Below are 70282 nucleotides of genomic sequence, written 5' to 3' on the forward strand. Positions count from 1 at the left end.
CCCGCCTCTGCCAAACCCCTCCAGCCACACTGGCCTGCTGCCTGCTCCTGGGGCACACCAGGCACGCCGCAGCCCAGGGCCTTTGCACTTGCTGTGCCCTCTGCTTGCGACTCTCTTCCTGGAAACAACCACACGGCTCCTCTCCCACCTCCTTTAGGTCTCTGCTCAGACATGAATGTATCAAGGGGTTTCCTAGAACCACTCTGTTTAAATGAACCAGCCCCCTTCATGAGCACTCCTGCCCCCCTTCTCTCCAGGGCACCCATCCCTGACTGACACGTGGGATTTTAAATCTTATTAAAGTTATTATCATTATTAGTTTGGATGTCTCCACCACTCTGCCCCACAAGGCAGGACTGTTTCTGGAGCGTTGGTTGCAGCATCCTCAGCCCTCAGCACCGCCGCAGTGTCTGGTTCAGTGCTGGCTCAATTGTTTGTCCAATGCACGGCTGGGGATGAGGAGGGGGTAAGTGACTTCCCAGACCACCAGGTTAGGACAAGGTGGAGCCAGGATTTGAACTCAGGGGTCCGAGTCCCAGGCTGCATCCTTGGCCTCCCAGAGCCTGGTTCCGGTCAGCACCCCAGAGACAGTGGCTGTCGCTGTCATGACTTTTAGGGTGATATGCCCGCCCTTCCCCACCCGCAAGGGAGGGCTGGGGGCAAGAGGGAGAGGTCAGGCCGGTTGTGGCCTCCAGCCAGTAGGAGGTGACTCATCAGCCCCGTGATGACAGGTGACATTCCATCCCCTTCCCCAGAGGACTTTGGCCCTAGATAAAGGGAGCGCGCTGCTTCTGGGAAGAGGAGGACAAACAGGGGGAGGGGTGGCCAGGCTGCTGCCTGTGGGATGTACATGTCTGGGCTGGAGGGCCACGGGGTCCAGTCGTGAAGGCGGGCAGCCCAGGTTGGCCTGGCGGGCTGACCCATGAGCCTCCCTTCCGGGGTCAGAGACACCGCCTGAGCCCTCTTATGGGGAGAATGGAGCTCTTCCTGCAAAGTCAGCGCTCCAGCCGCTCCCTCAGGTGGGTGGGGGAGACCTCTCGGTGCCCCTCCGTTTCCCTTGGCATTTGGGTCAGAAGAACTTGAGTCAATCGGCAAACACTTTTTAAAAAGGAACATCGAGGGACCTGCAGACTCTAGCCAGATGGGCTGTATTAGATTTACATTTTAATTTTTTTAAAAAGTCCTAACGATACAAATAATACTTGAATACAGTTCTGTTGCAAGAGATGTAAGTAACACCCTCCCCATGTGAGTTCCTCACATCTCGAGGATCGTGCTTGGCTGCAAGTAACAGACTGCAGTGGCTTTGCCGGCTAGGGGTTCCATTTCTCTGGGGTAAAAACAAGTCCAGAGATGGGCAAGTCCCGCCAGGCGTACTCCTTCAGGGAAGTCACTGATAACCAGCTTCCTGGCCTCCCACTTTGGTACGGGACTTTAAACTCGTGGCTCAGGAGGGCTGCCTCACTGCCGGGCATTGTCTGCTCAGCCCAGGCAGGAGGGCAGGGAAGGGGCAAGGTGTGTGCCAACTGAGTCTCCACCTTGATCAAGCACAGGGTGGCTTCCTCAGAGCCCCACTAGTAGGTTTCTGTTTACACCTCATTGACCAGAATTGGGTCACGTGGCCACCCCATTGCACCCCCATGCCTGCAAGGGGGGCTGGGGACAAGATTATTTTGCTTGAGCTCATTGCCATCCCACTCAAAACCAGGGTCTAATAGTGAGAAGAGGGGGCAATGGATGGTGGGCGGGCACCAGCGGTCTGCCTCGGATTTCTTCCGTGCCACGTGAACACAAACACACTGTAAATGTGGTTTCTGTTTTCGCCTAATGATGTGCATTTAGAGATTTGCTTTATCGTTATTTTGATCTGCTGCATAGTATTCCACGGGATGGAGGTACCACCGTTTATCTACCTAATCCACGTTCATGGATATTTAGCTTTGCCCCCCAGAGTCTTCACTACTCTAGACAATGCCTCAGTGAACGTCCTCACACAAGACTCTATGCCCACGTGCATTTCTGCAAAATTGGGCACATGCATTTAAAATGTTGGGAAGTGGTCCCAAATCCACACCAGGACTCGGCCAGTTTATGCTCCCTCCACCTGTGTACAAGAGAACCTGCTTGCTTACGCTCACCAGCCAGGTATTGTCACTTAAAAATTATTTTTCCCATTGTGATGGGGGAAAAAATCAATAATTTTGTTATGATTTGCATTTCCCTGATCAGGATGGAGCTGAAGCCTTTTATCACTTATGTGTTGGCTATTTGTATTTTCTGATGCGTTCATTTGCCTCTTTAAATTATCTGGCCATCATTTTCTACTGATTTGTTTTTTCCTTTCTGATTGGTATGAGTCCTTTTCCATTTGGGGTAGAAATCTTTTTTTTAAAAAAATGAACTTTATTGAAGTATAATTTATGTACAGTAAACTGCCTCCGTTTAAGGCAGGGCTTCTCAATCTTGCGACTATCATTTTGGGTCGGATGATCCTTTGTTGGGGACCGTCGTGTGCATCGTAGGATGCTCAGCGGCATCTCTGGCCTCTACGCCTCGCCTGGCAGTCACGACAACCACAGAAGTACCAGGACATGTCCAGATGCCTCCTGGGGCAGAACCATCCTCGTGAGAACCTCTATTTAACGTGAACAGTTGATGAGCTTTGATAGATGAGCGCAACCAGGAACCACCCATGACCTCAAGATTTGTGCATTTGTGTTGCAAATATTTCCCCTCGTCTGAGGCTTGGCTTCAAATCCAAGACCTATCCCTTCCCATGGGAGTGAGCTCAGGAGAGTCACTTCATTACTCCGAACCTCAGTCTCCCCAGCTGTGAGATGAAGATGATCATCTGACCAGGCAGTGATGGTGTGAGACCTGAAACGAAGGTGTGAGGGGAAGTGAAGGCGTGAGGCGATGTGGCTGACACATCATAGGTGCTCGATAAATGCCAGCTCCACAGCCTTCCTCACTGTGGATGTGCTCACTTAGTCAGTAAGGATTTATGAGCCCTCCCACGTGCCAGGCCCTGTGCGAGGCTCCGGACACAGTGGAGAAAAGACAGACACGGTCCACGTGCTCAACTGGAGGAGACAGAGAATAAATCAGCAATGAGGGAATGAGTGAGAACAATGTTCTTGTTTCTTTTTGCTGAGGAGGACTGGCCCTGAGCTAACGTCTGTGCCCATCTTCCTCTACTTCTTATGGGCCACCACCACAGCATAGCTTGATAAGCGGTGCATCGGTGCACGCCTAGGATCCAAACCTGCGAACCCCGGGGCCACTGAAGTGGAGCACGTAAACTTAACCATTGCACCACCAGGCCGGCCCAGGGAACAATGTTCTTATAATGATTGAATGCTGATCCGTGATGGGAAGTCTCAATCAGAGGGTGCAATGTGGTAGATGCTTGGCTGGGCGGTGGCTCTTTGGGGAGAGTGAGGAGGTGACATCTAAGAGGAGAGCAAGAGGAGACGCTGGAGCAGTAGGAGATGCTGGAGCAGGAGGAGACGCTGGAGCAGGAGGAGAAGCAGGAGCAGGAGGAGACGCTGGAGCAGGAGGAGAAGCTGGAGCAGGAGGAGACGCTGGAGCAGGAGATGCTGGAGCAGGAGGAGAAGCTGGAGCAGGAGGAGACGCTGGAGCAGGAGGAGATGCTGGAGCAGAAGGAGACGCTGGAGCAGGAGACGCTGGAGCAGCAGGGAAGAGAGGTCCAGGCAGAGGGAACAGCACATGCAAAGGTGGTGAAGCTGGAGCTGATGGGCACATTTGAGGAACAGCAGGGAGCGAGGGTGGCTGGGACAGAGCCATCAGGGGGAGGGACAGAGGTGAGACCCAATGTCATGCAGGTAAAGAGGTGGGGGCAGGCCCAGCTGCCGTGGAGAGGAGTTCTGTTCTGTTCTCACGTGCAGGGAGAGGCCGCTGGACAGTTCTCGGTTGGGGAGAGACGCCATCCCTCCCTTCACAGAGCCCTCACCCTGGAGAAGGTCCGCTGGATCGGAGTTTGCCCGGTTCTCTGGCCACCGTCTGGCAAGACCCTGTTAATAATACCAATAACCAACCTTTCTCTACAGGACCCCAGGCCTCAAAGCCCCTTTACATTCATGTTCCTGAGTCCTACACCAACCCTGAGGTGCTGACCTGGGCTGCGGGGGCCCATTTCACAGACGGGGAAGTGGGGAGTTGCCACACAGCCGGGACTTGAACCCAGGATTCAGCTAAGCCTTCTTCTCCTTGAGCCCAGGTCCCAGCCCTCAGGGTGGAGGTTAAATCTTTCCCTTCGCCAGGAAGATGCCCCTCGGATCTGAGACTCAGGTCTGCAGTGCTCCTATGGCAGTGTTGAGGCTCCCGGGCTTCCCACAGGGGAGGGAGCCCCCACCCCCAGGAGAGCAGGGAAGGCGAGGGCTCAGGGCCAGGCCCAAGGCCAGATAAAGTCAGGGCAGGGCAGGAAGCGCCAGGTCACCAGGATTGGGGACCTGCCCCGCCGTGGGCCCTCGGGGGCCTCCTCTTTCTGGCTGTGGACTCTGCCCTGTTTCTGAACCGTCCCCGGGCCTCCTTAGCTGCCCTCTCAGGTGAAGAGTCTCAGCCCCAGACAAGTGTTGTTGGGATACTGCTGGGCCAGGCCAGCCTCACTGTCCCATCACCTCCACCGGCCTGGGAGCTGCAGGACATTACGGGTAATAGGCTAATAGGCACCCAGAAAACATGTGTGGAACTGGACTGGGGCCTGCCTTAGTTTCTCCACCTTGCACCTCTGGCCCTGCCATTCATTCCCATCTGCCAAGTGCCAGGCACACTGCTGTTGCTGGGGACGAAACAATGACTGCCAAACATGGTCCCTGTCCTCAGACAGCTGGCAGTCTGGCTGGACTGACGGACGAATAACCAGAGTGAAGGTGGGCTGGTGGGTGGCAGGATCCACCTCAAAGGGCCTGGAAAGGCCATGTTAAGCCTCTTGGATTTTGCCCTGAGGGTGAAGTGGGAGACTTGAGGCACGAGGGTGAGGTCTTGAGATTTGCTTTAAAAAAAATTTGCTGCAGAAAGAATGAAGCTGTGCTACGCGCCAGGCACTGAGGCTTATCAGCGACCAGACGACTCGGCTCCCACCCTCACGGCGCTGGCGGCCTGCGGGGGGAGACACGGGTCCATAACCACACAAATAACCCGAAGTGTGAGAAGGGCCGGGAGGGAGGGAGGCGGGCCGCGAGGGGTATAAAGGGGGTCAACCTGGGGGCGTCAGAGGAGCTCCCCCGGGCAAGGTGACGGGACAGCGGTGGGAAGAGCCCCAGGCAGAGGGAACAGCATGGGCACAGGAGCGCGGACGGCAGCGGGGAGAACAAGCAGGGTCAAGGCGAAGGCAGAGCTGGAGACACGCTGCGTGGATGGCAGGGGAAACAGGGGATCCCGAGGGCCCGCCGGCTCTGGGTGTGAGTGAGGTGGGCAACGGCAGAGGAGGCCGAGGAAGGGGGCTGATCCCAGGAGAAGACCCTGAGTCCAGTGGGGTGCTAGATTGTAGGCTCCTGTGAGCATCCCGGTGGAGACAGGGAGCTGGAGGTTGCATACAGGGGTCTGGCGCTCAGAGGGGCTCCCCGGCCCATTGCAGTTGCCCTCCATTCACAGGCTCCCAGTCCAGAGCTCGCCATGTGCCGGCCTTGGAGGCACCAAACGTGGGGCAGGAACTGTGCTCGGGCAGACACAGTGGCTGCCCTCTCACTTCCTCTTTGCTAGCAAGGTCCAGTTTTGTTGGATGTGCATCTACCCACGTGCTCAGGGAGAGTGGCCATTCCCCTCCCAAGCTCAGAGCTATTATAGGTCTACCCACTGGGGTAATTCTCGTTTTCCTTGTCATCGATTCATTTGGAATTAGGTGTGTGATGCAATCTTCGTTGGTGGGAAATCTTCAGGGGGGGCTTCTGGGAACAATTTTCTCCCTCATAAAAGGAGACACATGGCAGGGAGACACCCCTCCTCTTCTTTACTTAATGTTATCGCATCTATGTGTGATGCCGGGAGCTGCAGCAGCCATGTTAAAACCATGAGGAAAGGTATCCGTAAATTGCTGAGAACAGCAGAGAAGGAAAATTGAAAGAATGTGAGTTTTTGTTTACATCTTCATGCCTTCATATTAAACAACCGTATCAGATGAAATTATGAATCCCCCCCTTCCTTTTTTTTTTTCACTTGTCTGAAGGTGATTGACAGCACTGGCTGAATGAGTCATGCTGCTAATTTACCTCCAAAGATTTCTTTAGCACATCAGAAATATCTTTTCTCTCGACATAAAGATAGGCAAGGAAATGTGCATGCCCTTCCCTTTTTTTGCAGCCTTTAGTCAATGTTCTATTCCTTGCTACTGTACACATTCTGTCTAAGAAAGCGCTTCATTTGCATTATCTCATTTAATCCTTTCAATTAGCCTCTGAGATTATTACCATTATACATTTCCCATTTTATATGGGAATAAACGGAGGCTCAGGGCAGGTAAGCGACTTTTCCAAGGTCACAAAGATAGTAAGTTACCCAGCTGGGATCCGAGTCAAGGCTGGTCTGATTCGAGAATGCAGCTGGGCTAAAGCCACAATCTCCTTTAGAAGTCTTTCCCTTAACACGTTTCTAGCAGGAAACCATAGCCCTGTCTTATTTTTCCCTGGAAAACTGTTATTATGGTTGGTGGGAAATTTAGAGTGGGCTGCGTTTCTCTGTACACAGTTAATGGCTTTGATTATATGTTTCTGGCTTCTTCATTCTGAGAAAGGCGGCCATTGGTTGTACAATATAATCAAATCATTTCTTATGTAAACAGCCGTCTGGCACAGAGTCAGCGGCAGCTCCATCAGCAGGAAGGTGAAAATGAAACTGTGTTTCCAGCTCCGGAAAGCAATCTGCTCTTCAGCAGGAAAAGATCAAGGGTTAATGACACTGAGCTGGGCAAAGGCTGCGCTGCGGCTCTGAGCATTATCAGGAGGAGGCAACAAAGAACGGTTGTTAAATGGGTCTGTTACAAAAGTTATTTTCTAATGTAATTCACGAAACTCTTGCCGGAACATTAGGCACAACCTTCGAAAGCACAAAGGAACTAAAAAAGAAAGAATGAGAAAGAAGCTTCCAAAGTCAATTACGGAACCCTTGAAAGGGTTAATATCCTTAATATGCAAAGAGTTCTTGCAAAACAATAGGAAAAGGTAAACCCCTTATTATAAATTGACTGCTCACAAAGAAGCACAAAAGGTGGGCGGAAGTATGAAGACAAGATCCACCCTGCCAGTCATCAAGGAAATGCAAATAAAAGTTACAATGATATGTCATTTTTCGCCTATCAGATTGGCAAAGACTAAAAAAGACTGGCAATACTCAGTGTCTCAGAGGGTGTAGGGAAATGTCAGACTGTCCTACTCTGCTGACGGATCTCTTGGGGAAGAATGGCGGTGTGCACCGTGGTATGCAATGGGAAGAAATTTTAAAGCAACCTAGAAATTTAACTCTGGGGCATTTATCCTAAGCATATAATAGGCCGAATATTCTCTATAGACAAGGGTGTTCATTGCAGCATTGTTTATAATAGAGAAAAACTGGGGAAAAAACTTGAAATACCAAACTACAGAGAATTCATTGAGTAAACAACGGTAAACTTACATAATGAAATACTATATTAAAATCTAAATTGAATTAAATATAAAAATTATATTAAAAATACTAATTAAAAATGGCAATATAGAGACATGGCCACGGCATATTTTAGAGACAAACAGTTTCACGTGTCTGATCTAATTTGTACTAAGTCGTGTGCATATGCATGTATATTAAAGAGAGTATTCTCAAGGATGTTTACCAGAATGTCAGCAGTGTTGATTTCTGGGTGGACGGATTTTCAGTAATTTTGCTTTCCTTTAAGTCAGTTTCTCAACCTCGGCACTACTGATACTGGGAACAGATAATCCGTTAAGGGACTGTCGTGTGCGTTGTAGGATGTTTAACAGCATCCTTGGCCTCCGCCCACCAGACGCCAGTAGCATCCCCACTCCCGATCATAACAACCAAAAATGTGTCCAGACTTCGCCACACATCTCCTGGGGGACAAAACCACCCTCCGTTGAGAACCTCTGTTTTAAATACTTTCCTGCATTATTTAAATATTTTAACAACAAGCATGTATTGTTATCATAATCAGAAAAACAAACACATTAAGAAAATATTCAGTAAAGTCATTTGTGGCTTTGCGAATTGGCTGTGGGTTCCGTCAATGGAATTCAATCAGAGAGCAGAGAAATCTGTTATCTTTTTGCGTTTGATACGAGGTTCTGGTGAAACATCCAGGCATTTGGCAAAGTTTTCCCTGGATTGGTCTTTGCTCAAAGAACAACATTTTTTCCTCCAGATTTTAATACTATAATTAAACTCCCGAAGCGGATGTTTTCACTCTTTGCCTCTTCTCTCTTCTCTTGGTGACGGCTCCAATTTTGGGGGGTAGCCATACTCTTCTCATGTGGCTCCCCTTTTGAGGGGAGCTGACTGTCCTCCTGGCCCCAAACTTAAGCCAATTTTCTAAATCTCTCCCTCTGGCCATGGCTACTGGCTCAAAGACGGACATGCAATCAGTTTGGTCCATTGAGTCTAGAGGGGACTCAATGCTGCAGGCTTCTGGAAAAGATTCATTCTAAGTTCTCTCAGAAGTGCCTCAGAGGGCCGGCCCCATGGCCTAGCGGTTAAGTGCGCGCGCTCCGCTGCTGGCGGCCCGGGTTCGCATCCCGGGCGCGCACCGACGCACCGCTTCTCCGGCCATGCTGAGGCTGCGTCCCACATACAGCAACTAGAAGGATGTGCAGCTATGACATACAACTACCTACTGGGGCTTTAAGGGGAAAAAAATAAATAAATAAAATCTTTAAAAAAAAAAAAAAAAGAAGTGCCTCAGAGACCTTCTGCATCTGAACAGAGCGAGGCCTGGAATTGCTGTACCCATTTTAACACCGTGAAGAAAACCAGCCAGAGATAAAAATCAACACACAGAAGCAGTCAGAGCTGGGTGAAACACAGAGGAAAAGAGTTGGAGCCCAGATCAAGCCAAGCCTGAAGCTCACCCTTCTGCTGGCTTTTTGTTTATGAGAGCCAATAAATCTCCTTTTTGGTTAAGTCGGTTAGAGCTGAGTTTCTATTACTTGCAGCCCAAAACTAACTGACACAACCTTCTTTGATGAGAGAAATCCCTCCCAAACTTCTGCTTTCATGTCATTTCAGCAAATATGCATTGGGCACTTGCTGGCCGCCAGACCCAGTGCCTGATCCTGGAAGGGCAGAGATGGCATAGTCCCTTCCCTGACGAACGTGCTGCCTGGTGGGGCGAGGGGGATGGAGAGAGGACAACACACAGGCAATGTGACCTGTCTGAGGGGACAGGGGAACACGCGTGGGGCAGGGAGAGGAAGTGCTGCCTGAGCCAGTCCTGAGGGGAGATGGGGAGAGGGAGCAGGATGCTTGGACAAGGGGCAGCGTGTTCACCGGACACTGAGAGATCATTGGGGGCTCGGGGCAGGGGACCCCCTGAAGGAAGGGAAGAGCTGGCGGGGAGGGAAGGCATGACCCCAGAGGACTTCAGGGGCCCTGCAGAAAGGGCTGGGTCCCCAGAGAGAGCCGTGCAGCTTTGGACACGGCCCCTTGCCTCCCCTGTCCCGCGGTGTGATCCAGTGTGTGCGGAGGAGGTGGGGGGGGGGCTTGTCAAAGCCCAGCTTTTCCAGTCCAAGGATGGCAAGTCCAAGGTATCAGTCAAGATGACGCTTTGTGACTAATATTCTTTCAGCAACACTCATTCAGCAGCAGCACTACACGGTGGAGGGCAAAGATCAACCTGGGCTCATGGCCTGGTGGGAGATGCATAATCATCTAGCGATTCTCATAAATATCAACTTCAGCCGTGCTCCAGGGTCCTCTGATAGAGGTGTCTGACGTTCCAGGGAGGTCAGGGAAGGCTTCCTGGAGGAGGTGGCACTTGAGCTGAGAGCTGAAGTGTGAGGAAGAGTTCCCTTGGCAAAGCCAAGGAGGAAGGGGTTTTAGGCAGAGGGAACAGCATGTGCAAAGGCCCTGTGGCAGGGAGGAGTGTGTGAGTATGAAGGGCTCCATCTTTCTCATTTACACTGTGCTTTTCACGGGTCCTGGCAGCAAGCATGTACTGTTATCATGCTGTCAGGTAGGTCTTGTTATCCCATTTTATAGATGAGAAAACTGAGGCACAGAGAAGCCAAGTGACCTCCCCAAGGACACACAGCCAGGAGACAGTGGAAATGGGAACTGAACTCCTGGTCTTAATCCTGGGAGTCAACCAGCAGCTTTCTGTCCGATGGGACATTTTTCTTCTTTGAGAACTCAGGGGTTCTCAGAGTGTGGTCCAACGATCCCTGGGGTCCCCTTTCAGGGAGTCACAAGAATATTTGCCTTTTTCACTCTCATTCTCACATGAGTGTAAAGAGATTGAAAAGTTCATCGATAGGCATTTAGATTCTATATTCCAACTAAACTTTAAGAAAGGACCAGTGGTGTGTTGGGGGCAGCAGTAAAGAGGAATGTCCATGATATGACAACATCCCCCTTTCCAACTACGTGCCTTCACAAAGATGCTTCATCGAAACAAACATCACAGTAGACCGAAGACAGAAGCGGATCCGAGGGTCCAGATGTCTCTCGTTAGGCCAGCCCTTTGAGAGAGCTGCCAAAATGTCAACAGTGCCACTAAAGCCACTTTCCAACTCCATCTTGTTGTTTTGAAATATAGGGTTATTTATTACAAAAATATTATATTAACACAGACTGGATTTATCGTTATTTTTAAGTGAATAAAATAAACATTTTATAAATTTCTTAGTTTTAATTTCTAATACGAGTATCGATTGATGTAATCCACACAAACAAATTTCCTTGGGACCTTCAGTAGTTTTGGACCAAAATGCTGGGGATGCTGCCTTCGCGGAGATGTCCTCTCTCTTCTCACCCCCTGCCCGCCCCCCCCACCCCCCCGCCATGTAAGGCGGGCAGGCCCCTCCGCACTTGAGGCCACCAGGGACGGAGGGGACACCACGTGCGGGGACCCGGGGAGCTTCCTGGCTTTGGAGCGTCAAAACCAAGGGGGACAGAGAGATCTCATATTTGAGGAAAAGCATCCTGCAGAGGGCAAGGCTCCGCCGTCCAGAGCCAGACGCAGGTCCCAGGGCGGGGCAGAGAGGGGAGGGCCAGGGTGGCCTGGGCTGGCCCAAAGAGGCCGGTCCCACAGGTAGGATCCTGGGAAGGCAGCCCCCAGCCAGCCCCTGGGAGCGGCCGGGAAACAGCGAAAGGACCCCCGGTCACAGGCGATGGGGAAGGGACAGCCACGGGGCCACGCGGGACCTCACGGGTGGGCCCAGCCCTCCCCAGACCCGTGTCCCTGCTCCCGCTCCTGTCCCCAGCACCTCAGCCTCACAGCAGCCCAGGAGCTCAGGAGAAGCGGGCCGGGTCGCGGGAGAGGTGGGAGTCCACCACCGGGCGGTTTCCACCAGCCTGGCAGAAAGAAGGACGGCACAAAAGGGAAATTCAGTTCAATTTGCAAAAAACAAACCAAACAAACCAAAAAAAAGCCCCGTACATCTGTGAACTGGGACACACACCCACCGCATTCAAATGCCCCGCTTGTGTGTCTGTGACCTCCTGGCCAGGCCTCTTTCCTTGGGCATCAGAGAGGTTGCGTGACTTGCCCGGGGCTGCAGAGCAGGAAGGAGCAGAGCCGGGATTCGCATTCGGGCCCTGGCTCCAGCCCCCACGCCCTTGACCACCAAGACACGCGGCTCAGGGGGGCTGTGCCTCCCCGGGGCCGGGGCAGCCTCTGCCGGAGCGGGGGGCTGGGACCGCGCTGCGCCCGGGGTGGCAGCCCCTGCGGCGGGAGCTTCGCAGCCCGGGGCCTCGGCTGGGCAGAGGGCTGGCGCCCCGCAGGCTGTGCCGGGCTGGGCCGTCCTCCCGCGCAGGCCTTGCCGCCGGCGCCCGCTCCGCCTCCGGGTGCCTGGGAGGGGCGGCGGGGCTGGCAGGACAGGCTCTCCCAGGCCCTCCGCCCGGCCGGTGGCTCCCCGCACCGCGTGCGCTTCCTGGAGAGGAAGGTGCTCAGGGAACGGCCCAGGGAGGCTGAGAAAGGGGCCGGGGGTCACCCGGGGAGATTGGGAAAGCCATGGCCACACCTGAGAGAGCCCGGAGGCGGAGGAGAGGCCCCGGGGGCAGAGCCGGTGCCGCCCTGGCCCCCGGAGCCTCTGGGGGAGGCGGAGGGGGTCCTGACCGAGACCACCGGCTCACTATCTTCCATGCCCCCTTCCTCCACGTGCACACCAGCACAGCTGCCAGTTTTATGCCCTAAACATGTCTCAAGTAGGACCACGTCTCCTCACCTCCAGGGCCACCCTGGCCAGGCCACCATCCGGTCCCACCTGGGCAGTGACAGTCACCTCCTCCCTGCTCTCCCTGATTCCCCCTCCCCCGCGGGCAGTCTCCTCTTCACTGCTGCCAGAGGGATCCTGCTGGAACCCAGTGCCTAGCCTGTCCTCCCTCTGCCTACAACCTTCCATGGCTCTCAACTCACTCAGGAAAAAATACAGACTCCTCCCTGCCGCCACAGGCCCCCTCCCAGCCTCCTGCCTCCTTCCCGCCGTCCACACCAACGCCCGCCCCCTCTGGCCTGTGGCTCCAGCCAGAGGAAACAGCTCGCAATTCCTTAATGCCTCACGCTCTGTCCAGCCTCCAGACTTTCGCACATTCCATTCCCTCTACCTGGAATCCTGTTTGCACTACTTTTTTCCTCTTCTTTTTTTTCAATTGCAGTGAAATTCACGTGGCATGAAATTAAGCATTAAAGTGAATGACTCAGTGACATTTAGTACGTTTACAGTATTGTGCAACCATCATTCTGATGATGCTTCTGCTGATGGACCTTTTCATCCTTTTAGTCGTCTGGATATCACCTCCCCCGGGAAGCCCATCTTGACCCCACCCTCCCATATTTTGGGTTAGATGCCTCCCTGTGTTTCCCCTATGTAGCATGGACCCCAAAGTGTTGTATTTGCCTCTTGATGTGTCTGTGTCTCCCACCAGAGTGGCAGCTGGCTGGGGGCAGGGACCACGTCTGACTCTTCAGTATCTCTGGCACCTGCACATTATATGGATGTGGGCCATGTTTGTTGAGTGACTAACCAACTGTCGGGATGAATGGGGACAGAGGAGGGGGGAGGCAGTGTGAAATGTGGGCTGAGCCCCTACTCCATGCCAGGCCCTGTGCCTGGTGCCAGGGACACAGCGGTGGACGGAGCAGACACTGCGCCCGTCCTTGTGGATCTGACACTCTGGGAGGGAACGAGGACAAACAAGCGACTGACACGACAAGATGGCACCATTAGCTCTCTGACAGTGGATCGTGGGACCACCTAGAAGACTCCCGACCCCGCCTGGGTCTGGGAAGGCTCCTCGTGGGCGGCGTCGAAGGGGAGCTGAAGCCCAGAGAGGAGTGGAGGGGGAGGGCGGAGGGCGGGTGGGGAGTGTTCCCGAAAGAGAGCAGCGAGCCCGCTGGTTCCCCAGCAGGGCGACCACTCTCCCCGGGGCATTCGGCCGTGTCTAGAGGCGTCTTTGGTTGTCACCGCTGAGGAGGGGGCTGCTCCTGGCCCCTAGCGGGTGGAGACCAGGGAGGCTGCCCAGCACCCCAGGGTACTCAGGACCGCCCGCCACAGAGACTGACCCCGCCGAGCCGGAGCAGCCCCGGCCCAGAGCCGGCCCCTGGGGCCCAGAAGAACTGGAGTCCGGCTGGAGCGAGGAGGCCAGGAGGGCTCGGCGAGAGGGAGGCTGGAAAGACGTCCGGGCTGCCGCGGCCCCATCCAGGGCTTTGGATTCCGGGACTGGCGTGGGGTTCAGCCAAAGAGGGGACTGAGGCAAGGGAGGACCTTGCTGAGCTTCAGCGTTCAGAAAGCCACCTCTGACCATAGCAAGGACTGGACTCTAGGGGTGCCGGGTGCCATGTGGGAAAGAGGTTGTACGTTGGCTCGGGGCAGTTAGGGAGGGCCTCCCGGAGGCGGTGACATTCAAGCTGAGAATGAGGCAGTTGTCTGATCTGGGGGCCGAGAAATCCAGGCAAAGGGCACAGCAAGTGCAAAGGCCCTTCGGCGGGAACCAGCTGAGCGGGTTCTGGAAATGCAGAGGAGGCCAGGGTGAATAAGTACGGGCATTACCGAGAGATGCCACGCGCGGCCTCAGAGACTGGGACAAGACTCGGGTGTTAGTCTAAGAGCGAAGGGACGTGATGTGCCTCAGGATCTAACAGGATCCCTCTGAACGGATCACGGGGGCGAGGACAGCAGCAGGGAGGCCCAGGAGGAGATTGCCGCCACGGGCAGGCGAGCAGGGCCGGGGCTGGGCCCGGGGGAGGCGGGGAGACAGCGCGAGCCATTCAGAAGGTGTGGCGCCGGGTGACGGGGCGGGAGGCGGGGTGGCGGAGGGCTGCTCCGAAGCTCCTAGCTTGCTGGGGGGCCCGACACGGGTCCCCGGGCGTTTCTTTCCCCACCGTGCTCCTGCGGGCCGAGGCCCTGACTGGGCGCCCGCCACCCCTCAGGCCCGGGGTCTCCGGGCCCCCGCCGCGTGCGCTGCCCCTGCAGGAGGACTCGGGCCCCCTCCGGCTCCCTGGGGCGCGGCCGGCTGCTGTCGCTGGGCCCGGGCTCCACTCCCGCCTCCGCCACCGCCCGCTGTGCGACCTGGGCCCTCACCAGTCCCGTGAGCACCACAGAGCCTTCCGGAAGGTCGGGTGAATTCTAAGACAAGACGCCGCGGGGGACGTGCCTGGCACCCGGCCACAGCGTTCGCCTCTCGTCAGCGAACATTGTTGTTGCTGTATTATTATTATCCGGACAGAAAATAACTCCCTTCAGCTCCCGCCCCAGCTGGAAGGGCCGGGTTGGGACGCTGGAGCGACACAGGCCCGCGGGTAGAGCCCCACGCGAAGGGCCCGGGGAGGGAACCACGGGGACGCTCCTGTCACTGTCGTCAAGGCGCGGGCGTGGGAAGGGGAGGGCTTTGGAGCTGCGGGGGCCCCGAACCCCCCTTCATTTAACCAAAGTCCCCGGCCTCTCTGACCCTCAGTCTCCCCTCCACCACGGGAGCTCTGACCCCCCGCACAGGCTGCCGGGAGCGGAACTGCACCCCCTCTGCCGACGACTCGGGACACAGGAGGTGTCACCTGCCTCCTGGGGATGGAGTCCCCGCCCCTCTGAGAGCTGAGGGCCACTCTGGCCAGGTGCTCGTCACTATCGTCCCACAGACCCTCAAACCAACCCTTAATTGTCCTCCCGCTGCAGACGAGACAGAGGGCCCAAGCTTGACCCTCCCAGCCGAGCTGCCCCTCAGCCCTGGAGGACGGTCACCGGCCGTCGTCCCAGGCCAGGAAGTGGGGCCAGATGGTGGCAGATCCACGGGCGTGTGTTGCATATGTGAGGGAGAAAAGCGTTGTTTGTAAACAGGAGATCCAGGACCGCGGCCCCCGCAGCGGCTGGGCCAGCTCAGGGCGGGGAGGCTGCCCCTCTAGCAGCCTGGAAGGTGCTGGCTGGGGTGTGGGGGCACGAAGACTGCAGGGGGCTGGCCCCCGTGTGCCTTCTCCGTACATCCCCAGCTCCACCACTGGCCGCTGTGTGGCCCTGGGTCTGCCCTCCTCTCTTTGGGCCTTGGTTTCCAAGCCAGCAGCAAGAGCAGAGCTTGCCGGTTGTGTCTCACCAGTTCCCACCCCAGGGCCTTTGCACTTGTGGTTCTCCCCGCCTGGAAGGTGCTTCCCGTACCTCGGTCTTCCCAGGGCAGCCCTTCTCCTCCTTCAGGACACAGCTCAGCTGCCTCCCCCTCCTGGAGGCCCCCCCACCACCCTGTCACCGTCTTTTTCCCCAGAGTGCTTGCCATCTGAAAGCATCTCGTTTGTCTCTGTGCTGACTCACCTGTGGCCCAGCCCTGGAATGTCAGCTTCCAGGGGACAGGGAGTTTGTTACAGTCACTGCTGTGTCCACAGTCCTAGCTCACTGCCCAGCGCACAGTAGGTGCTCAATAAGTGTTTATTAAATAAACAAAGGCCCCTGTGTCACCTTGTCCCCTTTACTCTCTGTTCCACAGCGGTGAGGCCATTTTACAAATGAGAGAGGCTGAGGCAGCTGAAAGGGGACGGACCCTCCCGGGCCAGCCTCCACGTGGGAAGCACCTGCTACCCGACGGCCACTGAGCCTTAGCTCGTCACCCACGGTTCTGGGCTCTACAGGCAGGCCGCCTGGGTTACATCTCTGCCACTCCCTGGCTGGGTGACCTGAGATGAGCGACTGCCTGTCTGTGCCTCACTTTTCTTGTCTGTAAACACGGAATGGTTGTTCTTAACTTCCAGGGTGACTCTTGCGAGGGGGAAATGCGTTATACAAGCAAGTATGGCGGCTAGTGGTATCCAACGAACGGCAGATATAGTGTTCCATTAGATAGCTGCTGAGTTACGGAGGTGCGATAATTGTCCCATTTCACAGATGGGGAACCTGAGACACAGGCAGGGGAAGCTGATTAAGCAATGGGCCTATCAACCCATGTCTGTCCCACTCTGAAGGCCGCCCTTGTGCCAAGAGGGTAATGCTGGGGAAATCTAGGCCTCAGGATGCCCAGGTAATGGAAGACCAGTGACAATAGAGTCCAGGGCCTCTCCCCGGGGAGGCAGGCATCGGAGACAAGGGCGTCACAGCCCCCATGGGGGATGGCTGTCCTGGCCGGCCCCCACTGCCACTGAGGATCCCCCCTGCACCATCCTCTGGCCATGGGGTTTAAGTGGCGCTGACCCCACCTCCATGAACCTTGTCACAGAACCTGATGGTCATGGAACCCGGCCATCGGCCACAGGGTTTTGTTCAGAGATGGCCACGCAACCCAACCTAAGCCAACGAGAACCAGTTCTGAGACTTGTATAGGAATAGCTGAGAGACAGCACTCAGTTTTTCTGGGTTGCTTGGCTGATAAGGTAACAATAGCAGCAGTAATAGTAATAGTAGTAATAAAATAATAATTACTATTATGGAGCATTAGGTTAGGTGCTGTTTAGTGCTTCACATATATTAATTAACTCAATTAATCTTCCAGAAAGACATGGAAAACATGATATCATTTGAGCACCTGGATCCAGCTATGCCTGGAACTAGAACACCCTTGGATATTTTCTTTTTTATATGACTCAATAAATTCCCTTTTGCTTAAACTGGTTTGAATTGGGTTTCTGTCCCTAGGAACCGAGAGAGTCTTGACTAATCCACCTGCCTTCCGGACATTATCTGAGCTTCTATCTCTCCATCGTTACTGTAGCCGCGGCGGCACGCCCATTAACTGTTTTATGCCTGTCTCTGACTCACGGGTTTCCACTGTAGCTCTTGGTCAATCCTGCCCATACAGCGGCCGTGGGTCTGCCCCCTTTCCCATGCGCCCCAGGGGGGAGAGTGGGCGTGCGGCTATGTGTGCACACCCTTGTTCCAGGAAGATGCTCCGTGGGGTTTGCTTGGCCCCAAAACAGACTTCGTTATTAGTGTGATGACTGGTAATAAACAGTCCCGGCACCTGCACCAGGCCAGGTGCTTTGCATACACAGTGATCTCACCCCGTCCTCCCGACAACCCCGCGAGGCAGGCATTGTCACCCCATTTCAAAGACGGGGAAAACGAGGATCAGAGAAACAGGGCCTGAGTCACACAGTTCCTGAGCGGCAGAGCCTGCACCCCCCAACTCCAGAGCCGGCCCTGCGGGACCCGGGGCCCCTGACCCGGGCGTTGGAACCCTGGGGTTATCTCGGCTTGTCATTCATGTGTTGAATCTATACGTATGGAGGATACATATATGTAGGTATCATATAGGCGTGGAAACCACACGTGTGTAGAATGTGTGTGTGTAACGTGTGTGGGCTCTGCATGTGTGTATGGTATATATGCAGAACTGGGAGAATGTAGAAGGGGTGTGTGTGTGTGTGTGTGTGTGTGTGTGTGTGTGTGTGTGTATAGAATCTGTAAGAACATAGAATATATGTGTACGTCTCTGTAATACACGTGTAGGGTCTATATGTAGAATATATGTGTGTGTGTGTATAGAATCTGTGTGCACGTAGAGTGTGTGTGAGAGTGTGTGTGTGTCTCGTATGTGTGTACAATCTCCTTGGTTTCCCCGTCCTGTCTCTCCGGGCAGCAGGCAGGTTGTGCAATGAGAGAGAACACGACCACTTCTTCCCACCTCTAAGGCTCCTGCCCTGGGCCGCTGTCCCCTCCCCTCTGGACAGCTGCAGTCCCCTCTCCCTGGCTTCCCTGCTTCTGCCTCTTCCCCTCCCCACGGTCCGTTCTCTGCCCTGGGCCAGAGGGATCCTGTTAGAACCTAGATCGGATCAGGGCCTCCTCTGCTCGGAACCTCCATGGCTCCCACCTCACTCAGAGTGGAGCCAAAGTCCTCACGGCAGCCCACAAGGCCCTGCCTGGTCTCCCTGACCTCACCCTCCTCCCTCCCCTGCCCAGCCTCAGTGGCCTCCACAGGCCTCAGGGCCTTTGCACTTACAGTTCCTCTGCCTCAGCTATGACTTCACTCAAGTCTCAGCTGAAGTGTCGCCTCCCCAAGAGGCCTTCGCTGACCACTGGCCTGAAACACCGCCCCTGATTCACTCCAGTGTCTCGTCCTGCCTCGATGTCCTCAAGACTCTCCCCCTGTGGCCTTCTGCGCCGGGTGTACTGCCTATTGGCCCCCCACCCGTCTCTCCCACCAGAACTTCAGCTCCATGACTGCAGAAACCACCTCCCCCCACCACCTGGCACAGTGCTGGCACAGAGGAGGTTCCAGCCCGTGGTGGAGGGGTGAAGGATTATGAGCCAGGACGCAGGCCAGCCTCTGCCTCGGCGAATCTCCTCTGGGGTCTCACCTGGTCTCCCCACTGTCTTCTCCCCACAGCCCCTCCCTGACCCTGAGGCCCCCTGTCCTGCCCTCGGAAAAGGCTCAGACTTCGTCTTGAGGGCTCAGTGTCCTTCCTGGCCCCGCAGTCCAGGTCTGACGGTGTGGGGGGTTTCATTCCCTCAGGTCCCGGGGCCGAGGGCGACGGCCCCCAGGCCTCCCCTCTCGGCCCACCGCCGTCTTGCCTATGCTCAAGGCTCCTGCCTCCTCTTCCCTTTGCCCACAGAGGAGCGGCAGGGAGAGGGGAGGCCGGGACAGCAGCCTCCACACTGCCACACGCAGGCGCCGGATTCCAGAACCTTCACAGACAGACGCAGTGGAGGATGCTGGGCCTGCGCTGTGGGACTCGAGCTGCCCTGAGCCACAGGCTCACCCGCTCCACTTCCTTCCTGTTGGGGCTGGAAGTGAACACACAGCACCCTTCTCTACTCCTACTGAGTCGTTTATTTTGGAAAGGAGCAAAAAAGGAAGCGTGGCCCCCGGGCCCACGGGCGTTGTTCTGCCGTGCTGAGCCCCCCGGGGGAGTGCCGCCTCCTGGGGCAGCCCCGCAGCTCCTCGGGACGTGGCCCCGGGAGCCGGGTGTCTGGATAACCGAGGGCCACCTGCGCCGCCAGCAGAGGGGGAAGTGGGCACGGCTGACAGACCGGCCGAGGGGAGCCCTGAGGACGAGCTTTTATTTGAACAGCTTTCTTGAGCTGTAATTCACACGCCATCCCATTACCCATTTAAAGGGCCCGAGTCAATGGTCTTGAGTATGTTCACAGAGTGGTGTGACCATCCCCACGATCGGGTTTTACGTCCCAAATACCCCAAACCCATTAGTAGTCACTTCCCGTCTCCGCTGACTCCGGCCCCTGGCAACCGCTGATCTACTTTCTGTGTCTGTAGATTTGCCCGTTCTGGACGTTTCATATAAGTGGAATCATATAATATACGGCCTTTTACGTCTGGTTTCTTTCACTTACAATGTTTTCAAGGTTCATTCGCGTTGTCGCATGAATCAGTATTTCACCCCTTTTTATTGCTAAATACTGTTCCATCGTACGGCTACACCATGTCTGTTGATCCACTCCTCAGTCCATGGACATCTGGGTTGTTTCCACTTTTTGGCTCTTCTGAAGAATGCCGCCACGGGGGCTGGCCCGGTAGTGTAGTGGTTAAGTTCTCGCATTCGGCTTCAGTGGCCCGGGGTTCGTGGGTTCAGATCCCAGGTGCGGACCTACTCACTGCTCATCAAGCCATGCTGAGGCAGCGTCCCACATAGAAGAACTAGAAGGACCTACAACTAGGACATACAACTGTGTACTGGGGGCTTTGAGGAGCAAAAAGAAAAAAAGAGGAAGATTGGCAACAGATGTTAGCTCAGGGCCAGTCTTCCTCAAACAAAAAAAACCATGCTGCCGTGAACATTCACGTGTGGGTCTTGTGTGGACACAGGTGTTCAGTCCTCTTGGGGTGTCCACCCAGGAGTGGAATCGCTGGGTCATATGGTCTCTCTGTGTTTAACCTTTCGGGGAGCTGCCAGACTGTTTCCCCAAGCGGCTGTGTCACTTTACAATCCACCCGCAGTGTGTGGGTTCCAACTCCTCCACGTCCTCGCCACACACGTTACCGTCCACCTTTCTCGATCACAGCCATCCTGGAAGGTGTGAGGTGGTAGGCCAATGTTTTTCCTTACTTAGTCAGAAACATTTAAAAAATGGGAGAATTGATACAAAAATCTGGATTTGTGACTTGTCTTGAGGACAATGGCTTTCTGGCAGGACTGGGGCGAGTTCCCCACAGAAGCTGAGTCACGGCCGCCCTCCAGGTCCACACAATCCTCGTCCAGCCTTCTCCCGCGTTGAAAGGACCACGGGCTCTGCCAGCCGGGTCTGATCACTCATCTGAGCCCAGCCGAGGTTTGCACGACTATGAACCTTCACCGTTGGCCTTTCTGGAATCCTCTCCCCTCAGGCCGACCAGGAGGTGAACTGTGAATGCGTTCTAACTCACCGTGTTCCACATGATGCGTTGTATCCTCACGATGGTCCCGGAAGGATTCATCCTCCCCATCTCCAGAGGAGGAAACTGAGGCTTCAGAGGAGAGGGGACAGGGCCTGCACGGGGTCACGCTCTGGTGAGAGAGAGTCAGGGCTGGGATTCAGGGCCAGCGGTCTGACCCCACAGCCCTGTGTCCCCGCGATGCCACGAGGCCCCTCGAGGTCCTCTGGCCTTTCTGCTCACATCCTAACATCCTAGCTCTGCAGGGGGAGGCCCTGGGTTAGGATCTCTTTCTTGAAAGAATTGTATTTGAGCAAAAAAGCCTAGAAAGGCCACAGTGCTCCCACCTCAGAATCTCACAGGCACACGCAGCCTCGATTCCACGGGTTCAAGTCCTCGACTGACCGAGTCCTCACTGGACTGCGGCTCCAGGGGGCAGGACCTGACCTGTTCACGTCCACGTCCCCTGTGCAAAGCACCTGCTGACACACAGCGTCTGCTACAGAAACATCCAGTCCACGAACGAATGAACTGATGACACTTTTTTTTGAGGAAGGTTGGCCCTGAGCTAACATGCGTGCCCATCTTCCTCTATTTTGTATGTGGGACGCCGCCCCAGCGTGGCCTGATAAGTGATGTGCAGGTCCGTGCCCAGGATTTGAACCTGCGAACCGCGGGCTGCCGAAGCGGAGCACGTGAACTTAACTGCTACACCACCTGGCCGGCCCCTGATGACACGTTTTAAAATAGAATTTCCAATGTTTTTCTTCCTAACTTTTTTGTGTACAAAGGTGCTTTGTTAAATGTCTGACTAACCGTGGTTGAATTTCTATACCAGACGCTTGGGTTCACATGGTGGCCCCTTCACTTATTAGCTGTTACTCATCCTCTCGGGGCCTTGTGGTCATGGTGTAGAATACGGGATGAGCGTGGCACCCACCTCGAGGTTAGTACGTGTCAGCGCTCAGGGCGCTGTTAGAACTGGTGGCTGTTGTCACCATCATCATCCTCATCCTCATCACCATCATCACCATCCTCATCAGGCCGGGGGCTTCAGGACCAAGGTGGATGGAGGTGCTATCTCACGGTGACTCAGGTTCCGGGCTGCATCACGGAGGGTTCACAGGAAGGGTCACGGTGTTCCCTGAGAAATGACAAGGAACCAACAGGCTAATGAGCGAGAGGGGAAGTGGATGAGTGGTGGTTAGCGTGAACTGGAAAATGCACACTCGCCTGAGTTGCACAATCCATCCGGTGACTGCGAGGCCCTCGGGTTCCCTGGGGAGCCAGGTACGTGTCCTGGGGACCAGGGTGACAGCGAGGCCCTGGGGTTCCCTGGGGAGCCAGGTACGGGTCCTGGGGGCCAGGAGGGTGCTCAGGGCACAGAGTGGAGGTGCTGGGGCAGGAGGATACCCATGGCCTCGAGCTGGAGGCCCCCCTCCCCCTGACTTGGTGACATTGTGGGGTCTTTGGAAGGAGGAGGCATGAACGCTAACTCGGCTGTTTCTGGCTCAATGCCGGGGTGTTCCTCAGCCTCCTGCCTTCCTGGGGCCTGTCCCCTTTCACTTTCAAGGAGAAAGTGTTTCACTTTCAAGGAGAAAGGCTCTTCCCTCTCGGGATGGGGACCCTGGCGCCTTCCCCTTCCCTCGGGAGATTCTCAGGGGCTCGCTCTTCTCTTCACAGCTTCTTTTGCTGCTTTGGTTGAATCCTTGATTTCCACCCCAGCCTCACCTCTTGAGGCTGCCAGTCTCATTCTGCACGTCAGGCCAAGTTCCTTCATCCCTCTCCTCAAGTGATAACAATGATGGCAGTAATAATAGTAGCTGACATTTGTTGAGAACTTACCATGTGCTGGCATTATTACTTTACAAGAAATAACCCGTTTAATCCTCATAACACTCTATGAAATAGGTGGCCCCATTACCACCCCTGGTTCACAGAGGGGGAAACCGAGGCCCAGAGATGCAGAGTCTGAACTTTACGGAGGAGCCGGCAGGTGCTCTCCTGGGAGTACATCTCCAAGCTGCAGCATATGTCTGGCAGCCAGAGGAGGACCCGGGCATCCCACCCCCACAGCAGTGAAAGTGAGTCCCTCGGCATCACTCAGAAGGCGGGTGGGAAATGTCAAGGGCAATTTGGAAGCAACAATGTGTCCGTGGGATTTGGCTCAGTGATCTAATGCTCTCGGCTGTAAGGAATAAAAACCCAATCTAAAGAGGCTTTAAAAGTCAGGAAACTTATTGTCTCACACACTGCTGGAAGTGATGAGGAATCGGGGATTGGCTAGTTCAGCAGCTTAGTGACATCAGCAAGGACCCAGGTCCTGGGACTCAGTTGTCCTCCAACTGTCTCTCCTCTTTGGCTCAAGATGGCTGCCACTGCTCCAAACATCATGATCTCTCCCCAACAACTCTAGAGAGAGAAGAGCCTGTTTCTTTTATTCCCTTTATCTAAGAACTTTCATATATAAAACATTTTTTAATGTCGGTATCATTGGGAACTCCATGTAATGTTGTTTTATAAATGCTCTTTTTTTATTGTAGTGAGAGCATTTAACATGAGATCTATCCTTTTAAAAAATTTTTAAGTGTATGATAAAATATTGTTAACTATAGACATGATGTTCTAGAAGTTCTAGAAGTTCAACTCTAGAACTTAATTCATCTTGTGTAACTAAAACTTTATACCCATTGAACAGTAACGCCTCGTTTCCCCTGCCCCCCGCCCCTGGCAACCACCCTACTCCCTGCCTCTATGAGTTTCACTATTCTAGATACTTCATGTAAGTGGAATCTTGCAGTATTTGTCCTTCTGTGACTGGCTTATTTCACTCAGCATAATGATCCAGCTTCTGGGTATTTATCCAAAAGAATTGAAATCAAGATCTTGAAGAGATAACTGCACTCCCATGTTCATTGCAGCATTATTCACAATAGCCAAGATGTGGAAACAACCTAAATGCCCATCGACAGATGAATGGATTAAAAAAAATGTGGTATTCACATACAGTGGATTATTAGTCAGCCTTAAAAAGGAAGGAAATCCCACATTATGCTAAGTGAAATAAACACCTGTCTCTTTTGAAGAGCAGGGAGACCTTTCCCAGAAGCCCCCGGCAGATTTCCCAGCAGGCTCATCGCGCTCTGCGTGCAGCCTAGACCGCCCACTGGCAAGGACCCGTATCAGCACCTCTGCCTCGTGCTGTCTGGACCCTCTGCACGGCCTCTGCGTCTGTGCGTTTCTGACTGATTCTCCCCCTTCCTCATAAATTCTGTATGCTCCCCACGTTCCCCCAGTAAATTCCCTCCTGCTTAAGTTAGCCAGATCTGCATCTCACTGAGACACTCGAATTTCCAAAAGGCCATCCTCGGCCCCGTCATCACCACGTCATGGTTGCTCGTGTGCATTGAGCACTTACTATCTGCTAGGCCCCGTGCAACGCACTTTCCTTACACCAGAGGACCCCAACGAGGGTGGTTTTGCCCCGCAGGGGACAGTCAGCAGCGTCAGAGGACACCGCGACTCCGGGCAGGGAGTGCCGCTCGCATCTATTGGGTAGGGAAGCGAGGGACGCTGCTAAACCTCCCTGCGGTGCCCAGGACGGCCCCACAGCAGCAACGGTCTGCCCCAGACGCCAGGAGCACGGGGTTGAGACAGCCTCTCCTGACCGTTTCTGGAGGAAGGCCTCCTGGCCGGGGGCTTCACAGAGCACGTCCAGTCCAGAGTGCCCTTCACGTCCAGGCTGAAAATCCTTGCCTCACGCTGTCGGCCAGAGGGTGATCGAGAAGCTCCCCTGCGGGCCCGGCCTTAGCCCTCAGGAGATTGAGCCCATTTCACTTCCTTAGGTTTGTCTATTTGCCTCCGGCCTTGTTCCAAAAGTTGCTCAAGGCAGCTGGAACCAGCGATCAATACTCATATTATCCCCGAGTGAGGAAAGAAACAAACCTCAGCTCCACGGATAGATACTCAGAGCAGTTCTCACGAGGGAATTTCACACCGGGCCGTGCTCGGAGGGATGGGCAGTGAGGTGGCAAGAGGGCTCAAGTATTTGTCAGGAATTCTTGTAGCTGCCAGCAATGGAAATGCAACCCAAAGTGGGTTTTAAAAGAGAGGAGGAGAGAGAAAAGTTTACTGGCTTATATGACCGAGAAGTTCAGGGCTACGTCTGCTTCAGGCAACAGCTGGATCCAGGAGCACCAACGATGTTTTCAGGACGTGGGTTGTCTCCGTCTCTTGGCTCTGTTTGCCCTGTGTCGGCTGTACTCTCAGGCGGGTTTTGCCCTCGTGGTGGCACAGTGACCACAGCTGCTCCAGGCTGACATCCCACTGGCTCAGCCACCTCAAGGCAACGACATCTTTTATTCCACAGAACTGGGTTCTGTTGGCTTTGATTGGATCGTATGCCCATCCTGAATCAACTGATGAAGCCAGGGGCCTGGGAAGTTCTGACTGGCCAGACCCAGCTCATGAGTCTACCGCAGGGGACGGGGTCAGCTCACCTGATCCACGCAGACCAAGGGGGTGGCGACCCTGCAGGGGAAAATCAGAGTGTATTCTCCAGAAGAACGGGGGGGCGGGCACTGGGGGCCCCGGAGCTCTGCACATGCAGCATCTCCGACAGTTAGTTCCCCCACCGAATCCCACAGGGACCTGCTCTGAGCCTGGCCTCAAGCGCAGAATGAACCTGGCACCTTCCGCCCTCTGGGCGGAGGAAAGATATAAATAAGGGTAATTCAAGGCGCCGTGTGATATGTCCTGGGAGAAAGAAACAAACAAAAGGCCACAGACATTAGAGGGAGGCCTTTAAACTCACCCGAGCGGTGAGGTGCGAAAGGGCACCGGGCTCGCAGGAGCGGCCTGAGCAAGGCTGCGGAGCTGGGACGGGACAGGGTGTGTTTGAGGGACCAAGGGTCATCCTCTTGCTTGGCCACGTTGGGGAGGAGGCTGCAGAGGTCAGGGCACATCATGCAGGACCAGGCTAACCCAGCCCAGGTGTTTGGACTTGATCTAGTGGCAGCGGGGAGCCATCAGTGGTTCTAGAGCAGAGCAGGCACAGGATCTAGAGTTGTGCTTTCTGAAGATGAACTGGACAGGTGTGGAAGAGGAAGGGCTGGAACGGGGGGAGCTGGGAGGACAATTGGGCAGCTGTCACAATTGTCCTGGGGCAGGTGCTGGCCGTCTGAACCAGGACAAAGGCCGTGGGGAGGTGGCAGGCAGTGGCTTTCCTGTTCACCTGCCTCCAAAACACCTCAGCTCAGCGCGTCCTGAGCTGAGCACAGCGCCTGCTCCTTCCCCACATCCCTTCACAGCAAATGGTCCTACAGCCTCCCAGTTACGCGACCAGGGGCGCCAGAGTCGTTCTGGACTCCTCTCTTCCCCCGTGACCCCCAGCAGGCAGTGCTGTGGCTCCCACTGTCACGATACACCCCGAATGCCACTTCTCACGCCCGCCCCTCCGGCCCAGGTGGCTCCTCCTTGGTCCCTGCCCCCGCCCTCGCTGCCCGTCCCGGTCACTCTCCCCAGAGCGGCCAGCGGGTCCTCTAAGCAGACAAGGCCCCTTCTGTGACATGAATTAAAAAGGCGGTTCTTGCTCTGTCCTGCTCGGAGCCCTCCAGTGGGTCTTTATCCACAGAGGAGGGAATCCAGAATTCCTGGCCTGGAGGCCCTGCGCCATCTGACCCCTGAGTCCTTTGACCTCACCTCCCGGACTCGCTCCTCGCTCACTCAACTCCTGCCACACTGGCCTCCTCACCGCCTGCAAACGGGTCAAGCCACTCCCTCCTGGAGGCCCTTTCATTGTCCCCTGGGGATGAGGCACACAGTAGATGCTCAATAAATGTGGGGTGCATGGAGGGCTGGGAGACAGAGGCCTGGACCCCGGCAGCGGCGCGAGGAGAGGGTGGGGGCCCTGGGTGAATACCAAGGTTGTCCAGTCACCCTGGACAGAGCCCCGGCGCCCCGGCTGGTCCCTAAGGAAGGCCCCTGGCCACCCCAGCCCCTCCCCCACGTCTACTGCACACGTCCGGGCAGGGCTGGGAGTCGAGCGAGGGAGGAAGGAAGTGAGGGGACAGAGGAAGCACGCTCTCTGCCTGGCCCGATCCCCCTCCCAGCTCCCGGCCCTCCTCGGGGAGCCAGGGACACGGGGTGCCAAGGGGAGCCAGGCCGATGACCAGGTTGCAGGGGGCTGGATTTGTCCCCACCCAACAGCACACAGGGTTCTGTGTGCTGTTGTCAACAGGGGACGGGGATCCTGGGCAGTGGGGGTGGTCAGGCCCCAACACTGGGGAATCTCCTCAGAGAGCGGAGACCGTTAGAGCTGCTGGATGAGCCATGGCCAGGTGGGGAAACTGAGTCACTGCTCCTCACAGGGGCCTGACCCCACCAGCACGCAGCACCTGCGGGAGCCAGCCTGTCCTCGAGCCACGGAGACAGACGGGAGCGGCCGGCCCGGCGAGGGCTGAGCAGGCCCACAAGGCCGGAACCGCGTGCAGAAGCGACGGGGCCCCGACTCGCCCGCGCTGACCAGCCCTGGGCCAGCCCCGCTGCTGGCCCGGCAAGCCAGCAACGGTTGCCACGCTCACGCCCGGGGGCTGCGTGCCGGCCGTGTGCCAGTGTTTTACACAGAGCACCTGTTTCTCTCATTCAGCAAAAATTCACTGAGCGCCGACCACGTGCAGGACACTCTTCCAGACACTAATAGTGAGCGAAACACCAGCACTTCCTGCTTTCGTGGAAGTGACACTAGTGCCACCACAAATAAATATAACGTGCAATGTGTTCGGAGGGGTAAGTGTTGTGGAGGAAGATACAGCGGAGGGGATCCCGGGGGTAGGATTTTCAGTGGCACACCTCAGAGGTGTTATCATTGTCCCCATTTTGCAGATGAGGGAACTGGGCACAGAGAGGCTGCGTGATGTGCACAAGGTCACACAGCTAAGTGGCGGAGATAGGATTTGAACCCAAGCCCTCCGGCTCCAGGGCCCTGGTTCCTGAGTGGACGAGGACACCAGGTCTCTGTCTTCAGCACAGGCCCCCCCACGCCTCGGGACAGGGAGGACTCAGGGAGGCGCAGGCAGCCACGGTGAGGAGGGTGAGAGCTGGCTTCGCAAGGGACCAGCTCCCAGACTTCCAGCCTCGGAAGGCACGTCTCCTCCCTGGGCCTCAGTTTCCATGTCTGCAAAATGGGGAGCTGCGATTCCTGCCTGGAGTGGGCGCCTCTGAGGTCCTGGCTGTGGCACTGCCTTGTGAGACCGGCCGTGGTGACCCCTGACAGCGTTCACGCCTGTCCCCATCCATCCTCCACCCGCGGCCAGAGGCGGCTCCGGGAGACGCAGTCGACCCGCTCCCGACGGAAACCCTCCGACGGCCGCACCTCGCTCAGATGGAGTTCCCACTCCACGCCCGGCCCACGGGGACCCTGACGTCCTGTCCCCTCGCTCACTCTGCTGCGGCCGCCCTGGGCTCCTGGCAGCCCCTGCGCGTCCCCCAGCCCGGCCCCGCCTCCCTGCCCAGCCGGCCCCCCGCCTGAAACCCCTTCCTCACGGGTCGGCAACAGGCAGAACTCGGCCCTCACCCCAAAGCCGGGGCTCTGCTGTCCCCTTGGTGTCAAGATGCCCCACAGACAGAGCCGGATGGAGACGGAGACAGACAGGGGCGGGCGAGGGCGGCTCATGAACACACTAGAGCAAGCGACCCGAGGTACACGGAGACGGAGACACACACAGAGGTGGATACACAAACAGCTGCAGGTACACCCAGGGAGACACACGCAGGCAGACACAATAGATGCCAAAAGCCACAAGCTGGCTCAGATGTACTGCCACACTGAGTGTGCAAGACGTGCGTGGGCACACTCAGAGACAGTGTCAGACACACACACCCCTCTGTACACACACACACACTCTAGCATCTCACACATACATGTGCGCACACACTCCAGCATCACGCACACACATGAGCACACACACACTCCAGCATCATGCACACATGTGCACACACACACACACTCCAGCATCGTGCACACACTCCAGCATCACGCACACACGTGCACACACACACGCTCCAGCATCACGCACACACATGTGCACACATACACTCCAGCATCACTCACACACGTGCACACACACACTCCAGCATCACGCACACACGTGCACACACACACCGCCCTCAGGCGCCCGGAACAGCCCAGTGCCAAGTGTCCCGGGCCAGGCCCGCCCGCAGCCAGCGCTGGTGGGAAGGCGTCCCGGGGAACAATGCCCCCCCACCTGCGCAGACACAGGAGCCATTGTCAGCCGGGCACACACCACGGGCCGCCTCTCAGCAGACTCCTGGCAGCTGTGCCTGCACCTGGGGGCAGGAGGCTGGCGGCTCCCCAGGCCCACCTGCTCCCACCCACCCACCTGGGACCCTCCTCCTCCAGAGCCTCCTGCCTGGTCCTGCAGCCCCCCGGGGGCTTAACCCCTGGCCCGCCTTCCCTCCCTGACTCCTGGGGTCTGATGAACTCTCCCCAGGGGGCAGCCAGGGGGCAGGGCTGGGTGGTCAAAAGTGTGGAACGTAGACCCAAACACACACGCTGTGTGACCTTGGGCAAGTCACTTTGCCTCTCTGAGCCTCAGTTTCCTCATCTACAAAATGGGATAATGCTACCGGCTACCTCACAGGGTTGGGGGGATGATAAGCTGAGTCAGAGCATACACAACGCCAAGGCGGCGGGTGAGCCGGAGATCTGGGAGGCCTGGGCTCCAGCACCAGCCCTGCTGCCCCCTTGTCACGAGGCCCTGCACATCTGACAACCCCTCTCTGTACCGCGGCCTTCTCACCGTGGATGCGGGGATAACCACTGTCCCTCCCTCCGAGGATGTCCATTCTGTGAAACCCTCATACCCGGCTCAGAATGGGTCTGGCACACAGTAGGCTCTCAATCACTGCTGGCCGTGACCCTTGTCTTACATGGACTGGGACTTGCTTACTCATTTATTCCCTCTCTTCATTCATTCGACCAGTATTTTCTGTGTACCTACTATGCGCCATGACTGGTGCTAAGTCTCTCACCCAGAAGTTGCTTCGTTCCCTAGGCCACAGAGGGCCCCTGATAGATGTTTGTTGACTGACTGAATGAGAGAAGGCAATTCAGAGACCATCATCACCTCCAGGTGCCCCAAGGACATGGGCTAAGAGTGGTCAGGTGGCCTGGGTCCACCTCTCAGGCTGTGACGTCCGAGCAGGCTCCCTACTCCACGAGCAGGGCTGTGCTGAGGACAGAGCAGGGCAGAAAGAGGGGAAGGGCCGCTCGGCTAGCAACTACAATGCGGGGCTGCCCTGCCAGCAGCACCCCGATCCTTTTCAGGACCCGCTCCTTCCCGTCCTTAGGTCTCTGCTCGGATGGAACCTCCCCGCCCCCACGGCCCCTCTGATCAGCTCCATCAGAAACCTCCCCGCACCCCCGACTTCCGATGATGCACTTCTTGGCTCGTCCGGGCTGTCATCTCCCCCAAACCAGGGCTTCTCGAGCTCCTGACTTCCGGGGCCAGGCCGCTCTCTGCTGGGAGGCTGGCCTGTGCACTTCAGCGTCAGGTCAGCAGCCCCCCGGCTGCCACCAACCAGATGTAGTGGTGTCCCCTCCCCCGCCCAGTTGTGACGCCACAAATACCTCCAAACACTGCCCAGTGTCCCCAGGGGATGAAACAGTGCCCAGCTGAGAACTGCCGCTGAGGTCATGAGCTCCAGGAGGGCCGGAATCTTTACGTCCGGTTTCCTGCTGTACGCCCCAGTGCACCCAGCAAGCATTCAATGCATACTTGTCGAGTGAATCTTCAACAGATGAATCCCGTGGACACGTGCTGCTCTGCTTCCCTAGGATGATTTTCCACCCCTTTGCCTGGTGAACTCCTACTCACCCTTCAAGACCCTAGGAGGCAACGTAGATGAGGAAAGTAGGCTAAGCAGGGACCAGGCTGCAGAGGAGAGTACCTACTGTGTGCCACTCTGCAAGGGACACCCAGGACCCACTCCGGCTTTTCTAGGCCCTGCAGGAATGTGGCCACAGCATAGCCAGATCTTCCCACTTTTCAAGAAAAGCTAGAGAAATGGATTTTATGTGAAATCTCCTGGTATTTCAAATGTTGGCAACTAATTCACATTTTTAAAAAATACTTCAAGGGCCAAACCAAACATATTCTTGGCCCGGATTTGGCCTGTGGGCAGCTGGTCAGCAAGGTCCGCTATTGGGGGCGTACTGGGTATGGTCACCTGCGTGCCAGCCTGTGATCGTGCGAGAACGCAGTTCCTCCTGGAGTCTCACTTGCATCCCCTTTGCTGCAGCAGCTGTGGGCAGGGTCCTCACACAGCTGAGGCCGCTCCGATGGGCAGAGGCAAACCCCCAGCTCCAGGCGAGACCCATGGGCAACTGCCCAGCCCGCCCGGGACCAGCCGTAGGCCCAGCTCAGCCCAGGGCGGGGGTGGAGGGGCGGGCGGAGGGTCTCATCCCCGGCCCTTGAGAGGTTAGCCTGTGGCTCCAAGACTCCCACACGCTGGGCCCGGGGAGACCAGCACTCGTGCTAGGGCTGTTCACCCCCAGACTCCTCGGCTCTCTAAGAAGTAAAAACAGGGAAACCAAGGCAGGGCTGGGCCTCCAGGGAACCTTGGCTTGCAGTCTCTTGGGCAGGCTCCGAGGGAGCCAAGAGGCAGACTTCTCTGGAAAGTCCCTCTTCTTTGGGAACTGGCTGGGTGCCGGGGACAGAGGACAGCCAGGGTCTCCTAGTCTCCAAGGCTCCAGCCTCATCTAGCAGCTCCTCAAGCGTCTGCTCGTCCCGGGACAGAACTTTCCAGAAACTGAAAATTGGAAAAGCCCCTCTCTGGGAACCCCGGGCCCCTGGATGGGAGCTGTGGGACTGCAGGGCTGGGGTATGAACCCCCGTCCCAAGCCCTGGTGTTGGCTGGAGACCCTCCAAGGCAGAGCCAGCTCCTCCCACCCGCTACCCCACCCACGGCCCTCTCAAGGGTCTGAAGGGCCCCCTCAGCCATTTCCCTCAGCCAGACCCAGGCCCAGCTCACATCAGACGCTGCCACCATCATCCAGGAGCCGAGAGTCCCACAGACCAGACTTCAAAGCCTCCCCCCCGCTGTGCTACCTGAGGCCGCTCACTTGGGCTCTCTGGTCTTGGTTCTGCAGCTGTAAAAGGCATCTTTCTGTCACAGGAAGTCAATGAGCACACGGCACATGGTTGATGCTGGGAAGGGAGAAAAAGAAGAAACGTGTAGTGAGCACGTACTCTGCACTGGAACTGAGCCATCTACACACATCACTCCTCATCCTCACCACACAGCCCTGCACGGGTTCAGTCAATAAACATTTGGTAAGCACTCACTATGTGCCAGGCTCTGAAGATTTGATGGAGAATAACATAAACCTGAACTCTGCCTCCTTGGAGCTTATTGTCTGGAGGGTGGGAAGTGATAAGCTCCCAAAATTATAAAGTCAAGTAGTGGGAAAAAATTAATGCAGGATAAAGGGATAAAGAATAATGAGGGGCAATTTAAAAGAGGTCAGAGCAGGCATCCTGGGGACATTTAGACAGAGACCCAAATAGGGTGAGGAGGGGTATCTGGGGGAGGGATGCTGCAGGTAGAGGAACAGCAAGTGCAAAGGCCCTGAGGCAGGGGTGTATTTAGCATGTTGGTGGAACAATAAGGAGCCCAATGTGGCTGGAGAGGACGGAATGAGAGAGAATGAGAATGAGAGGAGATGAGGTTGTAAGGGAAGCAGAGGGGCAGATCCTGGAAGGCCTGGCAGGCCACGGGAAGGACTTTATTTTTCCTGCCAAGTGAGGTGGGAGCCACGTGAGGATTTTGAGCAGAGGAGGGTCATGACCTGACTTCCTATTACTATCCCTGTCGTAGAGACGAGGAAATTGAGGCTCAGAGAGGGGAATCACTTGCCCACGGTCACACAGCCAGTGAATGGCAGAGTGGAATTTGAAACCACATCAGTGTGACTCCCAGAGTCTTTCCATTTCCTCAGCTGCCTCTGCTTCTGGTTGAGTCAGGAGAAGTGGGGAGACAGGGGACCTCTTAGAGCTGCTCTTCGCAGCCTCCTGCCTCTGCCTGACACCATGTCTCCTCCCCACTCGTGCCTTCCCCCTCGCCCTCGGCTGTCCGACAGCGGCCCGGGCCTGGCTGAGCTCCCACGTTTCAGACCGTCTCCTCCCACGTGCAGGCTGGATTTTCAGTGATGGACGAAAGGGGCCATTCAAAGGATCGCAGCAGTAATGGAATGGTGACGGGCAGCTATGGCTCTGCCTCTTATTGGCAGAGTGGCCAGGGCAAGTCCCTGGCCTCCGAAGTCGTGCTGGCTTCAAGGACAATCACTTTCTTTTTCTTGTAAAAGGAAGAGAAATTGTCAGCCTTTGGTTTCACTCTGAGCTTGTCGATGTCTTTCCAGTAACTGAAGAGCCAGGGGTTGGGCTGCTGCCCGGAGGCCGCCTGTGGAGACCTCGGGGGCTGTGGTTGCTGCCACCTGGCCCCCCTTGCATCACCCTCCTCTCCGCACCCCAACGCCCCCCGCCTCCTCCAATAATTGCGGTATCTGGTTTCCTTTCAACACCAAATGCGAAACTCTCCGGGAGGTGAGGCAGAAGGGGATGTGTGCGCCTCTCTGACTGTGGTTGAATGAAGGTATTCTTAGGCGCCTGCTTGTGAGGGTGGTGAACTTCTGGTGCTAAAAGCAGAATTGCTTTTCAGTAAATGTTATTACTCAAAAGGAAGTTGTCCCCACCACCGCCACCTCGAGCCACTTCCAACTGCCACACTGCCAGGCCCAAGGCGGGAGAAACTCTCTCCGTGGCTCCCAGGGACCCCACCAAGCCCCCAGGGGAAGCTCTGGCTGTCCTGGCTGACCCTGGGCCGCTGAAGCTGAAGTCCGCATGCCCGCAGCCCGCCCGGGGCACCGCAGCTCAGGGCACCTGCGTCTGCTGACTCAGCGTTTCGGTCTCCGGGTGAGCAGTCCTGGCTGGGCCCAGCTGGAGCCAAGGGTGGGGGCCGGGGCCCGGGGGAGAGCTGCCAGTTGACCCTTTTCTCGAGAACTGTTGTCCATCTTGGCAACTCATCTCTCTTAATCCCCGTTTCCTCTTCTCTAAAATGGGGAGGGGAGATGATACCCGAATATAAAGAGCTAAGCATAGTCATGGGCCAGAGTAGACACTTAACAAATGGTGAGGTTAATATTCACAGTGAAAATGACCCTGGATTTAAGTCAGACAGGGGGCGCAGATCCCAGCTCCCCCATCTACTCATTGCACCACCGTGGAGAAGTCCATGCACCTCTCTGAGCCTCGGTTTTCTCCTGTACAAAGTAAGGATAATCATAACACCCATGGCACAAGATTGTTGGGTTGGAGCACGTCAATCGTCAGCACACAGTAGGTATGCAGGAAGCGTTGGTTCCACTCCTTCTGCTTGCTGCTGTAGAGGGGCTAGCCCCTGGGCTGTTGCTCCATCTGAGCAGCCCCAGAAATCAGCCGTGTTCATCACTGGGAAAGGGCCATGAGAGAACGCACCCGGGCCGGAGGGCAGACGAGAACCACCCAGGCCACCCTCAATGCAGCCCGTTCGGCACACACTCCCCTGTGAGAACGGAGTCAAAACAAACCACAGGATGGCGGGTCCCCGTCCCACCCCAGAGCTGTCGGAGGAGGGCTGGAGGTCTGCTCCTCCGCTGGCCACAGCCTGAGGAGTAACGATTACACTTACTGAGCACACCTGCGCATGCGCACTGTGTGTGTGTGTGTGCGCGCGCGCGCGCGCGCGCGCGTGCGTGTGTGTGTGTGTGTGTGTGTGTGTGTGTGTTTCGAGGATCACCTCATCAAGCCTTGGCAGCAACACCTCGAGGTAGGGCCTCTCGGTGCTCAGCCACTTGCAGGCGTGGAAACCGAGGCTCAGGTAGGTGAGAGGTCTTGTCGGCTGAGATTTGAACACAGGCTGTCCCCTTGTCAAGCCACACAGTTAACCACCGCACGACATCCAATGTTTGAGATTCTGATGGTGCCTCCATGTTACCAAAGATACAATTATATTCAGAAGTCTGGGTATAAAAAAAATTGTATTCGTATTCTTTTTTTTTTTTTTCTGGTGAGGAAGATTAGCCTTGTGTCTGTTGCCAATCCTCGCCTTTTTGCTGAGGGAGATTGGCCCTGGGCTAACTTCTGTGCCCATCTTCCTCTACTTTTTATGTGGGACGCCTGCCACAGCATGGCTTGATGAGCAGTGCGTAGGTCTGCTCCCAGGATCCGAACCTGTGAACTCCACTGCCAAAGCGGAGCGCGTGCACTTAACCACTACACCACCGGGCCGACCCTTGTATTTGTATTCTTTATTACATTTCTTATTTTGAGATTATTGCAGGTTCACATGCAGTTATAAGACATAAACAGAGAGAGCCCATGTATCGTTGACCCAGTTTCCCCCAGTGATAACATCTTTCAAAACTACAACACAGCATCACAGCCAGGATGCTGACGCTCATACAAGGTGCACAACATTTTCATCACCACAAGGATTCATCATGTTGCCCTTTCACAGCCAAACCCGTTTCCCGTCCCCAACTCTGTCCTTGACTCTGGCAAGCACCCATCTGTTCTCCATTTCTGTACAGTCACACACTGCATAACGACATTGCCATTAACGACAGACTGCACAAGTGACGGTGGTCTCGTAAGATAAGTACCATGTAGCCAGGTGTGTAGCAGGCTATAGCATCTAGGTTTGTGCAAGTGCACTCTATGATGTTCGCACAACGACGCATTTCTCGGAATATGTCCCTGTCGTTAAGTGATGCATGACTGTAACTATGTGAGTTCATGGATGTCATATAGACAGAATCACATGCCATATAACCCTTTGGGATTGACCTTTTGTGCTCAGCATAATTCCTGAAAGATTCATCCAAATTGCTGCGTGTATCAATATTTTGTTCCTTTTTATTGCTGAGGAGCATTCCACGGTATGGATGCGCCAGTGTCTTAAGTATTCACTGTTGAAGGGCATCTGAGTGGTTTTTGCCTATTATGAATCCAAACTATGAACACTTGTGTACAGGTTTTTGTGTGAACATGAGTTTGCATTTCTACGCCCAGGAGTGCAGCTGCTGGGCCATATGGTAGTTTTTAAGAAATTGCCTAACTGTTTTCCAGAACGCTGTACCATTTTACATTCCCACCAGGAATGCATGAGTGATCCCGTGACTCCGATCCTCGCCAGCGCCAGCGTTTTGGGTTTTAGTCATTCGGATAGGTGTACTTACAGCTCATTGTGGTCTTGATTTGCATTTCCCCAACGGCTAATGACGTTGAAGGCCTTTTCATGCACTTGTTTGCATCTGTGTACCCTCTTTAATGAAATGTCTGTTCCTGGCTTTGTTCATTTTCCAATTGGATTTTTTTTAATTGCTGAGTTGTGAGAGCTCTTGCTACATTCTAGATACTAGTCCTTTGTTGGATCTTTGGTTTGAGGATATTTTCTCCCAGTCTGTAGCTTGTCTTTTTATCCTCTTAACAGGGCCTTCCACAGAGCCAAAGGTTTTAAATCTGATGAGGTACAATTTATCAATTTTTCCTCTTCTGAATCGTGCTATTGGTGTTCAAGACTAATACTTCTTTGCCTAGCCTTACATCTGAAGATTCATTTTCTCTACTTTTTTTAAATAGATGTTTTATAGTTTTATGTTTTACATGTTAGTCCATGATCCATTTTGAGTTAATTTTTGTATAAAGTGTAAGGTTTGGGTCAAGGTTCTTTTTTTTTTTTTTGTCTATGGAGGTCCAATTGAGAAAGTAGCCTTCTTCCATTGAATTGCTTTTACACCTTTGTCAAAAAATGGTGGGTCTACTTGTGGGTTCCCTATTCAGTTCCGTTCATCTGTGTGTCTGTCTCTCTGCCAGTACCACAGTTTTGATTCCGCTAGCTGTGTAGTAAACCTTAACACTGGCTTGAATTATTCCTTCCACTTTGTAGAAAATTGTATATCGTATTTTAATTCACTGATAAGTGGGGTGGCAAAGCTCTGTTCCTCAACTTGTTCATTTAAAAAGAGAATACCAAAGCAGAGATGGCCAAGTGTCCATCAGAGAGTCATGCTCCTCCTCCTCTAGGGTATAGAGTTACAGAAAAGTAGCCACCCAGCCAGGGGACTACATATCCCAGTTGCCTTTGTATCTGGGTGGAACCGTGTGACTGGTTCTGGCCAATGGGATGTGAAGGGCAATGTTGTGTATATCTGTCACTCTGGGCTGATGGGTGCCTTCTCCACCATCTCTCCTCTCTCCGGCTGGATGTTGACCCCAAGGTGACCTTGGAAGCTACCTGCTGAAGATGACAGAGCCCCCATCAGTCAGGATACCTGAGTGACTGTGTGAAGCAGAATTTCTTCTCCCTGTGGCCCCCCCAATGACCAAAAGCATCTGTATTTATAAATGAAATGCTATAACTGTTAAATTTAAAAAGTTAACATAAGAAATACAACTTATAAAATGTCCATCCATGTACAATTTTAACCCATTTCATACATCCCTGGCATATTCACAGTTTGGGAGATATATATTCCAACCCTGTGTTAGAAATTAGTCCACACTCCTCCTTCTACAACTAGAAAAACAGAGGCCCAGAGAGGGAAGGGATTTGCCCAAGGTCACACAGCAAATCTAGGGCTGAGCTCAAGTCATTCCACTAGTTAAGTATAACTGATTTCCATGACCCTTTGATTCCTTCCTTTAAAGCACGGACAAGTCTGAGCCTGTGTCATCCCACACTCCAAGTGGACGATTATAAAAACAAATCATAATTAATAATTCCTCATGAGGCAGATCAGAGAGCTTCCGGGGCAGGGTGGCGCCTCTGAGCACTGGTTTTGGGGAGAAGTAATTTTAAGACTTCCTGCCTTTCACGGGGGTTGAGAGGTGATTTAAAATAAGCCTAATAAACACGGCTCACGCAGCTGTGACCCATGGAATGGAGCTCTCGCCTCCAGAAGCCGCCCAGCCTTTATGTGGGTTTGTCTGTACGCTGAGGTTAAAGAAAAAAAAAAGACTGTGAGGGATTTATGGAGAAAAACAACATCAACAACAATTCCTGGTGGAACTGAGTGGGCCCATTCCTTGCGGCTGCTGAACTGAGTAGGTCAAAAGGCACCAGAAAGGGCAAGTGTGGAGGCGGCAGGAGGGGGCGGGTGGGGCCTCCGGTGTCAGACCGCAGAGCCCGGTACAAGCCTGCCGTGCTGCCGGACAGCTGAGTCCTCAGCCACTGACTCCGCCACTCTGTACCTCAGTTTCCCCATCTGTGAAATGGGGCTAATAAAAGTACCCACCACCGAGGGCTATTTGAGACTAAAGTGAGGCAATGCATGCGAAGTTCTCAGCCCAGTGCCTGGCGCACAGTAGCCCTCAACTCACGATTGCCCTTGTAACATCATCACCGGATACATTACCCGTCGGGATGAAGAATTGAGATCACTGTGCTCCCGTGCTCCATGGTTCTCAGCCTGGGCTACACATTTCTGAATACTGGTTCCTGGGCCCCACCCCAGAGATCCTGCTGCAGTGGCCTCGGGGCTGGGGGCACCCGTTACCAGGTGATCCGGGTGGACAGGTTTGAGAACCCCCACCTGTGGGACAGCAGTCTCATGGTGGATCTGAGTAAATTTAGATTATACTGCAATAAAATGTGGGTCTGCTTTTTCCCTTTTTTCACTCAGCGCTGTTTGTTTTTAAGCTCTAGCCATGTGGCTGCATGTATGTCTAGTTCATTGCTTCTAATTTCTAATTTCTGCATCCTCCACATCTCTCGGCCCCTCCCCCTGCACTGACTCCAGGTTGGCCCCTGACACGTGTCTTATTTGCCTCCTTCCCTGTCTCGATCACCCACCCTGTCACGGGTCCTCCCTGGATCACTTCCCAAATACACTCCTTGCCCTTGAATTCTGTCTCCGGGTCTGTTTCTGGGAGACTTCAGCCCGAGACAGCATCCTCGGTGGAGGAGACAGCACTGGCAGAGGCAGAGGCAGGAGAGCACGCGGTATGTGCAGAGAATCACCAAGAGCTCGGTGCACAGCGTGAAATTGAGAGAGGAGGCTGAAGACGCCAGAGACACAGGCAGGGAGCAGCCCCGCGGCCTCCACGGCCACACCGAGGTCCCAGGCCCGTGTTCCCTGCTCGGGCTGTGGGACCTGGGCTCCAGAGCAGGCAGGGAAATGAGCCCATTGCTCAGATTCCTGAAGGACGTTCTGGTGAGGTTGGCAGGCCTGAGGGTGCCAGATTCTCCAATTGTTGCTTCCACGACCCACCGGCCCTGGGGTTTATTTGAATGAGATCCACCTCTGGCCTGGACAGGGCAGGAGGAGACTGGCAAAAGGCCGCTGTCTTTGGCTGGCCGAGACAGTCCGGCTGGGTAACGGCTGCTCACCCAGTCTGGCTTCCAAGGGAGGCTCCACCTCAGAAAGCAGAGCGCCCCCCATCCCACAGTCTCCACTCCTGGACGCCCCTGAGTGCTCAGCAGTGCCTGCCCGAGATTCCGCTCCTCCACACCCCTCTCCTGCCCAGTGCCCACCGCGGGGGGCAAGCAGACGTCTGGAACTCCAGACGAGACGCAGGCGGAGAGGCGGCGACGATCCCCCCGAGCTCGGGGAGTCTGCGGAGATGCCCGCGCCTGTCTGGGCCTCGGTCTGCCGCTCTGTCTAATGGGCCTGGGCTCCCCGGCGGGGCCGCGGGACTGGGAGGGAGAATCCCGCAATATCTGAGTCAGGCCCAGCCAAGCCTCTGACTTTACAGAGCAGGAAAACCGAGACCCCAAGAGCGAAAGAGGCCTGTCCAGGCTCACCCTGCAGGAAAGTGTCCGGGAAGCACTGTGGGTTTTATGCTGAGTGTCATCAGGGACGCAGGGGACGGGGGACGTGTTAATTCTGAGCCACGCTGCCTGGTCCACATCCTGCCTTCCACGCCCCCACTGAGTGACCCTGGGCGCGCTAATTAGTCTCCCTGGGCCTCAGTTTCCTCCTCCGTGCAGTGGGGATTGTGATGGCACCATCCTCACGGTACCGCTGTGAGCACTAAGTGAGGGCCCCTTCTCGCACCTCTCGCCCTGTGGGGACGACACCGGGGGACAAGAAGGAACAGAGTCCCAGGCCAACGGTAGAGAGCCCCGGGCCAGCTTCACCTTACAGCTCCCCCCACCTTCAAAACCACAGCCTGCTCCGGGAGACTCCGGGGTTCGCCCGGGTGGGAATCGTCTCTGTGCCTAGGCCACGGTGCCCCGACACACTCCCATCATGTACAGCTGCACTGTGGGCCACAGGGGACGCCAGACCCAGTGTGACAGGTCAAGCCTCAGGTAAGTTGCAGCCAAGTTAAGCTGTTGACCTGCCCGGGCTGCAGAGGGGCCAGGCAGGGAGGGGAACAAGCCCTCTGTCTGCCCAGCCTCGGAGGAGGACGAGAGACAGCGACGCCTGCCTGATCCTGTGGAAGCCCCCAGAGCTGCCTGCTCGGGCTTGAAGCCAGAGGAAGCCAGTCAGAACAGCCAAGTGGGGGATCCAGAGCCCAGGGGTGGGAAGTGATGCTGGGAGAAATGTCCATCCATTCTTCCGTCTGCCCGTCCATCCATCCATCCATCCACCCACCCACCCACCCATCCATTCATCACCCATCTATCTATCCATCCATCCATCCATCCATTCCACAAGCATATATTGAGCATTACAGGGAGCCAGACCCTGGGTTGGGCACTGGGGAAACAGCTGTGAATAAAGTCCCTGCCCTCAAGGGGCTGATATGCTAGGCAGGGAGTTGGACAATAAACAACTATATAAATATCTAATACAATGTCAGAGGGTGGGGAGTTCTGGGCAGAAAAATAAATCAAGATAGGAAGAGTGAATGCAGGGCTACTGTCGATGGAGTGGTCAACGAAGGCAAGAAAGAAATGATGGGCCAGATCTGATGGGAGAACAGTAAGTGCAAAGGCCCTGAGGCAGGATTGAGATTGGCATGTTGGAGCAACAGCCTAGAGGCCAGTCAAGTCATTGTAAAGGGAGGGAAGGGGGCTGGGAATCAGGGAGTAAAGCTGGGAGCGCCCTGGGAGCAGGCAGACCCAGCACAGGCCCCAGCTCTACATAGTCAGGGAATGGTTCCTTTCCCTCTCCAGACCTCAGTTCCCACTTGCATAATGAAGGCCTGGGGGGGATTGTCCTTTCCTATCTGGGGCTCTGTTATTTCAAAAAGATGGCCTTGCTCCAGCCTCGGGATCGAGAGGAGCAGGGTCTAGACTGCCGGGTGAAGAACGCAGGCTCTGGAGTCAAGCTATTTCATCTCTCCGACACTCAGTGTTCCCAGTCATGAAATGGGACTAACAATACCCCCCACAGGGCTCTTAGCAGGCGTCGATGGGATGATGAGGGAAGGCGTCTATTCCGGGCGCCTCCCTAGTGGCTGTTCTATTATCATCAGGTGAGACAGTGATGGTAGAGTCTGCCGACTCTCCAACTCGGAGGTGAAGAGCGTGAAGACCAGATGCCCCTCTGCTGTGCTGCTGGCCTTGGCTGGCGGGCCGGGGCCGGCACAAGCCTGGGGCTGGGTGTCCACTGCTTGGTCCTAATCATAAAGGGCTTGCTGGAGAGTGGTCTGGATAGAGCCCTGGGGCCGCTCAGAGCCCTCCACCCTGGACGAGCTTAACCCACTGATTTTGTGTCTCTGGAGAACCCTGGCTGACACAGTAACTTAGAGGATCAATCTATTAAAAGTACTTTGGGAAAAAAAGATAATCAATCTGGTAGACAAAAAGAGTGAAGACGTGAGCAGGCAATTTGCAAAAGGAGATTCCAAATGACCCAGGAACATGCAAAGGAGATTAACATCACTGATCATCAGGGAAATGAGAAGGAAAACCATAATGCGATACCACTGTACACACACCAGGATGGCCAAAACGAGAACAATGGAAAATACCAAGCGTCGATGAGGAGGTGGGGCATCCACCTGGAACTCTGATACGTGACCAGTGTGAGCGCAAAACGGTGCGGAGACTTTGGAAAACTCTGGCGATTTCTAATAAAGTGGGGCATGCACTTAGCATATGACCCAGCAACAAGTCTGTACTCAACAGTAATGCACGCAGATGTTCACCAACAGACATGTACAAGGATGTTCACAGCAGCCCTGTTCATAAACAGCCCCGAACTAGAAAGTACCCACGTGCCCGTCAGTAGGGGAGGGAATGAATGGACGAGTCACTTTCAGACAATGCAATATTGCCCAGCAATGAGCATGAATGATCTGCAACCACATGGAAGGATCTTGAAGACATTAACATGAAGAGAAATGGCCAGACACAAACACCCACGGTTTGATTCCATTTATGTAAAGTACTAGAAACAGACACACTACCCTTGGTTACCCTCAGGCAAGTCGTGACTAGAAGAGGGCACAAGGGGAGCTTCTGGGGGACTGGAATCTCCTGTCTCTTGATGTGGGGGCTGGCTACACAGGTGTGCTCACTTACGAAGATTCGTCAAGTTATCACTTATGACCTGTGCGTTTTTCTGTCTGTATGCTATACTTCAGCGAAAAGTTCAAATTACAGTAGGGAATCTGGGGAGCCCAGGAGGGTTGGAGAACCAGGTTTCAAGGTCGGGAGGGCTGGTGCTCCAAATCACACCGCAGAACTGGGTCGGGTAAGACATCTCTGCTGCCACCTCCTGTCCTTGCTTCCAAGTCTGGGTGGGCGTGTCTGATTGGTGGAGCCTGGGTCATGTGACCACCTCCTAGCTGCAAGGGAGGCTGGGAAGAGTGAGCATCTAGCAGGTGTGCAGTGTCAGTGGTGTGGGTGGGCAGGCTCTGCCTCAAAAGATGGGGAGTCCCCCGACCACTGCAAAGGTTTTAACCCATCCCGAATCAATGGATATTCACGCTGCTTCCAGTGACCTCTTGGCAAGAACTCCTCGTGCCCGTGCATGGATGTTTCTCTAAGGAAGACACCAAACAATGGAACTGCTGAGCTCTATAAAATACGAATTTGCAGCTTTACTGGGTACTCTAAAATTGTCTTCCTGAGGCTGTTCCAATTTACACTCCCACCAGCAGTATCTGAGTGTGGCCATTTCCCCACAGTCTCCTTAACACTTTACATTATCAATCTTTTATTTTTGTCAACCCAAGGAGTAGAAAGTGCTATCTAATCGTTTTTTTAATTTGCATTTGCCTGATTAGCAGCAAGGTCAAACATCTTGCATGTTTATTTGCCATATGTATTTCATTTTTTATAAATTGCCTGTTCCCGTCCACTACCCCATTATTCTAGTGGGTTAGGGTTTTTCTTATTATTATTCTGCAGAGATTCTTTGTATATTATGGAGATAAATCATTTGTCTACAATTTATGTTGCAAATATTTTTACCCAGATTGTCATTTGTCTTTTAACTTTGGAGTGACCATGTGCTGTTCCCCCAAGCTTATGGCTTTTCTGAGGCTGAGAACAGACACTGAGGGGAAGGGGTGGGGATGAAGAGGAAAGGGGATCTCTCTGACCTTACCCCGTTTTGTTCCCACTAGCCCCGAGGACATTTTGTAATCTCTGTACCAGTCATCCTTTCATTTCCCTGTTCTTGTCACCAAAAGGAAACAGTAGTAGAGCCCCAGCCATAGGACTTCTTAACTTTCACTTTATGATTTTTTTTCAAGAAGGTTACAGAACTTGGTGTGGAGAAGAGTAATTCCCAAGGCCCTTAGTACTCTCAATGTCCCTGGTGGGAGTCAGGCTGAGTGCCCCTCACGGGGGTCATTCATTTACTGACCTTGTGAATAAAGGAATTTGATTAATTCTAGGAACTTGCAAATTCCTTCAGAAGCTGTCAATAGTGGACAAATAGGGAAATGGTGTATGGGGCATGTGGTAAGCAAATGGCCTGGAGGTGAAACTCGGCAATGGTTGCAATTATCCTTAAAAATCCTTTATGGACTCATAAGAAGACATGAGAACATGGTCTAATGAATACAAATACAAGTATAATGCACAAACTCAGGGGTCGGCCAACTACAGCCCTTGGGCCAAATCCGGCCCTCCACCTGTTTTTTGTAAATAAAGTTTTATTGGCACACAGCCACACCCGTTAATTTCATATTGTCTGTGGCTGCTTTCCAGCCACCACAGCAGACTGGAGCAGTTGCAACAGAGACCATACCGTAGCCCACAAAGCCTAGAATATTTCTAATCTGGTATCTTTACAGAAAAAGTTTACTGACCCCCTGAACTAAGTAATAAAAAAGACAGAATTTAAATTTTAATTATTATGAATAATTTTATAATATTTTTAGATATATAAAATAGAGAGATGAAAAATATGATTTAAAAGAAATGTTTGGCCAGCCATGTATGGCTGGGTCTTTCTAAGTTAAATTCATGGAGGGTGCATTCCACTGCAATAACATGGTTAAGAGTAGGTCTTTGGGTCCAGAAATCTATAAAAAAAAAATTCTGCTGCCTCCTAGCTGAGTAATCTTTATTACTCAGTTACTTTATGCCTCTCAAACTCAATTTTCTCATCTGTAAAATGGGGGTGATGACATTACCAAGCTCATAGTGTTGTGTGAGTATTGAGTGAGTAATACAGATAAAGAAGACTCTTAGAACAGTGCCTGGCACATAGTGAGTGCTATATAATTATTCGCTGCTATTTTCGTCATTGCTGCACACAGACAGATTGGGGTCTTGGCTGTGCTATGTCCCAGCTGTGTGGCAGGAGCACACGGCTCCCCCTCCCTGAGCCGCAGTCTCCCCCTCCGTACCTGGGATCATCATGGTTCCGTCACCTGGAGTGGCTGTAAGGGTTGTGCTTAGCCCAGTGTCTGACACACAGTAGGCATTCAACACATGCTAGATGTTATTGCCACTGCTCCAATCATTCTGACTTCCTTTCTGACCCCAGAGCCTCCGCACTCTCTGGAACTCAGCCCTCCCCATGCTGTGCAGGGCAGGTCACGACTCCGGCCCGCTGTGTACCAGCACTGACTGTTTCCACCCAGCGGTTGTTTATTTAACTGTCCTCTTAAGTAACTCCCCAGCCACCAAAGGGCTGTTTACAAACCCCACAATTAGCCTTCCTGGAACAACAAATAAACAGAAACCTAATTAGGAGTGTTTCTCCTGGCTCAAGCCACAGCGATCTGAAGGCTTGAGCATGGCAGCCATCAGTTAAATAAACATTTGAGGGATGTATGGATGAATGGATGTGTAGATGGATAGACAGATGTGTGGATGAATGGGTGGGTGGGTGGATGGATGGACAAATGTATGGGTGGATGGATGGATAGACGATGTTTAAACTGATGGGTATATAGACGAAAGGAAGGACAAATAGAAAGTGAAAGAGGTAGAAAAATGGACAGGTGGATGAATAGAAGGATAGGTGGATGGGCATGTGGGTGGATGGGTTGAGGGGTAGACGGAAGGGAGAGAGAGAATAACGGACGGATGGGTGGTGGATGAGTGGGTGGGTAGATGGATGGATAGATGGATAGATGAATGAATGGGTGGGTGGATGGATGGATGGATAAACGAGTGGAAGGATGGGTGGGTAGGTAGATAAGTGGGTGGGTAGATGGATGGATGGATGGATAGATGAATGAATGGGTGGATGGATGGATGGATGGATAAACAAGTGGGGGGATGGGTGGGTAGGCGGATGAGTGGGTGGGTGGATGGATAGAGGAATGATTGGGCGGGTGGAGGTCAGTGGAATGCTGGAGGGAGAGGAGAATGTGAACTGAAGTTCCAGTCTCTCCGGACATCTGGGTCCTGTCCTGTTCTTCACTGAGATGCTATGTCACCACTCAGTAGAGGGGACTCTGGCCTTGTGGTGTCAGAGCAATCCTGGGTTGAACTGAGCCTCTGCCATATCCTGGCTCTGTGACCTTGGGCAAATCCTGTTACTCTGGACCCTAGTCTCCTCCTCTGTGAAATGGGTGCTGGTAACTGTTCCCACTTCATAGGTGGCTGGGGAGGTTAATGGGTTAAGTCCCAGGCCACGGTCACTGCTCTGTATGTGTCAATGCTCTTTCAGCGACTGTCGGTGGATTGCCCAGACCCTGCCTTCTGAGGATTCACCTCGATGGAGGGACTGAGGACCAGCCTGTGCTGGAGGCAGGGCCCCCCCCCAAGGAGGCCTATACTCCTCTCCGGAAAGGGGCAGAACCCTGAGACAGACCCCAGGAATCTCTCCCCAGCTGACTGGGTTCCAGCCTCAGGGGCTCCACCAGGTTCTCCAGGTCTGGGGGTGAGAATGGCAGCTTGACATCCAGACCAGGTTCAAATCCCTCTTCTCCTACCCACCAGCCGGTAACATGGGCGAGTTACTAACCTCTCTTAGCCTTGGGCAACCAAAGCCCACACCGCATGGGATTATTGTGAGGACTGAATGAGCCTGGCACATGGTAAGCATGGCTAGTTACTATTAATATCGCACAGTCGTCGCAGTTGTTGTCATTATTATTACCTCTCCCGCTACCCCTTCACCCTTCTGGCCAGAGGAATCTCTGACGTTTCCTGGAAGGAGATGGCTCTCGGGCTGGGCCTTGAAGGAACAGAAGGGCTCCCAGGCAATGGGCAGTGAGGGCCAAGACCCAGCTTGGGCAAAGGCGCAAAGGAAAAAGCTTTTCCCAGAGGAGGGCTCCCCTGGGAGTGACGGGCTGGAGCGTCTCTGGCCAGAGGGAGGTGTGACTTCCAGGGGCAGAGGCTGGGCGGGGTGAGGTGAGTCAGTGTTTGGCCGAGCCAGGCCCTAGCAGCGCTGTTTCCCATCAAGGGGCCGGGTGGGGCCGCTGCGGGCTCCCTCTGGCCAGGGGTGAGGGTCTGAGTCAGCGTAAGTCAGGTAAGCGGAGGAGGAGATGGGGTTTTCCCACCTGCACCCTGGGAGCCAGTGAGCAGGCAGGGCCGCCTTCCCCCAGGGGCGGGCAGAGGCCTCTGCACCAGGTGCAGCCTGGGCACTGTCTGCCTCCACGGCTGACCCTGGGCCCCAAGTCCAGAGAGAGGCCTGGAGAACGGGGCCCAGGACCCCAGCCAACGGCCTTCCCTGGGGGAAGAAAAGACCTTTGGAGTCCAACGAGACCTGGGAAGCCAGGGAAAGCCTTCCTGAACAGGGGATATTTGAACCAAGGCCTGAAGGAGGTGAGGAAGTGAGCAGGGGGTGACATCTGGGGAAGAGTGTCCTCGGCAAAGGGAAGAACAGGTGCAAAGTCCCTGAGGTGGAGGCCTGGAGTTTTAGAGCAACAGCGAGAGAAGATCAGGGCTGGAGCCAAGAGGGAGAGAGTGGGGGGAGATGAGGGCAGAGAGGGGATGGCGGGGGAGGCAGGTCACGCAAGGCCTTGTGGGCCACGGGGAGGACTTCGGTCCCGGGAAGGTTCTGAGCAGGGTGGGGATAGGATCTGACTTAGGTTCCAATGAGACCCCTCTGGCTGTGCATGGGGAATTGATGGGGTTGGGGGTACAGGACAGAAGCCAGGAGACCAGGGCGGAGGCAACTGTTACAGTCCAGGTGAGCGACGAAGGTGCTGGACAGGGTGGGGGCAGTGGGTGTAGAGAGAAGGGAGGATTCTGGGATTCCTTTGGGCTCAGTCAGCGTGCCCTTCTTGGGGGCCTATTGTGTGTGCGCCCTGTGGGGGAACCTCGGATACAGAGATCAGGAAGGCCGGGGCCTCGCTCACAGTCCAAGAAACAGGGGGCAAATCAATGCAATTACGCTGTGATCCGGGCGAGACACCGGGTGTGCATCAGGGGCGTCTGCTTCACTCCAGGCCCTGTCTGTAGACTTGCCAGGTCGTAACTCCTCCTCAGGAGATCAGAACTCTCATGAACCCCCACTTTACAGGTGAGGAGGCTGAGGCCCTCTTGCGGAGGTTAAGCAACGTGTCCAAAATTACGAGACTCCTCCCCACGAGTAAGCAGCTGGGCTGGGTTTCACACCCAGGTCTGAAGGGCTGCAGGACTGGGCCCGCCTGACCGCTCTGGTCGCCCGATGGGCCTATGTAATCAAGGAGGGCTTCCTGCAGAGGTGAGGCTTGGCCTGGGTTGCGGGGATGGGCAGGATCCCGTTGGCGAGCGGAGAGGACATTCCAGGCCCAGGCAAAGCACAAGCCAAGGCCTGGAAATGAGAACGATCCTCTTGGCCAGCGTCTCCTAACCTCGCTCAAAAGTCATCTTTAAAGCCATTCGTACTTTTTATTAAGTAAATTGATTTTGTTTTTTTGCTTGGTTGGTTTTTTAAAAATAATTTATTGAGGTAAAATTCACATAACATCCGATTAGCCATTTTAAAGTGAACAATTCAGTGGCATTTTGTACATTCACAATGTTTTGCAACCACCGCCTCTAACTAGTTGCCAAACATTTTTATCTCCCCAAAAAGAGGCCAGTACCCATGGTGCACTTGCTCCTGGTTCTCCATCCCCCCGACCCCAGCCCCTGGCAACCACCAGCCTGCTTCTGTCTCTGTGGATTGATCTATTCTGGATATTTCAGAGAAATGGAATCAGCAATAGGTGACATTCTCCGTCTGAATTCTTTCACTTAGCATAACATTTTGGAGGTTCAACCTCGTTGTACCGTGTCAGTAAAATGATTTTTAAAGGAAAATTTGTATTACTACCAGAAAGAGAAAAGAAGTTATTCATTTCTACCGATGGAAAGTAACCTTAAAAGCAACGCTCACGGAGCAACATTATTAAGTTCTGGCTGGATGCTGTGGCCTGCTGAGGGCTCCGGGCTGAGGTCGGCTCTGCCTCTTAAAGGAGATGAGCACGGTCTGGAGAGGTGGTGAGGCCATCGGCACCAGTGAGGCTTTCTCCGTGGGTCATCAGAAGAATCAAGGAGAACCACAAAGGGGGGCGTCCTCCTGCACGTCACCTGTTATCCAACTCATCTTGCGTTGGAGGCTTCTGAGATTTCCAGAGTAGACATGGGGTGCGTGTGGTCCGTTAGGGTGGGTCTCCCCCGAGCCTTTGCAGGTGGATCAGAAGGAAGGGCCAAAAAGATGGGGAGTCTGTTGGGAGGCCACTGCCCCAGCCCGGACATAATCCAGAGAATTCCATGCTAACTGATGTCTTCCCTTTTCAAATCCTTTTGTGTCCGTTAGGCAGGACAGGGGACGCCTGGTTAATTTCTGGGTTCTCTATTCTATTCTCTTGATGTATTTGGCCACTTCTGTGCCAACACCATACTGTTTTATTTTCTGTCCCTCTGTTATCCATTCTAACGTCTGGACAAGTCCTCCCTCTTTGCTCTTCTTTTTCAGAACTGTCTTGGCTATTTTCTTTGCACATTTTCTCTTTCATTTGACTTCAGAATGCACCCTTCTAACAGACAGGCCTAGAGACGTGAAGTGACGGTCCCCAAGTCACAGAGGGCTTCAAGCTTCAGGGCCTGTTTCCAAGACTCCCAGGAATCCGGGGCAGCATCGGGTGGGTGTGAGGCTGGCAGGCTGGGGAGATGGGGTGGCCTTTTCACTGCCCCCAAGACACCCACCTTGGTGGGTCATGAAGGAGTCGTTCCTGCTTGTTAAAGGCTTTGAATGCCCTTAAAAATTGCAGTACCATCACTGTGCACATGTGTCCCTTTCCCCTTTTCCCCTCTGGTAATCATCAATTTATTCTCTGTATTTATGTGTTTGTTTGTTTACCTTCCACATATGAGTAAAATCATATGGTATTTGTCTTTCTCTGTCTGGCTTATTTCACCTCAGCATAATTCCCTCAAGGTCCACCCATGTTGTCGCAAATGGCATGATTTCATCTTTTTTATGGCTGAATAATATTCCATTTTATATAAATATATATATCACATCTTCTTTATCCATTCATCTGTTGATGGGCACTTGGGTTGCTTCCAAGTCTTGGCTATTGTGAATAATGCTGCAATGAACACAGGGGTGCATATATCTTTTCAAATTAGTGTTTTCATGTTCTTTGGATAAATACTCAGAAGTGGAATAGCCGGATCATGTGGTATTTATATCTTTAATTTTCTGAGACAGTGGAGACTAAACAACATGCTACTGAACAACTATTGGATCAATGAAGAAAACAAAGGAGAAATCAAAAAATACCTAGAGACAAATGAAAATGAAAACACAACATACCAAAACTTGTGGGATGCAGCAAAAGCAGTTCTAAGAGGAAAGTTTATAGCAATACAGGCCTACCTGAAGAAACAAGAAAATTCTCAAATAAATAATCTAACACTATACCTAAAAGAACTAGAAAAAGAAGAACAAACAAAGCCCAAAGTCAGTAGAAGGAAGGAAATAAAAAAAAATCAGAGCAGAAATAAATGAAATAGAGGCTGAAAAAACAATAGGAAGGATCAATGAAACTAAGAGCTGGTTCTTTGAAAAGAGAAACAAAATTGACAAACCCTTAGCCAGACACACTAAGAAAAAAAGAGAGAAGGCTCAAATAGATAAAATCAGAAATGAAAGAGGAGACATCACAACAGACACCACAGGAATACAAAGGATTATAAGAGAATACTATGAAAAGCTATATGCCAACAAATTGGATAACCTAGAAGAAATGGGTAAATTGTTAGACTCATGCAACCTCCAAAAACTGAATCAAGAAGAAATAGATAATCTGAATAGATCAATCACAAGTAAAGAGATTGAAACAGTAATCAAAAACCTCCCAAAAAACAAAAGTCCAGGACCAGACGGCTTCTCTGTGAATTCTGCCCTTCTTTACCTGCAGGCTCTGACCCCTGCGGCAGGCTAGAAGTGTTGAGAAGGAACACACCAGGGAGCTGCCCTCAGCCAAGCCTAGCAGGAGTGGGTGGACACGTCCCTCTGCCCCCTCGCCGCCCCCACCCCCACCCCCACCCGCAGGTGGGTGACTCAGAAGTGCCCCGTCTACACCATCTCCAGATCCCGCAGCAGATCGAGTCCCCGGTGCCCACAGTCGTTACTCGCTCCGTGACACTCTCTGCATTGGCCGCCCTGGCTTCCTGGTCTCACTTCTCCACTCCCCAACCAGTGTTTTCTGGGGTCACCTCCCAAAGAAACCACTTGCTTTCAAATTATTCTCTTAGGGATGTGCTTCTAGCTAAACACAACCCAAGGCCCTTGCTGCAAATTGGAGATGTTCAGCCAATTATACTAAGAAGTGAAACAAAGCCAGATTCCACTGCCGCTGATGGCTTGGCGTTGGGGCCACCCTGTGTTTCCTGAAAAGAAAGGACAGGTCGGAGGAAGGTGGTGTAGACGCACAAGCGCAAAGTGGAGCCTCTCCTTCCCCATGGCACAGTCAGGGCAGAAAGGGAGCTGCAGTGACTCTCTCGTGGAGTGAGCTGCTGGGATTTTGTGTGGGGTCCCTGTGCCCCACACGGCTATCGCCAGCCCCGATGGCGGCCCATGGCTTGTGAGGTCCTGAGAACAACTTCTGAAAGGCCAGCTCCGAGGATGGAGGAACGCTCCCCCTGGCTGGGACGCTGGCAGGACACAAGCCTGGTGGACCCAGCGGGCAGCACTCAGCACGGGGCTGGGCACAGGGGCCCCCACATGGGGCTAGGAGGAGGGCACGGGGTCCCACCCTGAAGGAGCCCAGAGGGCAATGAGCCTGACACACGGGCTGGTAGCTCAACTCTGCTTTGAGGGCATCTTGAGAAGGGAGAGCTCACACGCTCCGTCATTCATTCAACAAATGTCTATTGAGGACCTACTGTGTGCTGGGCTGGGCACCGGGGAGACCAAGAGGACAGACCAAAATCTGTCATGGTACTGACACTCGAATGCGGACACAGACAAGAAACAAGTGAACATAGAGATAAACTCTGGAATGAGAGACTTTGATGCTACAAAGAAAATAAGCAGAATGATGGGATAAAAAGTAGAAGGAGTGTTTGATAGTATGGCCTGGGAGGGCCTCTGAGGAGGGGTCATTTAAGCTCGGAACTGAATGTGGAGAAGAAGCCAGCCATACAAAGAGGTAGAGAAAGAGGGTTCCAGATAGAGGCGACAGCAAGTGCAAAGGCCCAGGGGTGGGAATGAGCTCGGAGTGTTGGAGGAACAGGAGCAGGCTGGTGCACTAGAGTGGAGAGAGCAGGAGGAAGGGTGGAGGAAGGCTGGAGTGAAGTGGTCCCCGGGGCCAGGTCAGGGTGAAGAAAGACTGGTAAGTGTTTATGGGATCGATGAGTCACTTGAGGAAGGCATCTGCAGGCACTGGGTGGGGAGCTGGGAGGGAGCTGCTCGTGGTGGGTTTGGAGGCTTCTTCTCTCGGTCTCTTCGTCAGTGGGAGGGGAGGCCAAGGAGAATGACCTTGCTTTGCATGGGCCCAGACTGCAGTGGCGAGGGGCTCTGGGCCCCTTCACCAGGGTGGACCTGGCTGATTTCAATCAATCAAATCAGCAAACTCGTCTCTGGCATCTCATAATGGTGTCTATGTCATGAGGTGCTATTTATTGAGAACCTAGGCACTAGGCTCTGTGACCTGACTGGAGGCTTCCAGGCATAATCCCTTCCAAGGAAGACGCTCACACAAACAAAAAATTGCAATAAGGTGCACTGAGTTTTCCAGGGAAGGGCTGGACAGAGGAAGGGTCATCCAAGTGGGCTTTTGAAGGTTGAAGAGGAGCTCGCTGGAGAGAAACCATCACCCAAAGGGCAGAAACTGTTCCTCTTGTTCGTCACTGTGTCCCAGCACTGAGGACAGGGCCTGGCACACAGTGGGTGCTCAACTGATGCTCGTTGATGGAATGAATCGGAGCTGCCCACGCTTTGGTTATCCAAGTAACTGCCTGTATGATTTTTGTGCAGTGTGCATTCCAATTCCACTATTACTTAAGGTTTTTCTTCAAGTTGACGTACCTTTTTATTTAAATAAATTTATTTTAAAAAGGAACATTTGATTTTATCACCAGAATTGAGAAAAGCAAAGAACACTTGCCACAAATCAAGGATAACCAGAAAAATCACCGCAATGAAAACAAAACAATGTTATTAGGGTCTGCCCGTTAAGAGAACAAAAAGGCAAGCCACAGACTGGAGAGAATACCTGCAAATCACATATCTGACAAAGGATGGATTTGCATCCAGAATATACAAAGAACTCTCCAAACCCATTAATAAAAAAAAAATCTGGTTTTTAAAATGGACAAAAAGTTTGAACAGACACTACGACCCCAAAGAAAACACACAGATGGCAGATAGCACATAAAAAGATGCTCAACATCGTTAGTCATTAGGGAAACGCAAATTAACACCACAATGACACACCAGTATACACCTAGGAGAATGGCTAAATTTTTTTTTTAAAAACTGACAATACCAAGTACTGGCAAGGATGGGAAGCAACTGAAACTGTCACACATTGCTGGTGGGAACGCAAAAGGGGACAGACCCATAGGAAAACAGTTCGGCAGTTTCTGATTAAGTCAAATATACACTTTACTGTATGACCCAGCAATTTTACTCAAGGGACTTCCCCAAGATAAATAAAAATTTATGTTCACACAAAACCTGTTTGCAAATGTATACAGTGGTTTTATTTATAATCACTAAAAACTGGAAACAGCCCAAGTATCCCTCAACTGGTGAATGGGTAAACAGGCTGTGGCACATCCATACGATGGAATACTATTCAGCAATGACAAGGGACGATGTCCTGATAACACACAACGAAATGAAGGCCTCTCAAAACCATGCTGCTGAGTGAAAAAAGCCAGACTCAAGAGGCAACGCACTGTAGGGTTCCATTTATATGACGTTCTGGAAAAGGTAAATTTATAGAAACAAACAGATCAGATGTAAAGTTCAAAAACATGTGATGCTGACTTACAGTGACAGAAGTCAGGATAGTGGTGCCCCTGAGGGGGGGAGGTGACTGGAGGGGAGACAGAGGGGCTCTGGGGGGGGTGACCTTCCGTCTGTTCATTTGGGTGCTGATTACACGGCTGTGGAAGCTCATCAAGCCAAGCCCGTCTGTTGTGTGTGCCACAGCCCAATACATAGTCTGGCCAGACAAAACTGTGCCGAAGGTGCGGAGCCCGAGACCTGCTCTTTTTCACAAAGATTAGCGAGTATTCGGTGTTAGAGACAGGTTAGCACCAAACAGAGATGCTCCTTGATGTAAAGGGAGGACTATAAACGGTTTCCAAAGGGAATAACTCTCACCACGTGACCCAGTGAGAGTCGATGCTCTATCTGCCCCTATGAAAGGATGTCACGTGGCCCAGTGGCTCCCGTCACCAACTGGGAGTGTCTGCGACAGCACGCTGTGGGGCACAGCAGCGACATGGGTGCAGAGCTGTGACGGCTCAGCCCCGTCAGCAGAGGAGCCGGTGCGGTTACGGAGCAGCTGGATTCAATTTCACCTTCTTCCTCTCTGTGTCCCTTGGCCCCCAGTGCGAGCCTGACACGTAGTCAGCCTTCACTAACAGTCGCCCCTCCACGCTTTCGCATTGGTTGTTCCTCTGCTGGGGTGGTCCCTTCTCCCCCTTGACCTCCTGACCGACTCCTAAACTGCCCTGGGTTGGGGGGCCTCCTCCTCCTCCTCCCTGCCACCTGCAGGTCCCTTGGCATTGCTGCTTTGGGGTCACTACACATGCTATGTCCTCTGCCCAGACTCTCTTCCCTGCCCCTCCTCCAGGCCCAGGGCCAGTCAGAACCTTCTGTCTGCAAGCGACAGGAAACCAGCCCAAACTGCGTTCAGGCAAAAATGGGAAATGCAGCAGCTCATGACACTGAAAAGCCCAAGGGTGTCTAATTTCAGGTATGGCTGGATCCGGGGGTTCAAACCCTGTCCAGCTCCGTGTTGGTCTCTGTCAGGCAGGCTTTTCCCTGTGTCGTCCTGATGCTGCAGGCTTTCATTACTCTCTCTCAATCCAACGGAAAACCTGCATCTCCTTCGCAAGTAGTTCTCAGCAACCAAAGTCCCAAGATTGAGTTTCATTGGGTAGGCTTAGGCACATGCCCATTCCCGGGCCAATCACTGGTCGTGTGACCCTCCCCGTCCCCCCAGGAGACAGGGCCCTGGGACATCCCACCCAAACCTCATGACTGAGATGGGGGAAGAGGAAGTTCCCAGTAGGAAATTGGGGTGCTACTACCTGAAAAGTGGGAGATGGATACTGACCTGTCTATAGACTTTTCACCTTCTCTTGGCCAACTCTAGCTCATCCTAGCATGCTGTGTGACCTCAGGCCAATCCCTTCCCCTCTCTGGGCCTCACGTTCCCCTTCTGGAAAATGGGCAGGAGGCCGTTTGAATTCCAACATTCCAGAACTCTAGGACATCTTCCAGAACTGGCGGCTGCTCCCTAAATCCCAGGAATGTTCTGGTACCTCTGGGGACGGAAGTGGAGTGTCAGCCAGACCCCTCCCTGGCCCCCGGCCTGGGAACACGCTTAGAAGATGACAATTGGGCTCCCTTCGGCCGAAATTCCACTCCCGTGGGGGCCTTGCCAAGGAAAACAAGCCCAAGAACCGGGCATTAAAGGTGAGCATATTTGACGAGTTTTAAGATGACAAATTATTTACACAGGTGTGGGAACCGTCCCCTCGCACTCCCCTTCTTTTCTTTCTCTTCTTCCCCTTTCCAAATTCTTTCCCCCAAGGGCGCTGACAGACGTGCCAAGGGAGGGGGCGGCTGGCACGGGGATCTGCCCAGAGTGAGTCCTTAAACCCGGGGCACCGGGGGAGGGGTCGAAGCTGCAGGAAAGAGGGGCATCTGCACCCAGTGGGGGGGGGGGCTCTGGTCTCCCCTCACCTACCTTCTTGATCTCAACCCCCGTTACCTGCGGAGATATGAGGCTGAGGTCCCGGCAATTTCAAAGCCGCCTGAGTCCTTCAAGAGAATGGTGCCCAGTCCACCGCCCCCCTCCCCCCGGGGAAGGGTTCCAAGGGTCACACAGTTCGTGGCTGATCTTGGAGCTGGCAAGGAAAGAGGTGGAGAAAGCAATCGTTTCTTAAGCACCTACTGTGTGCCTGACACTGAGCTGAGCTCTGGGAATACGCTGTGAACGGAACAGACCAAAATTCCTGCTCTGGTGGAGCCGACAAGGAAACAAACAAGGTAAATGAGTTACTTTCACAAGTGCTTTAAGAAAATAAAACAGAGGGAGGAGGGCCGGCCCCACGGCTTAGTGGTTAAGTGCGCGCGCTCCGCTGCTGGCGGCCCGGGTTCGGATCCCAGGCGCGCACCGACGCACTGCTTCTCCGGCCATGCTGAGGCCGCGTCCCACATACAGCAACTAGAAGGATGTGCAACTATGACACACAACTATCTACTGGGGCTTTGGGGGAAAAATAAATAAATAAATTAAATTAAAAAAAAAACAGAGGGAGGAGTTGGGGCGGGAGGGGGGTACTCTAGGTTGAGGAGGTGACACTTGAGCTGAGAAAGATGAGAGGGAGCCAGCCATGGGGAGATCTGAAGAAAGGACATTCCAGGCAGATGGCACTGCACATGCAAAGGTCCTGAGGTAGGAAGTGGGTTGGTGTGTTCAAGGAACAGTGAGGAAGCCAGCGTGGCCAGAGCACAGGGAGGGAGAGGAGATGGATCAGAGGTAGGCCCCGTGCTTTTTGCTCTGACAAACCCACGAGGTGGGTCTGATCATCCCTGGAGGCACAGAGCAGGGCAGTGACTTGCCCAGGGTCACACAGCAGAGCCAGATCCCAGCCACCTTCTGTCTGGCTCCCAAACCCACGCTCCTGTGCTTCTGAGAGGTGAGAGGGCAGGAACAAGGGGTGTCCAGGACCTGCCAGCTCTCTGCCTGCAGCTTGGCCCTTGGGCTGCAGGGCATCTGGGCGCCAGCCCTCTGCTTCCTGTGGGAAGAAAGTGGAGGCTGATTCAGCAGCTGAGTTATGGGGTACAACAGGCTTCCAGGCTGCAATGGGCTCTGCCTCAGTTTACCCACCTTAAAAATGGTTTAATAACATGTCTGCTTGCAGTGCCCGCTTCAGAGGGGAGCCATGAGGGTTAATGACGGCCTGGCAGCTCCGGGAGCCTGATGAAAGGTGGCAGGAAGTGGGCGCTACTGACCGGTAATCACTCCCAGCCGGGAGGAGGATGGAGAGGGGTCGCACCTGGTTCTGATTCAACCCCAGGCCGGCTCCTTTCCAGATGTGTAGGGGCCCAACAGGCCATAAACATCTGGCTTTGACCGCCATCCTGGCCCCAAGACCCCCAGCACCAGGCGGTCGGTGGTCACAAGCCAGACAGGCCCGGTTCCCGTCTCATCTCTGTCTCTCCCCCGGCCACGGGGACTGGGCAATGATCCTCCCTCTTGGGGCCTCAGTTTCTTCATCTGTCCAGTGGGGGCAAGAGCCTGGCCTCTCCGCAGGGCCTGTGGTTGTTCCTCACACACCCACAGACACTGTGCAGCTCAGCCGCTCCATCTCCTCAGCTGCCTCAGTCTGAGGGACGTGTCAGGCCACAGCCACCCACGCCGTCAGCCACCCTGGCCTCCACGACCTGACGGGAAATGGTGAAGGACTTTTCTAGAAATAAATAAATGGTTTCTGAAACACCCCTGGGGTATTGATTAGGCCTCATGTTGCCCCCCTTGGGCCCCAGCACCAGGCTCCAATGCCCCGCACCCCTGGAAGACCCCTCTTCCCTCTTCCCTCCTTCGTGGCTCCTGGGTCCTGATCTAGCCCCACACCCAGCCCCACGTGCGCACACACACGCGCGTCCTGGCTCCTGGTCCAGGTGTGAACGCACAGCCTGGTCTCTGCGGACCCCTGGACGTTTCTCCTCTTGCGGGGGTCAGCCCCGGGCAGTGGCAGATGCTAAAGCGGAAGCCCCGTCTTCTACGTTTAACCCCTCCATGAGGCAGTAGCGTGCCCATCCCACGGGTGGGGACACTGAGGCTCTGAGCTGCACAGGCCAGAGCCTGAGCAGGCGAGAGGCAGGGAGGCTCACGGCAGGTCTGACCCCCGGCTTCCCCAAGGCCGCCTGACCCAGAGCCCTCTGGGCTCACCCCCACCTCCCAGAGGGAGCCCGAGGCCCAGCTGCAGCCCCAGCCCGGGGCCGGCCCTGCACGGTGACCCCGGGGGCAGGCAGCTCCTGGGCCCGGGCCCCAGATGGGAAGAGGCAGGTCCTCGTCAGGCGGCTGCCCTGCAGGGCCGGGTCAGGCTCCAGACAGCACCACCTTCGGGAAGAGCCGGGGGTTTGGAGAGCTGGTCCAGGGCCAGGGGCCGTGCAGCCTCCAAGCTCCCCGGGAACCCCTCGGCCCCTCAGCCCCCACTGCAGCCACACTGGCCCAGCGGCCCCCAGACACGCCTGGTTCCCGGCGCCAGCCTTTGCACCTGCAGCTCCCCAGCCTGGGGCACCGCCCCGCCCCCGCACGCTGGCATCTTCAGGTCTCTGTGCCAGTGTCACCTCCTCAGAGGGGCCCTGCGGCGCTCCATCACACCCTCTGCTTCATTTCCTTCAGAGCGCTGGTCACCCTGCAGTGCCCTCAACTTCCCAAGTCCCGCAACTACCATACGGACTCCGTGAGAACAGAGGGCTTGTTCTGTTTCGCTCACTGTTGAGCCTCCAGGAGCAGGTGGAGAGCCCGGAACACAGTGGCGCTCAACAAGTGTGTGTTGATGTCATGAAGATGACATCCTGAGGGGAGGGGTGGGTGTTCCACGGGAAATGTCACCGAAAGGACTGAACAACCTCTCCAGGGTCTTAAAGAACATTGGCAGGAGCTCGACATCACAACAATAATAATATTTACCAGCACTGACTGTGCTAAGCGCCACTCACAGACCGTCTCACTTAATCCTCGCAGTGACCGGTGAGGCCAGTCGTATGATCATCCGTGTTCTCCAGATAAGGAGACTGCGGCTTAGAGAGTGAGGGGCTTGCCCCGGGTCACCAGCGACCACCACGGCCTGCCCCCGCTCCCCAGAGCTTCAAGGTCCCCGAGAGTCCACCCTACCCTTGGCTCCCCGGGGCAGCCCAGAGAGGTGGTGCGTCCTGCCTGACGCCCCCAGCCGGTCAGCCACCCGAGGGCCGCTCCCTGGCTCCCTGGCAGCCGCTCAGCCCGCCGGGAGGGAGGGCAGCCTGGCGGCTGTCCTGTCCCGGGGACGCCGGGCAGCAGGAGTGTCTCTCCCCGGACTTACTGTACATGATTCAGCGCCAGCCCCAGTTGTGAAATCTGGGAATCTTGTGGGCAAGGCAGGGCCCGGGGGATGGCTGTCTGGGAAAGGGAGGCCGGGAAGGGGTTAAGGGGCAGCGGGCCCCCCCAGGCAGGCGCCGGGCCAGGCCAGCAGAGAGCACACCATGAGACCCGGGCCGGCCACCGCCTGCGGCCTGGCTCTGACATCACAGCTGCGTCAGCCCGGCCGGCCCCAGCCCCCCACTTCCTTCCCTCCCTCGGCCGCATCCCCAGCCTCCTCCCCAGCCGCACTGTCCTCCCCTAAGAAACGGGCAGCCTCAGTCTTCCCTCCCGGAGGCAGGGGTGGACAGGGAGAGGGAGACGACAAACATTACTTTGCATACAGGAGGCACTTAATAAGTGATAGCCGTGATGGATTTGAGCCAAACTATAATCCTACGAGCTAGACAGGGCGGGTAGGAGGCTATCAAACCCACCGCAGAGAAGAACAGACTGAGGGTTTGGGAAGGGAAGGGACTTGCCCGAGGTCACCAGGCTGCACGGTCACAGTCACTGAAACGTTACTATGACCGCGTAGCTCTCCCCGTGCTCTTCATCGGATGCGCGTGTGTCTCTCGTCCCCTGATGGGTCGCCATGAATGGCGGGAGGATGGGAATTTTCTTTGCCATCTCATTGATTTTGTTAAGTTCAGTTAAACTAAGTGGGCATTTGTGTGACCAGAGGGACAATCAAAGGATTTCAGATGGACTGTTCACAGACCAGCGACGACCCACGGCGCCAATTAAATCAATTCCACTTCTGAAATCTTACAAAGTGTCACGAGTGCCTGCCCCGGTCCAGGTACCACGTATACACACTGGACTCGCTCAGTCCTCAGGGAGACCCGGGAGGGCAGGGTTATCGTCCCATCCCATGGAGGAGGACACCGAGGCACGGGGAGGTGAGCAACGCCCGAGGCCACACAGCTGGTAAACAGCACTGGAAGTAACAGTGATGGCCAGCACTGCTGACTCCGTGTGTGGGATGTATTATCCACATCACTTCGCCCCTTCTCTCATCACCCAGGGGGTAAAGACTAACTCTCCCCATTTCACAGATGAGGAAGCCGAGGGTTGACTTGCCCAGACAGCACAGCTGCCAAGTGGCAGAGCTGGAACTTGAACCCAGGCCTTCTGGCCTCTGTCCCTACCCGGGCACAGAGCTGGGGCTGGACACACAGTGGGTGCTTAGGCAACTCAAGGGCGACCAAGTTGGAGATGCCGGGGGCTGCCAAGGGCATCCCTCCCCGGAGATATCCCTGGCACCAGCTCAGGGCCACCCTGTGCAGTCACATCTTCTGAGGATGCCATCACTCCCATGGTGACAACAGCCCCCGAATTCAGGCACCATCATCTGAACCACCTATGAGGATCTCATCGCTGTCCCATTTTACAGAGCAGAAGGCCCAGAGAGGGCATGTGACTTGCACAAGGTCACACAGGAGGCGTGTGCGGGCTACAGCCCGGCTTTCACCTTCTGAAGCCGCCCTTGCTGGCGGAGGCCCCGAGGTGTATTTGAGGAGGAGGGAGATGAACCCGGCCCTCCCCAGCCTCTCCTGGGGAACAGGCCTTCCTCTCTCGCTCTCACTTTTCTAACTCCTAGCTCAGGTGGAATGAGCCACACATGAGCTGGGTCGCAAAGGAGGACAACAGGGCGTTCCTGGCGGAGGGAACAGCACGGGCAGAGGAGGGACAGCCCACGGAGCAGCGAGGAGGAATATCTAGTCGGGCTGGGGGTGGGGAGCGATGAGGCTGGGGTTGTAATGGGGGCCTTGAATGTCATGCCAGGGAGTCTGGGCTTTGTCCAGGGGCAATGGGGAGCCATGAGGCTTTAGAGCAAGGGGGGAACATGATCATTAACAGAGGGCCAACCATTGCAGCCACCTCCCCCTCTGTCTTCCCTGCTTCCATCCTGGCCTCTGCAGTCCATTCTCCACCTGCAGCCAGAGGGATCCTGTGAAAACCCAGGTCAGACCCCGTCCCTCCCCTGCTCCGAACCCTCCATGGCTCCCACCTGCTGCAGAGAAAAAGCCACAGTCCTTACAACGACCCCTGTGTGTTGCGCCCCCATCCCCTCCCTGCCCTCCCCTCCTCTCACTCTCCCTGACTCACTCTGCTCCAGCCACACAGGACTCCTCCTCGCTGCACCCCACCTCAGGGCCTTTGCACTGGCTGTTCCCACTGCCTGGAAACTCTTCCCCCTGGTAGCTCCCTCCCTCACCTCCTGCAGATTGTTGCTGGGAAGTCACCTGCTCAGCGAGGCTGCCCTGATCCCACTGTTTAAATCCCCAGCACACCGCATCTCCTCCCACTTCATTTCTTTCCGTAGAACTGAGCCTTTCAAATATAATATACAACCTATTTATCTTGTTTATTGTCTGCTCGCCCCACAAAAGTGTGAACTCCAGGGGGGCAAAGACCTTTGACTGTCTCGTGTCCCTCTGTGTCCCCAGCGCCTGACACACAGGAAGTGCTCAGTAAATATTTGTTGACTGAATGAGTTCTTTTTTCCCTCAGAATAATTTGGTGAGGGCTTGGCCAGAACAGAGCTTATGACCTTTGCTCCAGGGTCCAGCTGGAGAAGTGACCTGCCCAGGGTCACCCGGCTCCCGAGCGGCAGGTGGCAGGTCGACCCGACCCCAAAGCCTGGGATTTTTTTTCTCCATTCCAGGCGGCCCCACATTGGCCGCATGACCACCGCTGGGCCTCTCCTTGGCTCCACCTCAAGCTGGAGGCTCAGGGAGGGGAAGTGACTTGCCCAAGGTCACACAGCGACTAAGGGTGTGAAGCCAGGTCTTTCCGCCTCTGTGTTTGGGGCACTTTCTGCTAAAGCGGCTCTGCCTCTCTCCCCTCCCCCTTCCCTCTCTTCAGCCAATGTTTGCCGCTGAAACATTAGGCCTGCTGCGCGTGCGCGGCCCTGACATAGCCCACATCCCCGGCCGGGCTGAGCATAGCTCCTGGTCCCACATGCCTCAGGGATGAGCCACGCAGTGTGACCAGGCCCAGCTGACACAGCTCAGCAGATGTGGGCCTGCCTCCCACGGGTCCAGCTGGCCCAGCCAAGTCTCCGCCCGTCCCCCATCCCCCAGGGCGTGGTGCTGGCCTCTGGGGCAGGCGGAGAGGCGAACAGTGACCCTGAGGAGCTCACGGTGGCAGATTAGGGGCCCAGGGCTGGAACCAGGGCCAAGGCCTTGGTGGCGATGGAGGAAAAAGAGACTAACTCGGGGTGAAAACTCAGTGCCACCAGGGGCCGGGCAGGGATTTTAAATGGTGAAGTGGGCCAGGGTAAGATGGTAAATAGTTACTATTCCTTGGTCTCAGTTTTGGGGAGACAAGAGACAGTTTGGGGACTGGGGCACGTGCCCTGTCTAAAGCTGAGTGCGGCCCCTTGGGAACGGGGACCCAGCAAAATCAGATCCTCAGATCCTCTGATTTTCCAAGGGGGGCCAAAAACATGGGTTTTTATGTAATATCTACAGATTTTTAAATGTTGGCTTCATTCATTAAAAAATTCTGTGTGGGCTGAACAAAACCCACCCGAGAGCCAGGTTCAGTCCCCTGGACCTCCAGTCTGTAGCCTCCGCCTGGCCGGATGGAGCAGCCGGAGAAGGAGCAGATCACAGCCTGATCCTGAGTCAGGATCTGAGGGTTGGGATGGCGGCCAAGACTCAGCGCCAGCAGCTCCAGGGCCTGTGGAGAAGGTTCCTGTCATCTGGTCCCCTCCTCCACCCCACGGGATGCGCTCCCCGCCCGCCTGCTCCAGCTGGCTGTGGGGTGGGGGGGCCTGGGTGGGGACTGAGGTCTCCTTTCACATGGGACACAGCTGTGGACATGTTCGCCAGGCGGGTCCTAATTCTCCCTCCCGTTCCCCGTGTCCGTGCAGCACCGGGAAGTAGGTGACTCTTTCTGTGCCCCGAGTAGTCCCCGAAGCCCTGCCCTCAGCAGCCTGTTCACATCGCTGCCCACCCCCTGTGCTCCAAGCTACACGCTCCCACGAGCATCACTTTGAATCTCCACTACTTCCCTTTAGGGCCAATTTTCAGATGAGGAAACTGAGGCTCGGGAGGGAAAATGTCGGGCCCAGGGCACTACAACGAGCATGCACAGGAGCTGGGCTCAAACCCAGGCCTCACACAGTCGACCATGGGGGCCTCACCCCATGTCTTCCTGCTGGAACCCGCCCATCCTCCAGGGCTCGGCCCCGTGCTCCCCCTTGGCTTATTTACCAGGCGCCAGGCCCTCGGCCGGGTGCTGGGTACTCAGAAATGAACAGACAGGGCTCGTCTCAGGCTCCCACAGTGTTTGTTGAATGAATATTTCACACACTCCTTGGGAATCTTAGTTTCCCCAAAGTCGTGGGCCCCTGTCCACATCCAATCTGTTGTCTGCGCCCTGGCAGCTCGTTTCTCTGACCACGGGTCTGCAAGCCTCCTGGATGCCTACTCCTGGATGGCCCCCAGGCATCCTCCACACCTACGCTTCCAGAGCGATCTCAGCCGCTTCCCACAGACTGCTCCCCTGCATCCGTTTCCCTCCTCGTAGAGGCCCCCCATCTGCCTGAGGCCCCCCATCTGCCTGAGGCCCCCATCTGCCTGAGGCCCCCCATCTGCCTGATGGCCAAAGCCAGAAGCCCGAGCATCGTCCATAATGCCTCCCCCTCCACACCCTCCACCCAGCTGGTCACCAGGGCTGGGGAGTCTCGTCCTCAGTGTCCTCCACCTCCATCTGCCTCTCACCTCTGCCCTGGTGACTGCTCTTGCCTCCTCCCCGGTTATGCTGCACTGGCCTCCCTCACCCCCAAATCCAGTGTACCTCCCTCACCCCCAAATCCAGTGTACCTCCCTCACCCCCAAATCCAGTGTACCTCCCTCACCCCCAAATCCAGTGTACCTCCCTCACCCCCAAACCCAGTGTACCACATTCACTGCCCCTGCGGCTGGCAGGTCTCGCTCCCCGTCACCTCCAGAAGCAAGTCCAGCACCTCGGCCAGCCTGCAAAGCCCTGCTGGGTCCAGTGTCCTCCGCCCTGAGCCCTGTACACTCCAGGCAGCCTGAACTACCCTCACGTCTCCCATAGCCTGTGTTCCCTCCCGTCTCTGAGCCTCTGCACAGGCTGTTCCTTTGCCTGGAGTGTTCTTTCCACCCGCAGCCCCATCTCTTAACTGACCCTGCCCAAGGGCCCCTCAGGACTCGGCTTAGGTGTCGTGGGCTTCAGAAACCTTCCCTGGCCCCCAAGGTCCCTGGGGTCCTTCGTGTGTGAGTCAGCTACAGCTGCAGGAACTAGAACCCCCCCAGGTATTTTACGCAGAAAGGATGGAACGAGGGAATTTGATGCTCGCAAAGCCACTCGAGGGCTGGAGGGGCTCCAAAACAACATGCAGAACTGGCCCAGCGCGGGAGCTGCCCCCTCGGCCAGTCAGACGGTGGGGAATCCGCAGGCCACCACGGGAACTGTTGGCTTTGAGACCACGCCACTGTCGCAGCTCTCAGGAGACTGGGAGGCCACCACTTCTAGACCCCGGAACCGGTAACCAGGCGTGTATGTTGCCGCAAGAAAATGCAGTCTGTGACCATGTTCATCGGCAGAAAGAGAGTCCAGGCAAAACCTAGACGGCCCCCGCTTCCCGAATCCCCCGGGAGGGCATCTGCTTGGCGGAACCGAAGGAGCATACAGAACCCTCGCTGCGCAGGAGACTGGGAAATGCGGCCTGTAGCTCTCCAGTCTCTGCAGCCCCCGCTAGAAGGAGATTTTAATGAAAACGGGTGCTGAGCGCCAGCGGACACTGACGTGATGTCTCGGGGTCCCACCACGGCCCCAGCCAGCCTGTGTGGAGGAAGGCACCCTCTGTTCACTTCTCTGTCTTTCCTAGCGGACTGTGAGCTCTTTAAGGGACAGGACGGCGTCTTGGACACCCCGCCACCAGCGTCTACGGAGCGCTCCCTCTGCCCTGCGCACCAGGCCGTGTGCTTCACACACCTGTTTACATACTGACAACCCGACAGGGGAGGGATTATTGCTGCCCCTGTTTTGTACGTGAAGAGGACGCCCAGAGGGTGAGGTACTTTTCCTAAGGTCACCCAGCCAGTAAGTGTTAGAGACAAGATTAAAGATGAAATCTGTTTGACTTCAAGCTCCAAATACTTGCCTCTGTGAGAGGCAGCTTTGTCTTCTCACAGGGATCTTCTCACAGGCCTCCGAAAAAGTCACAGCCATGCTGTACAACGAACAAATAATACACCAGTGCCCTTCCCATTGGGACACCCACGTCCCCATCCCAGCTGCCGTCATCCCTCTGGGCCTGGGCTCCTCTCCAAGGTCAGGGCTTGAGGAATAAAGAGAAACTAACTGCTCTGCACTAGGACTCTGAGGGGCCTGTAGGGGGCTTCTAAGCCTGATGACCACCACCCTCTTACAACAGATGACAGCGTTCTATGTCTATGTGCAATTTTCTGGAGATATGGTTCATTGCTTTCATTAAACTTTCAAACTCCAAAAACTTGACAAACTGCCGCATCAGGGAGGGATGAGGTTTCTTTCCCCCATCTTGACCTCAGTTCAGACCTTATGATATTGCATGCGTTTGCTCATGCAGCCATCCACTCACCTACCCATCCATCCACTCACTCATCCACTCACTCATCCACCCACCCATCCATCCATCCGTCCATCCATCCATCCACCCATCCATCCACCCGTCCATCCACCCATCCATCCATCTGTCCATACACCCATCCATCCATCCATCCATCCACCCACCCATCCATCCACCCACCCATCTACCCATCCATCCATCCATCCATCCACTCATCCATCCATTCACTTATGAAATCACCAATCCATCTATCCATTTATCCCTTTATGTGTTTATTCATTTAGCCATCTATTAATTCATCCATCATTTCATTTATTAATCTATTTACTCATATAATTATATGTTTATCTGTTCATTCATCCATCAGTAATTCACAGTATTCAACCATGAAATCATCCACACCATCCATCTCATAATTTATCATCCATCATCCATTTATTTATTCAACATCCATCCATCATCCATCTACCCATTTATCCACTAATTTTTTTATCCATCCATCCATCCATCCATCCATCCATCCATCCATTATTTCAGTTGTTCATCATTTCATTCATTGATTCATCTATTATTTCATTTATCTATCTCTTCATCCATTTCATCCATCCATAAACAGTTCCCTCATCCATCCACCCATGTACCCAGCCATTAAATCTTCAATTCGACCATCCACCCATTCATCAAATCATCACTCATCCTTCCACCCATTAAATTCTCCATCCACCCATTCTGTTCCCTGTACCAGAACCAAGAGATGAATCATAACTGGTCCCTCCCTTGAGAAGCTCACAGTCTAGTGATGGGAACAGATAGTTACAACTCAAGTGGAGAATATCAAAAGGTCAAAGGGAGCTCCAGGTAGGTGCCTTCACAGGAGGGGACTCAGGTCCATATGGGGCTTCAGAGAAGGCCCCTTGGAGGAGGTGGCATCCAAATCAGGAATCACAAAGACTGGAAAACACTGAAGAAGTTTCCTCAGAAACCTCAGAAGGTGACTCACAGAACACCCATCCACCGAGGTGCTCACTCCGCTTGTTAAGGCATTAAAGACTCTGAGAAATCCTGCAGCAAACACTACGTGGTTAAACACAGTAATTCCCAAACTCATTGGACCATGGAACCCTTTTCCGCATGTCTCTCCTCTTCTTGTCCCAGAGCATCTGGGTCCTTCAGAACCACTGTGGGAAATGCCAGCCTGGTCCAAGCTCCTCCTTTCCACAAACGAGGAAACCAAGTTCCACAAACAGTCTCTGCCCTCAAAATTTTTTCCTTTGGAGGTAAGATCGACACAATATATGCCCAGGACTCTGGTTTTTTTAATCCCCAGAGCTGAGAATGGAGCCTGGCACACAGTAGGTGTCCAATAAGCACTTTTCAGAAGAATGTTGCTATTGTCGAAGGAGTCACTCCAAAATGACCACTGGTTCTTAAGCTGTCCCCATTCGCTGGTGACCCTGTGTGACCTCAGCCAACTCCACAGCTCTCGCCTCAGTTTTTCAGTCTGCGAAATGGGCAATAAAATCAGCAGGAAGCCTGTGCTTACACTTGGCTTTTGTTGGCGGCTCTGTCTCGGGGTGGAGCTCTGTCCACCCCGCCGCTTTCTCACCACGGCTCGCTGGGTTTCCAGTCGGTGATGAGACCCGCAGGCCTCAGGGCTGTGCTGAGCCTTCGGGGCCGAGGCCGGTACCTGGAAACTGCCTGAGTAATCCGCGGCACCCCTGCCCGGCCTGACGGGGCACGAACTGGAAATTCCCTCTAACCCTCGCTAATTGAACGAGGCCTCCCTCCTCCTCCTCCCCCCACCTCGGCCTCCCGCTCTCCCTTACTCAGCAACGAAGCACCTCCAGAAGCATCCGCAGAGGAGTCTGACTGGTTTGGGGAGGGCCAGGAGGCCACTTCCCCTGCCCGCCGCCCACCTGCCCCCCCCCCGCCCGCTGCCCCAGCCCCGGGCCGTGTCGCCTGCCGGGAGGTGTGGGCCGCACTGTTCCAGAACCTGGAGCAGGACGCCCACGCCAGATAAAGGGGCCACTAAGCGCCTCCTTGGCCCCGGCCCAACCCTTGTGCAACTCAGATCTCTGTGCCACGGAGATGGCCATGGGGATGAGCGGATGCGCTTATCTGATGGGGCCACGAGGCCTCCGGATCCTGCCAGGGGCTGTTGTTTCAGTCTGCGGGCCCCTCTCTGCCACGCAACTGTGCCTGTCCTTCCCCTACGTGGGCTCATCTTCATCCTCTTTCCAGCCAGCCAGCCAGCATTTATTAGGCGCCTCCCGTGTGCCCAGCCCTGTGCTGGGAGCTGGGGACATGGAGATACGTAAGACAAAGTCCTTGCCCCATGGAGCTCACAGTGATGGGAGGGGGGGCAGACACCTAAAAAGATAGCGGTTGTAATAACACAGATGAATCTCAACATCATCAGGCTGAGGAAAAGAAGCCCAACAACGGAGAATACGCTATATGATTCCACTCACTGAAAATTCTAGAAGACGCAGACTAATTTACAGCAATAGAAAGCCAATTGGCAGTTGCCGATGGAGAGTGTGGAGCGAGGCGGGAAGGACAAATGACACAAGGAAACCTTGAAGGAGATGGGTATGTTTGCACTTTTACTGGTGGCTCCATGAGTGCATACATGTGTCAAAATTCATCAATGTGCACACTAGAATCCGTGCCGTGGCTGTCAGACCTCAACAAAGCTGTAAAAAGAGAGAGAGGATTGTGAGGCAGCATGATCAGCACAGCAACATGAAACCCAGGAAGGGCACGGGAGAAGGACCAGAGGGCAGTCAGGGAAGGCTTCCTGGAGAAGGGAACTGTGGAGCAAAGTTCTGAAGATGAACGTGAGTTCCACAGGAAAGAAGAAAAGAGAGTGGTGTTAAGTTCTAGACGGCCTGAGTTCAAATCCTGACTCCTCTGCTTATGGGCTGTGTGGCTTGGGGCAAGAGACTCGACCTCTCTGAGACTCAGTTTCCTCATCTGTAAAATGGGTCCCATCATAGGATTTCCCTCACAGGGCTGGTGAGAGATTTAAATTATGGGAAGCACTTGGCCTGGCACCCGATGGTCACAGCATCTACAAAGTCCCCAGACAGGAGAAGGCAGCGACCTGGAATGCCGGTGAGGAAGTCCGAGGGACCGCAGCAGAAGGAGCAAAAGGGAGGCCCCAGGGGCCTGGGCTGCAGGACTTCCGGGCCCTGGGGAGGGTTGGACCGTCTCCTGAGGACTGAGGAGCCAAGGAAGGGCTCGGAGTGCAGGAGTCTCGTGATCAAGGCTGTCCTTCTATCAAGGTCACTCTGATTATATAAAAAAGTCAGAGTTGGGAAACTGAGGCCTGAACAGAGAAGGACTGGGCCAAGGTCCTGTGGAACCCCAGAGCTTGGAGGGCAGTCACCCCTCGTTCATCCAAACCCCTCTGCAAGCTGGTAAGCAGATGAAGGGCTGTTCTCTGCGCCTGCTTGCAAGCCTCCAGGGACGGGGAGCTCACGGTCTCAACTGTGGGCCAGTTCTTCCTGTAGGCCCAATTAAGAGAGCCTTCCAGACTGGGCCCCGCTCTTCCCTCGGGCCTTGCCCAGACGCCAGCTGCTCCCCTGGCCAGAGGGACGCTGCGAGGAGCCCAGTGGACGGAGGAGGGAGTGGGAAGAGATAGGAGCTACGACAGAGACTTCCTGGGCGCTGCTGTCTGCTCCCTGCCACGAGGCCCGGGACATCCCCTTCCCCTCTCTGGCCTCAGTCTCCCCGTCTGTAAACGGGAGATGCTCATTGCTCCACAATCTCCTTCCAGCTCTTAGAAGTAGATTTGGCCCTGCTGAGGGGCCTGGCAGGGGCTCACCAGTCCCACCCATCCACTCCCATCTAGGGGGCCGGGGTCGACCTTGGGACAGGCAGGCCAGGTCCTGTCTGGGGATAAAGGCAGGCGCCCCAGGGTGCAGCCAGCTTAATAACAGGCTCCAGGATCCAGGGGGTTTGAACCGGGGAATAGGTTCAAACAGAAATCGAGCAGCCCACGTTCCTGTCTGTAGCTCTGAAAGCCGATGGTTCCCACACCCAACGCGCCCAGCCCCCACTCTCTTTAAACCCATTCGCCCTGAGGGAGCCTCCGTCTGTGTGCCAACCATGCGCCAAGCTTCCCGCTGTACTCAGAGTCAGATCCACACTCCCGACCCTGGCCCGTGACGGCTGGCCCTGCCCGTACCTGACCACGTCTCCTACCCTCTCTCCTCATTCACTCCCCTACCCAGGGCCTCCCTGATGCTCTGCAAAGGTCCCAAGCTGGTGCTGCCTCAGGGCCTTTGCACTTGCTGTTCCTCCTGCCTGGAACTCTCTTCCTCCAGATCTTGCCATGGCAGCTCGTCCTTCAGGCCTCAGCACAAGGTCACCTCCTCAGAAAGGCCCTCCCTGACCTCATCCTGCTCTCTCTCTCTCATCATCCTGCCTTATTTTCCTCCACCAAAGCTTCACTCAGATGTCCCCTTCCCTGGTGTGGCGTCTGTCTCTCCCTGGATCTGGAGCTTTAGACGGCAGAGCCCAGGACTGGCCCAGCACTGGGTCTGACGTCACCGGGACCAGGCCAGGCACCGCCTGGCACCCGCCTACC

General features: G+C 54.6%; 1 protein-coding gene, 2 long non-coding RNA genes and 1 other non-coding gene across 5 annotated transcripts; 1 reads left to right on the forward strand and 3 right to left on the reverse strand.

Annotated features, from left to right (window-relative positions):
* Positions 1-6175: 6175 nt before the first annotated feature.
* On the reverse strand, positions 6176-6301 carry LOC131418812 (small nucleolar RNA SNORA19). Its single transcript, XR_009223051.1, has one exon. It is a non-coding gene; the product is annotated as a small nucleolar RNA SNORA19 (small nucleolar RNA).
* Positions 6302-20275: 13974 nt separating this feature from the next.
* LOC131418343 (uncharacterized) lies at positions 20276-44959 on the reverse strand. Its single transcript, XR_009222880.1, has 4 exons — positions 44757-44959; positions 32070-32168; positions 21881-22084; positions 20276-21073 (listed from the first exon to the last, which is right to left on the reverse strand). It is a non-coding gene; the product is annotated as an uncharacterized LOC131418343 (long non-coding RNA).
* LOC131418342 (uncharacterized) lies at positions 22173-32051 on the forward strand. 2 transcript variants are annotated; one of them, XM_058562484.1, is made up of 2 exons: positions 22173-22230; positions 22881-32051. In XM_058562484.1, the coding sequence occupies exon 2, from the start codon at positions 28551-28553 to the stop codon at positions 29727-29729; it is 1179 nt and encodes a 392-aa protein (XP_058418467.1). In that variant the 5' UTR covers positions 22173-22230; positions 22881-28550; the 3' UTR covers positions 29730-32051. The 2 variants fall into 2 exon arrangements, with proteins under 2 accessions (XP_058418467.1, XP_058418466.1); XM_058562483.1 differs by having other exon boundaries at positions 22178-22230; positions 22624-32051.
* An 11710-nt stretch (positions 44960-56669) lies between the features above and the next one.
* Positions 56670-57113, reverse strand: LOC131418344 (uncharacterized). The gene is made up of 3 exons (XR_009222881.1): positions 57031-57113; positions 56862-56951; positions 56670-56769 (listed from the first exon to the last, which is right to left on the reverse strand). It is a non-coding gene; the product is annotated as an uncharacterized LOC131418344 (long non-coding RNA).
* Positions 57114-70282: the final 13169 nt, after the last annotated feature.

The sequence above is a fragment of the Diceros bicornis genome, chromosome 19, assembly GCF_020826845.1.
Source record: "Diceros bicornis minor isolate mBicDic1 chromosome 19, mDicBic1.mat.cur, whole genome shotgun sequence".
NCBI lineage: Eukaryota > Metazoa > Chordata > Mammalia > Perissodactyla > Rhinocerotidae > Diceros > Diceros bicornis.

Excerpts from the sequence above, each read along its gene's own strand:
- LOC131418342 (XM_058562484.1), top strand. The coding sequence starts at position 28,551 with ATGCCCCACAGACAGAGCCGGATGGAGACGGAGACAGACAGGGGCGGG.